The sequence below is a fragment of the Bidens hawaiensis genome, unplaced genomic scaffold, assembly GCF_021521415.1.
Source record: "Bidens hawaiensis isolate Kalapana, Puna unplaced genomic scaffold, B.hawaiensis_p1.1 tig00016041_1, whole genome shotgun sequence".
NCBI lineage: Eukaryota > Viridiplantae > Streptophyta > Magnoliopsida > Asterales > Asteraceae > Bidens > Bidens hawaiensis.
Genome location: NW_027492454.1, coordinates 263643 through 335329, shown reverse-complemented (window position 1 = coordinate 335329; position 71687 = coordinate 263643). Strand labels below are relative to the sequence as shown.

Below are 71687 nucleotides of genomic sequence, written 5' to 3'. Positions count from 1 at the left end.
TAAAATTATACTTGAAAGATTGTACTATCTCACCGATCATAGCATCACAATTAATTTACCAAAAATCATCACAAAAGCATATATGTCTTAGGTTTCCAGAACATATTTTATTATATTTTTATTCCACATAAGTTTCTCACAATCATCAAATCATTACAGCAAACTCATAACAGTCAAATTCATGCGCAACAGAAAGTTATTTGAAATTCCCGTTAAACGAAAAATTCAATAAATGCAAGACCACTTGGGTTAGGTTCCTAACTCAATAAGTCAACTTCCAGAAGGGGAACCAACCCAATTGGTCTCGTAGTTCATGGGATATAATATTTACAAAACAACCCAACAGCAGGTCTAACAGCTCAGCTTTGGACAACGTTTTTGTAAAATCATAAAAGTTAACTTTTACACGTCCAAAAATTGCAAATTTATATTCTTTAGAAACTAGACTCAACCTAGTTTACTGTAGTATCAATAATCTCAACCAATTTTCACATTTACACCTCGTTACAGTCAATTAAACATCAATAACACAATCTGTCCAGAAACTGTTTGCATCCAAACTCAACATATTAACTATCTACGGACCATCATTCATTCATATAACACTCTAGACTCCATAATCACTTTCCATGCACATCAATTACACATTACATACATGATTAGGGTTTTTGTTTGAACTCAAATCAAAGACACAAGCAATTAACATGTAACAATATCCAATCTATTTATCAAATCATCATCAAATCAACAACAATCATATGAATTACATACACACATAAATCGGCCTCTAGGGTTTTCAATTAACCCATTAAACATCGAAATTAAGTATAAAGGATGCATAGGATAGTCGTTTATACCTTCATAGCACCTTAATCTTCAATCAAAAGCTTGAAATCTTGGTTGTATATGTGTGTATGAGTGGCGGCAGCCAAGGGAGCCAAGGGAGAGGAGTCCGATCGGGATTGTGTGAGGAGAGAAAGAGTTAGGGTTTAACATATTATAAATAATAATATGTTACACTTTGGCCCCTCTACTTATAAGTATTACTTATCTAGCTTAAACTAACTTGTTTACATCTTGAGTTAGTGCTTATAACGATGTTATCACACAACACATAAGTCTAACACATAATTATCACATAATTACTGCTTTGACGTTTTTCGTTTATTCACCAATTGTTTGCGTCAACTCGTTTGCGTTTCGGTGCAATTCCCGAAAGACTACACATGTAGTAAGTGTTAAGCGTCATTTAAACCCTAGTTTAAATGTAATGAAGTGTGCGTTATAGATTCAATGATCTTAAGTTTGAATTGACGGAGTTGAGTTAACGGAGTTAACCTGAAATTGACGATTGTCACAGAAAAAGATGATTTTCGCGTTTTTTTGAAATGCATTTCAAATGAATTTCATCTATTTTTGCATAAAAAGACGTGTTGTCAAAAAAGATAGATTTTATTACAAAGTATTTTAATTCGATGGTTTTTTGATGAAACTTATCTATTTTTGCAAAAAGAATATATATTAGAAAAAGTAAATTTATCCACCCACCGCCATCATAACCACCACCACTGTGACATCTGCCCCGATCCGACCCGACCCAGGTACCCGCTTCTCTTATCCGATCTCTTTCTTTTGTGATTTAGTATTTATTTATACTTATATTTTACTTTTAATAATAAAAATATATATTTCCTTCCCGCCTCTTTCTCTCTCTTTCTTTCCGCCGTCCCGTCCCTCTCCTTCTCTCTTTCCGCCTTCTTTTCCCTCTTGTCGCCGTCCCGCCCTTAAGCCTTGTTTCCCTCAACTCTTTGCTTGTCCTTTGGTTCTTCCCGCCTAAGGATGTCTGCAGCTCCACGCGCCAGACTCCTTACATGGAAGCCTGCGTGAAGACATCTTGTTCCTGCGATGCGTGAAGAGAACTCTTCTCGCAGCGCGCTAAGAATGCATGTTCTTCCCGCAATGCGCTAAGAATGTATGTTCTTCCCGCGATGCGCTTAGAATTCCAGGTTCTTCACGCAGCGCGCTAAGGAATTGTGATTCTTCCCGCAGCACGCTAAGGATTGTTGTGCCAGCCTTCGCGCTCGCGCACTCAGCCTTCTCGCGCTTGACCCTTTAGTCTAGTCCTGTTTTATCCAGCCTGTATGCTTTTGTGTTGTCTTTTCTTCTGAGCTGTTGACCTAACCTATCTAATGTCTGAACAGTTACTTTCGGCGCAGCATGCGTACCAACCCCATTGGTTGGCAGATAAAGTGACTGACATTATCTTTTGAGATCTGCTTTTGCCATGCTTGACCAGTACCTTTATCTGATCCGCCCATGCTTTTTACTGTTCCCTGTCAGCTTTATCTTGCCCCCTGCAGCTGCCATATCTTTTGATATCTTTACTTTTCAGAACTTTTTACCGTTGATATCTTTTCTTTTACTTTTTGAGATCTTTTCCCCTTTTTCTAGGGTTTGTGTCTCCTAGGGTTTTCCTATATATAATAATAATATTTTCATAACACTACACACACAAAACACTTAATCTCTCCTGTCCTCCTCCTTGCTCTCTCTGCCGCCTCCCTCTCTGCCTCCGTCTTCCTCCCTGTTCTGCCCTGCTTTTCCGGTAATATATATATATAATAGTTTACTTATTAATTATGCTAACTTATAATCAAGACTTAAAACCAACCATTAAAACAATAATCTTATTTATAGGTTAACTTGTGCTTGTTTAAAGTTGGTTCTTGCTTTATCTTACACCGCATCGTTATCAAGTGAGTTATCTCGTATCTAATCCCTTTTTGCTTTTAATGTTTTGGGATGTTCATGTGTTCATACAACTTAGAGTCTTAAACTTGTTTATGAACTTTAGTCGCGCAGTATCCCAGGTGTTGAGGACGTAGACTTGGCTGTTTATTTGTATGTGTGGATCATTAACCGTATGGACGGTCTATTCCGCAGTTTTCATGGTACCATTAGATGAACACGGGAGAACATTCGTTTATGATTTTCTCTTTTGTTACACTTGCACAGTTAGTCTTGTTTGTGAGCTCAATTGTGAGCACTGGCAGTCTTGTCTCTTAGAGTTGGTCCCGATCAGATTACACCCTTGTTGAAAACCAGACATACACATGTTGCGCGCAGATTTATTGTTATCTATGTATTGTATTAAACTTGATTTCTCACCAACACGCAAGTGTTTGACGTTTATTTTAACACATGTTCAGGTTTGCAGTAGCTGTTTTGGAGCTTGTGGACACGTAGGACGTTTTTACTTTTGGACCTAGAATTAAAATGTATCAAGACAAGTTAATGTTGTTTGAATGTTATAATTTATAATATATTGACTTATGTTTGATTTATGTTCTTTATTTTCCCCGCTGCGCGTGCGCGATAAAATGTGTATTAATAAATATTGACACCAATAGTGTCACGAGTAATGAAACAATATGTGGCGCCCCGATGTATAATCCGCCTTTGGTCGGGGTGTTACAGATTGGTATCAGAGCTCGTTGACTTTAGGATAGGTGGTTAGACGTAACGGCCTAGAATACCTAAGAGTCCCTTCTCGCGCATGAGAGAAATCTCATGTTTGCGCGCTTATTGTTAATTACTCGTTATTTATGAATATGCTCGCGCTTGCGCAATATATGATTTTATGTTTTATTCCGCGATATTTCGATTTTTGTGAATTTCGATTTTTATTGATTTTACTTACATATTCGTTTGTTGGGATTGAAAATCCGAAAAGTCATGGTGATACATGAATAGTTGATTTTCAATTTCCATTTACGATTATGTTCTGAGGTTGGAGACTTGAAAAGTCATGGTGATACATGAATTGTCAACCTCCAATACTCATTTTCTTGTATATTTTATATTGAAGATTGGAAAGTCATGGTGATACATGAATCGTCAATCTCCAATACTCGTTTACTCGTATATTTTAAATTGGGAATTCGGAAAGTCATGGTGATACATGAATTGTCGATTTCTGATTCGAATTTGTTACCTTTATTAAGTCTGCATTTTGGGTCATTTATTTTACTTTAACTTTTGATAGCATCTAACTCCGTGAAACCAAGCTTTATAAAGTTATACTTTGCGATAAAACCAAGATATTAACTAAAATTAAAACTTTTATAGAATGCCTCCGCTATCTCGCCGATTTCAGAGAAGAGAAGCCTCGCGCATGCGTAGACAGCAACGTTCCCAGGAAATGGCCGCCGCAATAGCCCAAGCTTTGAGCCAAAACAATACCAACACCTCGAGTTATAACATTAAGTCCTTTAATGCGGGTAACCCTCCAAAGTTCACAGGTCTTGAAGGAGCCACCGTGATGCTCCAGTGGCTCGAGAAGATAGAAAACACTTTCCTTCACACCCAATGCCCCTCAGAAAGACGAACCCTATATGCTTCCAGTGTCCTGGAATCCAGAGCGCTTACATGGTGGAATGGAGTAGCTCATGCGCGTGGCGCAGAGGCTGCTTCTAGCATGACATGGGAGGAATTCAAGGAAATTCTTACGCGAGAATTCTGCCCTCCCAACGAAGTTAAGCGCCTGGAGGAAGAATTCTGGAACTTGAAGCAATACAGCGGTGAAGCGCGCGAGTACGCGACGCGCTTCCATGAACTAAGCCTGCTTGTCCCTCACCTTGTTACCCCTTCACGCCGAGCAATCGAGAAATTCCTTGGGGGTCTCCCCATGGAAATTCAAGATTCTGTATGGGCCAGAAACCCAGTTACCCTCTCTGACGCCATTGAGTTGGCCGCTGTGCTCAGCGACAACCATGTCAGAGCAGGAACTCTGTTCCTGCGGGGAACTGAGAAGACCAAAACCACCAAAACTGTCCCTGAACCCGCAGAAACCAAACCAGAACCCTCAAACCGTAACAACCTCAAGCGCAGGCGCAAGGCCTATGCGCTTACCAACCCGCCCATTGTCCAGCAACCCGTTTACCAACCCCCAGTTTACGCGCCTAACCCACTGTCAACCTACCCAGCACCTCCTGCAGTCCATAACTATGCCTTAACCAATCCAGCACTCCCTGCCCCGCCTCCTAAGAAACCTTACACAGGAAACCATCCCTTTTGCCCAACCTGTAGATTTCACCACCCAACCCAAACCCCGTGTCGACTTTGTACCCGATGTGGCCGTACTGGTCACACTGCTGAAAACTGTAGAGTCCTTCCCGCCAATCCAATTGCGCCAACACCACCAGTCTACCCGCAGAACCCACAACCAACCTACCAAAACCCACGACCCAGATCGTGCTTTAACTGCGGTGATCCCAGTCATTTCCGGAACGCGTGCCCAAGACTACAAGTTCAGATTACGCAAGCGAATCCGGTGAACCAGATTTCGAACCAAGTGACGCGTGGACGAGCTTTTAACATAACCGCGCACCAAGCGCAAGCGAATAATGACGTAGTTAATGGTACATTTTTGCTTAACGGATTTTATGCTTCTATACTTTTTGATACTGGCGCCGATCGAAGTTTTATTTCTCGCGCCTTCGAGCAGAAGCTTGCGCGACCGCGCGATAACTTAAAAGAGGATTTTTCAGTTGAATTGGCTAATGGTGAAACTGTTTTAATTAACTCGGTGATTAAAGATTGTACGCTTAACCTTAACGAAAACGATTTTCTGATCGACCTCATCCCTATGCCTCTTGGAAGCTTTGATGTTATTATTGGTATGGACTGGCTCTCGCATAATCGCGCCGAAGTTATTTGCGCCAAGAAATTGATTCGCATACCTCGAGAAAATGGTGATCTTCACATCTACGGCGAAAAACCCTCCAGTGGTCTTAAACTTATGTCTTGCGCCGAAGCCCAAAGACTCATGCGGAAGAAGTGTATTGCATTTCTAGCCCATGTGGTTAAACCCGATGAAGGAAAGAAGCTTCGCGATATCCCTGTTGTGCGTGATTTCCCTGAAGTTTTTCCTGATGATCTTCCTGGTATCCCTCCCGCTCGTGAAGTCGAGTTCCGTATTGATCTTGTCCCTGATGCTTCCCCCGTGGCTAAATCTCCTTATCGTCTTGCACCCGCTGAGATGCAAGAATTGGCAAGCCAACTTCAAGAGTTGACTGCTAAAGGATTCATCCGCCCTAGCTCTTCGCCCTGGGGTGCTCCGGTGTTGTTCGTTAAAAAGAAAGATGGATCGTTTCGCATGTGTATTGATTACCGCGAGTTGAACAAACTCACCATTAAAAACCGGTATCCCTTACCGCGTATTGACGACCTCTTTGATCAACTCCAAGGTGCCTCTTGTTTCTCGAAGATTGATCTCCGCTCTGGCTATCATCAGTTGCGCATCCGCGATGAAGATGTTCCGAAAACTGCTTTTCGAACTCGTTATGACCATTTTGAATTCTTGGTCATGTCCTTCGGTCTAACCAACGCACCCGCCGTTTTCATGGATCTTATGAATCGGGTGTGTAGACCTTTCTTGGATAAATTCGTGATCGTGTTTATCGATGATGTTCTGGTGTATTCTAAGACCAAGGCCGAGCATGAGCAACATCTTCGGTTAGTGTTGCAGAAGCTTCGAACCGAGCAGCTCTATGCTAAGCTTTCCAAGTGTGAATTCTGGTCTGATGAAGTACAGTTTCTTGGTCATGTTGTAAACAAGATGGGTATTCATGTCGACCCATCCAAGATTGAAGCAATCAAGAACTGGATTACGCCATCCTCTCCTTCTGAGATCCGTTCCTTTCTAGGCTTAGCTGGTTATTACCGGCGCTTTATTTCGAACTTCTCGAAGATCGCTTTGCCTTTAACAGCTCTGACGCACAAAGGTAAACCGTATATTTGGGGCTCGAAGCAAGAAGAAGCCTTTCTAACGCTCAAGCGTTTGTTGTGTGAAGCTCCTGTTCTTGCGCTACCTGAGGGTAATGATGATTTTGTCGTGTATTGCGACGCATCCAACCAAGGTCTCGGTTGTGTTCTTATGCAACGAGGCAAGGTTATCGCTTATGCATCGAGGCAACTTAAGATTCACGAAAAGAATTATACAACTCACGACCTCGAACTTGGTGCAGTTGTTTTTGCCTTGAAGATCTGGAGACACTACCTTTATGGTACTAAGTGTATCCTCTACACTGACCATAAAAGCCTTCAGCACATCTTTGATCAGAAGGAACTTAACATGAGGCAACGCCGATGGAACGAACTCATCAGCGATTACGATTGTGAGATCCGGTATCATCCTGGTAAGGCTAATGTGGTAGCCGATGCGCTCAGCCGAAAACCCTGCCAACTTAACTGTATCTTGCCGCGCACGCATCTTCACTTTGCGCCGATTCAAAGCAACCTTGAATCGCGTATTCGTGACGCGCAGCGCGCATCCATCAGTAACGGTAACCTTCGCGCCGAGTTAGCGTGTGGCGCGGAAGCACACTTTGTCCCTAATCTGAGTGGAATTCTCTGTTATCTTAATCGCATCTGGATTCCCTTTGATGAGAATCTTCGCGCTGATATCCTGAGTGAAGCGCACAAATCTCGGTATTCTATTCATCCTGGCGCTGATAAGATGTACAAGGATTTGCGCATAACTTATTGGTGGCCCGGTATGAAAAAGGATATTGCTGTGTTCGTAGCTAAGTGCCTGACTTGTTCTAAAGTTAAAGCTGAACACCAACGCCCATCTGGTTTGCTCGAACAACCAGAAATTCCTACGTGGAAATGGGAATGTGTAGCGATGGACTTTATTACCAAGTTACCTTTGACTGCAAGCAAACATGATGGCATTTGGGTAGTAGTGGATCGATTGACTAAATCTGCTCACTTTCTGCCCATTCGTGAAAACTACCGTGTTGAGCAACTCGCGCAGCTTTATGTCAAGGAAATTGTCTGCCGCCATGGTACTCCTTTGAGCATCATATCCGATCGCGATGGCCGTTTTATATCTCGCTTTTGGAAATCTCTCCAATCTGCACTAGGAACTCGCTTGGACATGAGTACGGCATATCATCCTCAGACTGACGGTCAGTCTGAGCGAACTATTCAAACTCTTGAGGATATGCTCCGATCTTGTGTTCTTGATTTTGGAGGTAATTGGGATTCGCACCTGCCTTTGATCGAGTTCTCTTATAATAACAGCTATCATTCCAGTATCGGTATGGCCCCATTTGAAGCACTTTACGGTCGTAAATGCCGCTCCCCGATTTGTTGGAGCGAAGTGGGTGAAACTCAAATCACAGGACCCGAACTTGTTCAAGAGACAACCGATAAAATCGCCAAGATCCGTGATCATCTGCTGACTGCCAGAAGCCGACAGAAGAGTTACGCAGATCGTAGGCGAAAGCCTCTCGAATTTCAAGTTGGTGATCTTGTTCTCCTCAAAGTGTCGCCTTGGAAAGGTGTTGTCCGCTTTGGGAAGAAAGGTAAGCTTGCTCCTCGTTATGTTGGTCCATTTAAGATTCTCGCGCGTGTGGGAAAAGTTGCCTACAGACTTGACCTGCCGCCCGCGCTCAGTAATGTGCATCCAACGTTCCATGTTTCCAATCTCAAGAAGTGTTTAGCTGACGAGAACCTTCACATTCCACTTGATGAAGTCCAAGTTGATGAATCTATGCATTTCGTTGAGAAGCCTGTTGAGATTATGGATCGCGAGGTTAAGCAAACCAAGCGCAGTCGTATCCCTATCGTGAAAGTTCGTTGGGAGTCCAAGCGCGGAGCCGAGTTTACATGGGAAAGGGAAGATCAAATGAAGATCAAGTACCCGCACCTGTTCTCTGCGCAACCTACTTCGAGATAAATTTCGGGACGAAATTTCTTAAAGTAGGGGAGACTGTGACATCTGCCCCGATCCGACCCGACCCAGGTACCCGTTTCTCTTATCCGATCTCTTTCTTTTGTGATTTAGTATTTATTTATACTTATATTTTACTTTTAATAATAAAAATATATATTTCCTTCCCGCCTCTTTCTCTCTCTTTCTTTCCGCCGTCCCGTCCCTCTCCTTCTTTCTTTCCGCCTTCTTTTCCCTCTTGTCGCCGTCCCGCCCTTAAGCCTTGTTTCCCTCAACTCTTTGCTTGTCCTTTGGTTCTTCCCGCCTAAGGATGTCTGCAGCTCCACGCGCCAGACTCCTTACATGGAAGCCTGCGTGAAGACATCTTGTTCCTGCGATGCGTGAAGAGAACTCTTCTCGCAGCGCGCTAAGAATGCATGTTCTTCCCGCAATGCGCTAAGAATGTATGTTCTTCCCGCGATGCGCTTAGAATTCCAGGTTCTTCACGCAGCGCGCTAAGGAATTGTGATTCTTCCCGCAGCACGCTAAGGATTGTTGTGCCAGCCTTCGCGCTCGCGCACTCAGCCTTCTCGCGCTTGACCCTTTAGTCTAGTCCTGTTTTATCCAGCCTGTATGCTTTTGTGTTGTCTTTTCTTCTGAGCTGTTGACCTAACCTATCTAATGTCTGAACAGTTACTTTCGGCGCAGCATGCGTACCAACCCCATTGGTTGGCAGATAAAGTGACTGACATTATCTTTTGAGATCTGCTTTTGCCATGCTTGACCAGTACCTTTATCTGATCCGCCCATGCTTTTTACTGTTCCCTGTCAGCTTTATCTTGCCCCCTGCAGCTGCCATATCTTTTGATATCTTTACTTTTCAGAACTTTTTACCGTTGATATCTTTTCTTTTACTTTTTGAGATCTTTTCCCCTTTTTCTAGGGTTTGTGTCTCCTAGGGTTTTCCTATATATAATAATAATATTTTCATAACACTACACACACAAAACACTTAATCTCTCCTGTCCTCCTCCTTGCTCTCTCTGCCGCCTCCCTCTCTGCCTCCGTCTTCCTCCCTGTTCTGCCCTGCTTTTCCGGTAATATATATATATAATAGTTTACTTATTAATTATGCTAACTTATAATCAAGACTTAAAACCAACCATTAAAACAATAATCTTATTTATAGGTTAACTTGTGCTTGTTTAAAGTTGGTTCTTGCTTTATCTTACACCGCATCGTTATCAAGTGAGTTATCTCGTATCTAATCCCTTTTTGCTTTTAATGTTTTGGGATGTTCATGTGTTCATACAACTTAGAGTCTTAAACTTGTTTATGAACTTTAGTCGCGCAGTATCCCAGGTGTTGAGGACGTAGACTTGGCTGTTTATTTGTATGTGTGGATCATTAACCGTATGGACGGTCTATTCCGCAGTTTTCATGGTACCATTAGATGAACACGGGAGAACATTCGTTTATGATTTTCTCTTTTGTTACACTTGCACAGTTAGTCTTGTTTGTGAGCTCAATTGTGAGCACTGGCAGTCTTGTCTCTTAGAGTTGGTCCCGATCAGATTACACCCTTGTTGAAAACCAGACATACACATGTTGCGCGCAGATTTATTGTTATCTATGTATTGTATTAAACTTGATTTCTCACCAACACGCAAGTGTTTGACGTTTATTTTAACACATGTTCAGGTTTGCAGTAGCTGTTTTGGAGCTTGTGGACACGTAGGACGTTTTTACTTTTGGACCTAGAATTAAAATGTATCAAGACAAGTTAATGTTGTTTGAATGTTATAATTTATAATATATTGACTTATGTTTGATTTATGTTCTTTATTTTCCCCGCTGCGCGTGCGCGATAAAATGTGTATTAATAAATATTGACACCAATAGTGTCACGAGTAATGAAACAATATGTGGCGCCCCGATGTATAATCCGCCTTTGGTCGGGGTGTTACAACCACCCACTGTCATCATAACCACCACCACCACCACCACCCACCGCCATCATCAACCACCACTGCCATCATCCACCACCACCACCCACCGCCATCATCAACCACCACCGCCCACCGCCATCATCCACCACCACCGCCGCCACCGCCATCATCCACCACCGCTCACCGCCCACCGCCACCACTGCCCACCGCCATCATCCACCACCATCACCACCACCCACCGTCATCATCAACCACCATCACCACCACCCACCGCCATCATCAACCACCACCCACCGCCCACCGCCATCATCAAACCACCACCACCCACCGCCATCATCCACCACCACCACGCACCGCCATCATCCACCACCACCGCCATCACCCACCACCACCCACCACATTCTTAACACTTGCCATATTTTTAAAATTTTTATAAAAATCATATAAGGAGATTAAATTCGTTGGGAAATTATCGTTTTTTTAATTTTTTTTTTGAAAATCATCTAACAAAACTAAGTTCACTGAAAAAGTATCGTTTTTTTTCATCTTTTTTGATATTTCAAGTAGCAGACGAAATTCATTTGGAATGCGTCCGAGGAGATGAATTTCAAAAAAACGCGGATAACGATGACTTTGAAACCTCACGTGACGGACAAATTTCATTCCAAAACAATTGGGTTTTCAGAAAACTATTTTGACTTGAAAACTATCGACCAAGTCAAATTTCTATGAAATTTTATCTGTGAAATGACACGTGTCAGCGTGTGATAGGACAACCAAAACTCACATCACGAATCCCAATCTCACGTAGGAGATAGATTTGGAAGGACTATTTTGAGAATCCAAAACTTTTTTGACTATTTTCAAATTCTCTCTCTTAAAAAGGACTATATATTGAATTTTCTCAAAAAATTAATAGTAGCATACTTTTTTATGTATTAGGCGAACCGTGTATTAACTGAAATTAGTTGTAAAAAGATTATGTCGTACATAACGTGTTTACCTTTTCTTTATTTGATTTTAATTAGACGTTCTGTACCCGACATCTGACATTTTAATAAGTCAAAACAAAAAACACACTACCCTTTTGATAAGAAAAGTCTCTCAATATTAACATTTAAGGTCTTCATGTTTTTTCATTTCTTACATTTTAGTCCCATGACTTTTTAGATTTTACAAATAAGCCTCGGCTGTCTATAAAATTTGCAATCTCAACTTGTATAAATCTTATACAATGTTGACGTGTTTTTATTAAACAAAATCAGTACAAAATTTAACAACCATGATCAATATTTCACAAATATGACTTTGCTCCCACAAAACCATATGTAATTATCGTACAACCGTAGTACACAACTGAATTACATGCGATGTTTCAACACACATGTAAATGAATATTTAGTGGTTTACTATACAATAACTGTATAATTAATATCTTTTGAACTGCAAATTTTATTAAAAAAAATCAAAACCCTTCCAACCGAGAGGGTAGCAATGGCCGGTACCAAACACAAAACTGGAAACAATTACACAACCAGGTATTTCCACTTATCCCAATCTAGATTGATACAATTCGTCCTATTTTTGATCCACAAGAAACTCAAACCTTCATGTCTCAAAACATTTTAGCGATCTTTACCGACTTTTTTTCAACAATGAACTCATCTCGAACCTTCCAAAATGACAATTGTTTGGCGTCGGGGGGACTCAGTGGACCATATTTTTACATCTTGCTATATCGCGAACGTGGTGTGTGACAAAGAATTGAAAGGCAGTGAAATATTTAACCTTTCAATGTTAAAAAAGTTCAAGAGTTATTTGAAGCGATTAAACATATTTCAAAGATGAGGCATACAAGAAAAACTGAATAATCAGTTGATAAAAACAACACAAAACATTCTCTTAATTATATATTAGTTAAAACAAACAAAAATTCCATAGGGTTAATTGATATTTTACATGTATGAATGATTGAATGAATATGGATGATAATTGATATAATGTTGTAAATATATTTCACAATACTTGACAAACACAAAATATATTGTGCCCGCTTAAGATTAAGATTAAAAATATTGTACCAAAATACAATTCCAACAAATAAATAAAGCAAAAAGATAAGACCTTGGATACATTACCAATCACCTTATTTCTCTCTCTCTCTCTACAAAATTCTTGTGAAAGCCAGCTGCTGCCCTTTTCTCTCTCTCTCCTGACCGTATCCCTCTCTCTCTCTCCTGCCCGTACTTTTCCTCTCTCTCTAAAAAAACATTTATAAATTGAACCTCTTTAACATTCCAACCTCCAATATCCAATCTCTCTCTTTATTATTCTCTCTCATTTTATCCTCTCTCTCTAAAAAAAATCAGCGCCTTGGCTTCTCTTTCTCTCTCTAAAAAGTCAAACAATGGAAGTTGATGGGGACTTGCATGCGGTGGTCAGAGCCTACTGCTCCACCGCCTCCACCACCGCCGCCACCACCGCCGGAAAATCTTTTTCTTGGCCTATAGAATCTTACTCCCACACCCAACAAAAAATAAATTTTCAAAATGAAAATTTATTTCAAGCTACAAATGATAATAGTATTGAGAAGTTTTTAAATAGTCTTAAAATACCCCTAGAGTTTCCAAAAGTACAAAAACCACCTCAATCTCCACAAAGTTTGCCTATCTCACCACTTTCTGTTATTGGTGGGTTACAAGATCCACCACCACTTAACCACCACCACCACCAAGAGCAGAAGCTACAACCACAACCTCAACCTCAACCTTTTGGGATATCTAGATGTACAACTTCTAATGCACAAAGTACAAGGTCCAAGAAAAGGTAAAAAAAAACATTTTATTTATGTTGTCATGTTCTTTTTGGTTTTTGTTAAATTTGGATTAAAACCCACTTTGACAAAAAAAGTTAATTTTCATTTATTACAACATTTTTATTTTATTTTTTGAATATGATATTTTGATAGATATATACAAGATTTTAGGGGATCCCCTCATACCCACATGCAGTAAAATTGTTTTTTTTTTCCATTTATTTGATAAATATAAATAAAAATAAATCTTTTGTTGCACTAGTTTTGGGTTTCTTTGTATTGATTTTTTTATAAAATATTTATTTTTTATTTTTATTAATTAAAATTAATTATTTTACAGGAAAAATCAGATGAAAAGGGTATGTCAAGTGCCTGCTGAGGGATTATCTTCTGATGTGTGGTCTTGGAGGAAATATGGTCAAAAACCAATTAAAGGTTCTCCATATCCAAGGTTTGTAATTTCTCATTTTTTGTTTTTTTTTTATTAAAATTTAATCAAGTATTAATTAATTAATAATTAATTATGTTTATTTTTATTTATTAAATGGAAATGCATAAAAAGTGATATTTCAATCTACGTTTTTGTTCAATTATTTTTGCATTTTGAAATTTAAAATAAAAAATAATGAAAAAAAATGGTTATTTATTTATTTATTTATTTATAGAATTTATTTAGAATTTCTCCAACTATGTTTAAAAAATAATATTTTTAAAACAGAAAGTAGAACCAAAGGCCAAAATCTTTTGGAATTATTTTTTTTTCGTACGAATATTTTGGATTTTTTTTGTTATTTTATTATTAAAAATTGACTTTATTTTTATAATTTTGATGAACAGAGGATATTATAGATGTAGTACATCTAAGGGTTGTTTAGCCCGAAAACAAGTGGAGCGTAACAGATCCGACCCGGATATGTTCATAATCACCTACACCGGGGACCACAGCCACCCGGTACCGACTCACCGGAATTCATTAGCAGGAAGTACCCGAACCAAACCCACCAACTCCGGTGAAGAAGACACAATTAAAAACAAACCCATTTCACCGCCGCCGGAATATTCTCCGGCCGGCCAGTCTCCGGCGACCGGAAAGACCGACGACATTGACAACGATAACGACACCGACGACAATTTTGATGTGTCGATGGATGATGACTTTTTCGAGGGATTGGATGAGCTTGTTATTCTGACGGGAATAACTGCAGTGCAGTCATCCCCAATGTTGTAAAAATCGCTAGGCGCTAGTTGGATGATGGGATATGAAAAATTTTCAAAATACATATATATATATATATATATATAAAATTTTCAATTTCGACCGAATTTAGACAAATAGAGATCAAGCGGACACGAGTCGGTAAAGCAGAGAATAGCGATTAATTGTGGATTAATCGATGAGTAGGCATGACTGCATGAGGATGACTAGGCATGAGGGAGTTGACTTTTGTGGTTGGTGACGCGTGCATGACATAATGATGATTGGGGTCTCTTTTTGTTTTTTTAGAGAGGGTGAGTAGAAATTAGGCTTTTTGGAAAGGTGATTTTGGAAGCATAGATGGGTTGTAACATGTGCATTGAGGGGTGTACATTGGGTTGGCAAGTGTGTTTTGTTGTTTTTAGGTGAATGGGCATCAAACCCTTTTGTGGGTTGAAGAATATTGTCTAGTTACAAAGAACTTTAGTATATGGTAGGAGAGTATAATTCTTTCATAATGAAGAAAAAAGATTTTGATTGATTCTTTTGTTTGAGACATATATGTTGTAATAATAGTATAAAATAAATTTGTGATTATTTATGTATCATAGTATTTTTAGTGCTTTATTATGTATATTGCATTAACTATATTAAAAAACCTTTACAAAAAAGCAACTAGAGAGGCAACATGATCCACAACAAATTTTTTTTTTATTATTTGTCAGATGTAACTTAATTCGAATCTATTACACTATTTTTACCCTTATGATGTAGAAAAACAAAAGTTTATCTAACACATTGGCACCGGTAGGCCTGACCCATTGGTATATATGCACCATATGATACCCAAACCTTTAAATGTTTATATATGCTTAAATAAGCAAATAAATGTATATTAACAGTTTTGGAGTTACTTGTATACTTTAAAACACTAAAAATCTAAACAAACGACTATAAAGTCTATACACCTCCAAATGCATATACGAATATCTCACACTGTTTTGATTAAAAAAACACATCTTTAAAGAATAGCTACGTTAATTTTGGTTCAAGTTCAAAATGTATGTCACAAATTTTTGTAATACGTAGGTAATTTAAATTACACTTTAAATTGTTCAATTATATTATTTGGTTTGCACAATAAAAATTAAATACCCTTATTTTTGTTACTATAAGATTGTATATATATGTATTTAAAGTATAGTAGTCTTTTTTATATTTTTGTTTTGTTGTATTTTTTTTATTTGTTATGTTTTAGAAACGACATGATAAAAATATAAACTCGAAAAATAACAACGAAAACATGAGGATTAAGTCATTACAATGCAAGAAGAGGTTAAAGTTAAAAATTTAAAATAGTATGGTAACTTTAAATTTATTATCATCACACACCAACTTTGGTATAATAACTCTAAATCGAACAAACAAACAAGCATAAATTGTGATACTTCTTAAAATCTGACTACTTTGAAAATAAAAAATCATCAAATTCGCATTAGTGTATGTTTTAACTATATATAACTATAAAAGAACTCACATTAGTAACAATTAACACGTTAGACATGTTTCCAAACAAGAGATCAATTGCTAATTCATTCTATGCATGAAGATTAAACTTTATAAAGAAGTATGAAACCTATAAAAGTAGAATTATGTTCCATGTAGCACAATTCAAAATAATAATAATAATAATAAATAAAAAACACAATGGTGACATATTGAAGGACCGCCATATGGTTGCTTTTGTGAAGATTTCGAATTAATGTGCGTGAAAGGTCGACATCTCTAGATACTGTCACATCTAGATACCTTCCGCGTGCTTTAGTGATTTGTAACGAATATAAAAGATTTAGAACACGGTTCAAATCCATTTTTGATAACGATTGACACTCAATCTGTAGTGCAACTTATACAATCGATTCGGTAATGCCAAAATGCTAAATATATTTCTTCTTAGTTGTACCATTGCCCCTTCAAGTACCATCTTTGGTACACTATGAATGTCACTTTTGAAAAGAAAGTGTTACTTGTGAGTGAACTTTACTTTATTTAATTAGAGGCAACTTTTAATGTTCATGAAAATTACATGCAATTTTTCTATAGTTAATACTCACAATAAAGTGGTATAAATGGATAGATGAATTTGGACAAAATGTTACATGCAACTTAATCTATTGAATCAAGTTTTTTTGACGTTTCAATCGGATAGATCGATTTGGACAAAGGATTCGATTCAATGGGTGTTTTCTAGGTTGCTTCTATGAAAGTCGTTTTGTTTGAAATATCTAAGGTGCAAGTCCCGTTTGTCAAGAAGTGAAATAATTGGATTAAAAAAAAGATTAATGTTTTCACGTGAAAGGCGACAATGATAGACTCTCAACATTACCGGCTCTTTTAAGTAAGAAAGGTGGATGTGGGATATATGGTTTGTAGGTTGTGTGAGAGCATGAAGAGACAAGCAATGGTTTGCTTACATCGTGTCATTTTGCTATGATAAAAATACACAATTTATAAGCAATTGGTGTCGTATTCTATCTATATACATGTTTTTTGTACGGGATCTACTTAAGTCCAATGTTACTAGCAACCTTGGTCATAAAAAGAATAAGGCGATTTACGGAATTATCCTCATGACTTGTTGATATATTTGAAAGTCTAGAAGCAAGGTTATCTTCTCACATAAATCAGCAAGTATCTCCAAGACAGTAGGAGACATAAAAACTTTGAGACACACATAGAATAAAATAGATATTTTTGGAAAAGTGTTTTATGAAAGGACTATAACTTTTGTTATTCACTGTTTGTACCTCCAGTTTCTTGCTATTGGTTTAACAAAAGCTGCCGTCAAAAAATAAAATAAAAATAGTATAAAGTTTCAAATAGGAAATTGAAGTGATGATAACTATAAAATGGAAGATGAATATTTATGATTGCCTCTCAAGTGTTTGCATGTGTATTGGTTGATATAGGTGTTTGTGGTTGATAAAAGTTTCATTATTACCTTTCGAATAATAAAAATAACGATTCAATATGTTAAAAATCGATATAAAATCATTGATTATTTACATTTTTAACCAATATTGTTACATTACATTAAAAAGATACAAATTAGTGAATTCCATACACATTGGGTTAATATAAAAAATTTGACATCATACTAAACAAACGAAAACAAGATGAACATAAAATAATAAAAGATGAATCAGAATAAAAGATAAAATAGATATTTTCTCTCTCTTTCTTTGACCCAACTTGCAATCCCGGAGCAGCATATTGATTCCCCGAACCCATTGTCACTAACAATCTAACACAATACACGGACCAAATAGCACACTAAACAAGCACATCACATGAAAACCCATGGATGCTGCATCATATTATACAAGTTTGTAAAATGTAAATGAGTAATTGAGGTAAAGATTCGACTGGCCCATCTAACATTCTAGCATGGTCGTTTGGTTTGTTGTTTTTTAAACCGTAGTTAACAACCTGACCTAGACTTTTCGTCAAAGCAGGTTTAATAGAACCGTAAGCACTCCACACTCACTCAGGTGTATCACCCTCTTAGTACTTTGAATGTATATATTTGTTGTATAGTATTATTATGAACCCACATAGCAAATTATTTCCTATGTGACTATTTGTTTTGAAATCTTTTTGATTAAACTTGAATTAAAATAAAGTCGAATATGAATGACGTTTAAACTACCCTCATGGTAGGGCAAACAAAAAAAAGCCATCATCTAATAAACTTTTCTTTTAATCATGGATGAAGCATGTGATTTTAACAAACAAGAATGGTAAAAATATAACTCAAATCTTCATATAGATTTCAGATTTATAATAAAATCCAGACAATTTTATTAAATAATTAAATAACCATCTTTATCGTCTTAAGTGTGTGTGCCTTTCTTTTTTAACAGCTAAATACACATCCTTTTTATTAACTCGCCTCGTCTAAGTTTGAACACGGGTCTTTGCATAATTGTGTGTGCCTTAATCGGATGAAACTTTTATTCGAAATCGGATATGTTGTTATTAATTTGTGATATTTTTAATTCCAAAGTCATTAGAAGCTTGCTTCTTTGTTAAACAATCACTTTTTAGCCTCCTTATATAGTTATATCAATACCTAATTACCTACTATATGAAGTACTAGAAAATCATGAAAAAGAAAATAATCATTGTAAATATATTTAAACCGTATCAGAGAATAGTTTACCTCTATAATCAAGAAACACACCCAAACAGTTTTACTTAGCCTCTTTATGTTCTTGTATCTTTAAAAAATGTCTTGGAGTGAAGCAAGCTCACCTTATGAAAATAAGGTAGATAGAAAAGTTTGTACATTTCAAAACATTTGTTTGAATGTAAATATGTTCACTTACCACGTTGGGTGTCAAATGTGTCGGGTTAGAGGTTGAATGATTTCAGGTCAGCAGTATGAGGCGCTAAATAGGTGAATGACGAATCCAAACTTGACGCATATACTTGTGTCAAAGATATCAATCCTCACACTTTAACTAGGGTGTCAAATGTGTTGGGGTAAGGGGTTGAGTGATTTCGGGTAATCGGATTGGCAGGATGAGGAATTCAATAGGTGAACGGTGAACCCACACTTGACAGGTATACTTGTGAAAAAGATATCAACCTTCACACTTAAACTTGTGTTGTTTTTTTTGGAGTAAACCCGCTTAATATTCATTTACATATGCTAGTAATACATGAACAACCAATAGCCTCAACTAACATAAACCTTTTATTGTACTTGATGTCTTTTAGATTTGTTTTTGCACAATAACTTAACAAACTTGGCTTTATATATCCAACTCAAGATTAGAGGAACTGATAGAGATTATTAGAAAATAGAGAAGTTAAAAGAATCAAGTTGTTGAAAATCAAGATTTGGTAAGAGGTCAAGAGAGAAAAAAAAAACTAATTTCAGTTCAAAAATAAGTAGCTAGACAAAAATTTAAAATTAAATTCAGACTTTAAATGTTAACATTTTTAAATAAACTCTTTGAAAATCTAATTATCTAAATGTGAACTATTATTCAAAACCCTTAAACGGCCTTGCAGGTCAACCCATTTATTAAACAGACCAGTTTCGAATTGTCATGCTTAATGAACAAGTTATACAATGTAATCCAAAAGCAAATCACTTTAACGTCGTGTCAAAAATTACCGTCTGTGAGTTTCTTTTATATTACTATGGTAAACATTTATTTGACACTTAACGAAATGATTCTTTTTTTTCCCAAACAACTAAACCTTTTTCAACTTTGACCGATGTCTCAATCCATAACCATTTAGTTATAAGGCACACACATTTATCGCTAGACCAGCTGATGGTTGTACTTAACGAAATTATTCTAGCGAACTTATTTTTTTTCTCCCAAGTAAACGACTCTATATGGCTATGGTGGGATAAATAATTGCACCCCATCCCCTATAATGGGGAACATGGAGGTACATGTGAACCTTGCTACTTTGCTAGTGCTATAAGTCCAGGGTATCCATATGTTTAATAAGTATTAACAAAAAAACAAAAATTAGATATAAAAATATATTCTCAATGGTTGGAGAAATGGGTATCTAGGCTCTTGTCTTTATTTATTCTTAAAGCCAATGATGATGGATGTCAAAAGCAAGAGAATGGCAACATTAAGAAGCTGGTAGCAAAAAACAATGGGAATAATGCTACATGGAATATTTTATAAAAAAAGAATAAACAAAATCATTTAAACTTTATTTGAAAAGCCACATATCCCAAACCTAACAAATTGAGCCAATTAGCATAAACTGCACACCCTTTTTGCTAGACTTCCTTGATTTACGGTTGTGAACGATCTGAGCCACTCGTGAAATGGTCAAAATCGGCTAGTTAAAAGCTTGAATCAAAATGATGCAAAATGAGCTCGAGCCAAAGCTTACGTCTATTGAAGCTCATTTAATAAACTAGCATCTTATTTATACGAACATAACTTTTTTTGTATAACAAATACGTAACTACATAAGAAATATTATTATATATAATTACGATAAAATTGGCAATTAAATGATACATAAATGACAAACAGGCCGTGCTTGAGATTAAAATATTATTGACAAGCCAAGACAAAGCATTAGATACAAAGCTCGAAACAAGTTGAACTCGAGCTAAACTCGGCTCGTTTACACCCGTACGTGGACAAGAGTTATGAAAAAGCAGCCTCTTTATGACAACTTATCTTTTCTGCCATCTAAACCGTAAAAATCTTAATGCTCATGGCACTTTTATAAAACTTTAAACTATTCATTAAAAGTGAAAAGAATACCTGAAGATTCTATAAGAAAAACACATCTATTTGTAGCACTAACTACAGAGAGAGAATTTTGTGCCACAAATAAACAATGATGCAAGTTTTAAAAGGCCCATCATAATAATAATATAAAGGGATCAATGTAAACCTCAAAAATACTCAAGGGCATTTTAGGAAGCTTTATTTCAGTTGAGGTTTTCTGGCTAAAATATCATAACTAAGTCCTTGCATAAATCCAGAATAAAACTTCTTGTCACAAACTAATGACATGACCCGGCCAAAACCGAAAACACCCGGACCCGACACAGACAAAAACCGATAAAAAAAACCTGACCATACCCAGAACCAGGGCGAACCTACAACAAAGGTGTAGGGGTCGACCGACCCTGTGAAATTATTTTTTAGAGGCATATGTATGTTAAAATCCCAACCGCGACCTCTATGAAATTTTGACACCGACCCTCTTCTGATCCCCTACGAAATTATTTCCCGTGTCCGCCACTGCCTAAAACCGGTTCCTACTCAACCCGGTTCTTGACTTTGTTGACCAAACCCAAAACCAGTTTTTTTAAAAAACCCGATTTGTGCACCTCTACAGCGTACATGCTTGTGTAAAAACATAATCATACTCTTCAAAGAACAGAAATATAACACAAAATCGCAATACGTTTATATAGTTTAGTTATATCTTTCAAAATGACCGTCACATTTACAAAAAAATCCCAAAAAAAGTGTTACCAGAAAATATGACATTTTTTCCTGACTTTATTTAACATACCGTTTAAAAGTATATGATTACAATTTACAAGTTAAATTTGCATGAACTTGATGTTGGCAGCGCTATGATGTTCATTTTTAAAATTTTTTTTTTATTTTTATGAATAATCAAGTTTAACGATTACAGATAGTTAGGTAATTTTGCATTTATTCAAATAACAACAATTCTTACAGCAACTCTTTTATCTGATTATCCAAATCTAACAAATTTGACCCTAAATAATCAGATAATTAAAGTACAGCACTTTTTTGCTAAACACTCTAAACTGACTATTACAACTTTAAGTTGTAGAAAAATAGACATGCCCCTGACTTTAAGCTAACAAATATTTAGTAATCGCGCTATTTTTCTGCATATCATCCTAAAAGTTACAATAATCACTCCTAAAACGCACATCCAAACGCCTTCAAACAAACATGAATAGAACTAAAAAGCGTAGCCCAGCTATATGTTGCAAAAGTGTCAAAAACTTGTAATAAATTGATAACCGAAAAACATATAATTTCAACAACATCATAACATACCTCTAATCCTATGTAGTTGAAGCAACAGAAGACACTTGATATCCTTGCACAAACATCTTCAACTTCTCAATCTCACCAACCTCATCAAGCCAGCCGTTTAATATCTCCAACGTGACATAATCAGGATTACAAGCTTGAGTAGTCATCTGATCCATAAGTCTAAGTGCTTCTTGCAACCTGTTTTTACTCGATAACCCCTTAAGCATTGCATTATATGTAGTCGTATTCGGTTTAACACCCTTTTGTAACATCTCATCCATTAAAGAAAGAGCATGATCTATTCTCCCACGCTTACAAAGACACTCGATTAACGTATTATATATAACACTATTTGGTGCAACCTTTGATGGTTTTAACATTTGTTCATAAATATCCAACGCCTCATCAAGATTTTCAGCTAAGCAATACGCGTGAATCAGAGTACCATAAGTGAATACTGTAGGGGCATTTCCGTCATCCGTCATTTGTTTTAAAAACTTATGAGCAGTTTCAAAATCCCCGTTTTGACTAAAATATGAAATTAAGGTATTGTAAGTGACACCATCCGCTTTCACTCCATCTTCCTCCATATCTCGAAGGATTTCGACCGCTTTATCAAGTTTCTTTTTTCTACAAAACCCTCCAATTAACGTGTTGTAGGTTACAAGATCCATTTGAAATCCGGCTTTTTTCATTTTAGAAGCGATAACATAAGCATCATCGGGCCTTTTAGCTAAAGTCAAACCAGATATTAAGCTGTAGTAAGCCAGTGCATCAGGCGAGCCAACAGATTCCATTTCATCAAACAATCTCATTGCTTTTTCAATATTATTGACACCGCAAAAGGCGGAGATTAACGTGGAATAAGTTACTACATTTCCTTTAATACCCTTTTCTTCTTGCATTTTCCTAAAAAACTCCATTGCATTACTTATTCTTCCATGCCTACACATCCCATCCACCAAAGTGTTTACCGTAACCACATTTGCATCCACGCCCCCGCTTCTCATCTGATCAAACAGTTCATGAGCCCGTTCGATTTCACCAGATTTACAAAAACCGTCAATCAAACAGTTGTAGGTTATAACAGTAGGTATACAATTATCTTCCAACTGCATTTGTTTCATCAATGTTAAACCTTCTTCTTGCCTTCCCACTTTGCATAAACCATCAATCAGAGTATTGTAAAGAATCACATCCGGTTTGATGCTACTCGAGATCCCATTATTTTATTCTTTCATCCTTTTAACCATATCCAACGCCTCATCTACTCTACGCGCCTTGCACAAGTGATTAACCAACATCCCATACGTCACAATATCCGGCTTAATATCATTCTCCTTCATCTCCTTTAACAACAACTTTAACTTCTTGTAGTCCCGCTCTCTCGCCAACCCCGATATAAGCGCATTACACGACGCAGCTTCAACTTTCCCAAACTTCATCAACTCACGCAACAATCTCCACGCATTATCACTTCTATAACTCCTACACATCTTCGTAACCAACTGCGTCAACAAAACTTTATCCGGAAACACACCGTGCACCCCAAACCTCGGTACCAAATCAACGAAACCATCCGTCCGATTATCCCAACCCCGTCTAAGTAACACCGGGAAAACAATACGCAACGTTGATTCATTAACCGGGAACTTCGCACCCGGTTCGAGCATTTCATCGAGCACTTGGCGGGCATCGTCAAACCTTTCCGATTTCAACAACAAATCAACCACAATGTTTCTCACATTAGTGTCCTTACAATCTGTATCCAATCCATCATACACCAAGACCGAATCTTGAACCTTTTTTCCGCGGGAAAAGTAGTTAATTAACCTAATTGCTGAATTGGGGGTAATGGGTATCTTTAATTCCTTAGAAAGATTAAATATTTTAACAATTGAAGGGTAATCTTGCTCACGTACTGCCAATTCGATTACAGTTTGGAATATGGAAGCTAATGGAGGTGGGGTTTGATCAGGAGATGGGTTTTGACGGATGAAATTGAAAAAGTTTAGGGCTTTACTTGATGTTTCGAATTGGTGGGTGATTTTGACAAGAGTTTGTGGTGGGAGTGAGAGGAGTTGTTCATCGAATTGGGTTGATTCCGGTGCGGTGGATGGTTGTGGGTGGTTTAATAATATTAATAATAATAATATTATTGTTGTTATTGTTATTATGATTGTAGGGTTTAAGGAGATAATGAAGGGATTGTTTGGATGCAGAGATTGGTGTTGTCTTCTTCATTGCTTGAGTGAAGTGATTGATCGGAGAATGGTGACCGGAAATATTAAGGGGCTGTTGGGCCTAGTGGGCTTTTGGAAAGTCTATTTAGTAGGGGTTTTAAAAATAGGGAAATAAAAAATAAGTGAAAACCAAATTGTATCTGTAAGTTAGTAACTAAATGTCTAAATTAACTGATCGGAATGGTAAATTTGGTTTTCGGTTTGGTTAATAACTGAATACGAATTGGGAATTCGGTTTTTGGATCGGATAACGATATTTAAAATTTTGAATTCGGTTTGTTCGGATAAACGAATTTAAGTATGTATATGATTAAGTTTGGAGTCACTTACAAATACAGTATGCAAACACGTTTTTGATGTTAAATATAAGAATATGGTTTAGTCTATCATTATGGTGGCTTGTTGATGCAGTTGGAAGGTTATGAATAATTATATTTTCGCTAATACGCTGGTTAAGGTTGAGAATATTCTTAAAGACATCAAAGTGTTGAGTTTATTGTGAATTAAAAAAAGGGATAGAGACTTAACATTTGATCAAGTAAAATGGAAAATTTTGGCTTTGTAATTTCGTTTATGTTGCTGTTTTGCGAGGCCTTGCTAGCTTTTCGGTAGAAGAGGTATTTAGAGGTGTTTGTGCACTTCTAAAATACCGTTTTGCAAGGCCTTGCTGAGACCTTGTTATTTTGAAGTCATTAAGTTTTAAACTGGATTGTGCACCTCTAAACCCAACTGCCAACCTTGCTTTAGAATTTTGGTTTAGTTATGTAGAGTGATCCCCAAGATTCCTCTTATTATAGGGTTTTACTTCGTAGGTCCCACTTTGTTCCCTTGAACCAAACATGTCAAAAACACCAGACACCATCCTAGGTTTTCCTCAAGAAATCATCTTCAACATCCTCTCTCGTCTTCCCGCCAAATCACTCATTCGATTCCGATGCGTTTGCACTTCATCCGCACCTTTGATCTCACACCCTTGTTTCACCAAACTCCACCTCACCACCACCGTTGCTGACAACCACCGTACCATCATCTCATATGCTTCCAGAGATGAAAGAAACCACTTCTACATCCTCTTATCACCACTCACCTTCAAAGAAACCCTTGAACTCCAATTCCCTTCATACCCACGTCAAGGTGGAAGCTACCGACGATATCCGGGATCCAACAAGGGTTTAATCTGCTTGTTCGATTCAAGTTTTCACTCCAGCACCGGTATCTTGATTCTCTGGAACCCTTGTATCAACAAACACAAGATTCTCGATGGCCCTCATAAAGTTTCTGATCAGTTTCCGTTTTGTGTGTTCAGGTTTGGTTTTTTTTTTTTTTTTTTTTTTGAAATTATATTATTTCTTTTATATAATTTACTATAAAACGATTACAATAAAGTGGCAGGCAAACGGGCAACAAGCTGCGCCGCAACCCCCTTTTGAACAGCAAAGCCAATCCTGCTAAAAACGAAGCTTTGAGACCTAGAAGCTGAAGAGGTTCCGTGTACGACGCGCTGAACCCTACTCAAAAATTTCACAGCCTCTGGAGCCAGAAAACCAAATGTATCAAAGGCAAATGGTAGAAAGACATGTTGATTATCTAAACAAGCTTTCTCGTGTTTAACAACTTTGCCCGATTCAGCCTTCAACGCAGCCTGACCCACAACAAACCCACGGTCCCTGAGCCCAACAAGAGGAGACACTCCTGTAAGATCCACACAGGCGTGTTTCCCCCCTGCCCACCCGAACACAAGAATATCAGCTGGTCGTAAAGTAGACCTCCCTTCAATAGGATCCGTGAGAAAGTTAACAGGGGCCTCTTTTTTAGCAGAAATCCCTGCCCGTTTAAGAACATCACACAGAATATCCCTAACCAGATCATGTCTGTATTTAAAGCCAGGCAATTCTTTGCAATGCACCGCATGGTCACCAAAAGAATCCAAACAGACCTTGTGACAAATTGGTCAAGGTTCATCCGTCGGGAACATAGGGATCATTAACCGGTACTTAAGGATAGCCCGATACTCCAAACCCGACATACGTTGGCCTAATCCTTCAATGGGGATAGCCGTTAGAAAATCCTGAGCCCGAGGAGCCCGAAGGCATTCAAACACCGCCTTTTGGCGAGGGGATAGATCAAACTTCACTTCTAAACTCTTGACGAGGACTTGTGAGTTTAAGGTTGTTGGAATTGTTTATGATTACGGAGTTAAGATGAAAAACATTAAGCATACGGGAGGTTGTTTGTGTTGTTCAATGGGTCCGGTTATTGACAAGAATAATATTGTGTTGGTGTATTCACTTAGTACCAACTCATGGGAGAAAAAGGAAGGTGTGAGTGCACCTTGTTATATGAATAATGATTGGTTTAGCGCTACATTTGTGAATGGCTTTGTGAACTGGTTGGCTTTTAAGGAGGACAGATCTCGTGTTATCATGGCGTTCGACTTAGACAATGAGCGGTTTCAAGTTTTTGATTTACCGAAAGATATTATTCCAAATGATTATGGTAACTATCTAAATCTAACTATGCATTCCTTTGGGGAGGACGACTCTTTACCGTTGTCATTGTGTGCTGGTTATCGTCAGAATAATGTTAATAAATTGGATGTTTGGGTGATGGGAGAGTACGGGGTGGTGGATTCTTGGAAGAAAGTTTTTGTGATTTCGCAGCGTTTGTTGTTGAGTCCATTGGTGATGAAAAGTGACCGTGAAGTTTTTGTTGGAATACCGTATGCCCGAGACACATAATTAGGTTAATGTGGCTAGTTGTGTTTGATCCAAGTCGGGTCATACCCAATAACGAGTTAGACACACACCAATTATGTATTTGTTAAGATAAGATCTATAAGACAAATACAGAACACGACGCATTCAGAAAATCGGGTTTCTGAATACTTACTTGAAAGTGTTAAATAAATTAATTTGTTAATTTATTTATTCAAATAATTATTATTGGAATGATTATTTAACTATGTGTTCTTTTATAAAATGGTTTATAAAAGATGGGGTGTTTATATATTTTATAAAGTATAAAATAAATAAAAAAAAATAATAAAATAAAATATATTTTGGGGCCGGTTTAGGGTGGGCCCCACACCCTAATGTTATGGTCAAGTTTTGTCATGGATTTGGTGGATGTTGAGTATTTCTTACTTGACTTAAAAACCTAACACCATGATATGATTTGATTTGAAGATATTTATATATCAAGACACTTTCAAGATAAAAAATAAGAACAACTCTTTCTTTCTTTCTTGGTTTTGATCTTCGGCCAAGATCATAAGGAAGAGGCTCGGGTCTCGATTATTCGTGTTCAAGCTCCCTAACAAAGTTCGGTGTGTGTTGGAGGCTTGGGGTATCTTCCGTTTGAGGATTTTCCCTTTGAAAGTCTAGCATCAACATCATCATCTTCTTCAACATCAACTACACTCTTAAAAGGTTAAGAATGTAAGTGTTTATAGCTTTTGATAGTTTAGTTTTCCCGTATCATTTGATCCTTGCTTCGGGTTTCTAATAAATAGATTATTGGTAATCTTATAACATGAATAAATTAGGTTGTTCATGTACACATTTCCTATAAACTTGTAATATATACATATATAAACACATGGATACATATGTTTAGTTTGTTTATATCACGCTTCCGCCTTAATTGTAACTAGTTAAATGGTTAACTAAATATAAAATATCCATAGAAACCCAACAAATGGCATCAAGAGCCGGGATACGGGAAACTAAGCTTCGGGTTTTCGGTTTTATATTTCCCCCTTGAAAGATTTTATACAAAAAATTAACATGCATAATTTTTTTTGTATTTAATCTTGTTATATTTTTTGGCTTTGTTCAAAAAAAATATATATATATATATAAAACCGAGTAAATGGGCCGAAGCCCAATTCGGATGATATTGGGCCGAAGCCCACTTGTTTTGGTTATTGGGCTAACCGGAAAAAAAAAAGAGGGGGAGAAAGTGAAATGGGCCGAAGCCCATTTTTGGTTAAATGGGCCGAAGCCCATGAGACTTCCTATTGGGCCGAAACCCATGTGTTTTGCACATGTGGGCCGAAGCCCATAATCAAATTATTGGGTTGGACTAGGCCCGATAAGGTCAAGGGGTTTTGGAACGGGTTCCTAAGACATAACAGGTTATGTTTGTTAAAACTAGACCGAGCCGTAGACCAAATGGATGTTTGTTGTGATTGTAATTAATTATTCAAAGTTTCGGTTTGTAATAATTAATTAGGGGCAATTTTGTAATTATTTATTCATATGGGTATGTAATAAATAGATTATTTGCAATATCTTTATTTTATAGAAAAATGTATTAGGACATTTGTTTTGTAAAATTAAAGAAGGTTGCAAAATTGGAAGCTAAGGTCCAAATTACAAGCTCATTGGATCACAAAAGGGGTTGAAGAAGATGCTCGACGTTTTTGGATGCGGGATCGAGTGGGAGCTACAACATCCATGTGTCATGTGTCCCTTAGGATCGGACCTAAGACACACACTTGTTTCGGCTAACAAGTGTGGTCTAACTTAGTGGCTCGTGTCTAGTATAATTGTGTATGCTTGTTAATTGATTGTTTGATTATGTGGTTGCTAGATATTAGGATATCAACTTCGTCACATAGAATTAATTAACAAAGCATAAAACGGGTTCTAATAATTATCGGTAATCACGTGACACGTAGTTTAATAAAATGGATTTATTAACTAGCCGTCTCACGCCCATAATAAAATGGTTTTATTATAAATTAGAATTTTTGAAAATGGTTTCAAAATTATCATGTTACTAAATGCATGTTAGAACATGATTTAAAGTTTTACAACTATAATTATTAAAACTAAAAATCCCTTTTAAAATTAAGGATAACAAGTTAAACACCATCCTTTTGTATAACGCTTAACATATTAGTAAGCTCTTAGTGGGAAAAAGGTCACCTAACCGCGTAGAGTAAATTAATATGTTGAGGTAATATTGGCATATAAATGGGAAAAAGGTCACCTAACCGTTTGTATATTGATATTACAAGTTGATACAAGTAGGACGACTTAAATTAGAACCATGTGAAGAGGGTCACCCAAGCATGGGGTCTAATAGGTGTTGATGGGATAAACATGCCGACACGAAATATGATTTCGAACCGGTCCCATAAACTCTAGAAGTTGCAAAAGGGTTTGCAATTGTTATGAATAACTACCTTGATAAACCGACAATGGGAAAAAGGTCACCTAACCGGAGTCGTGTTTATCGTTGGATTCTAGATTTTAATTATTAATTATATTTGGTATATATAAAAGGGTATTAATAATTAAAATATGTAAAACACTAAAATGAACTTAATTAAAATTCTGCAGATGGCCGCACACGTCGACGACAACATAATCCCTAACGTCCAAAACGTATTTCTCCGATCTATTCTCGCTAAAGACCGTCTTAACCACAATAACTTTTCGGATTGGTTCCGAAATTTAAGGATTGTTCTAAAACAAGAAAAATTATATCATGTTTTGGAAACACCTATCCCCAACGAACCGGAAGAGGGAAGTGAGGTCGAATACATGAATTGGGTCAAACACACGGAAGATTCCATTCAAGTGTCATGCCTCATGTTGGCGACTATGGTTGCCGAAATCCAAAAGGATTTCGAAAACCATAATGCGTACGACATGATTACTCAACTTAAGGAAATGTTCCTTAAGCAATCGAGGGTTGAAAGGTTCGAAACGGTTCGAGCCTTGCATGCATGTAGAATGGATGATAATCAACCAGTTTCAACTTATGTACTTAAGATGAAAAGTTACATTGATCGCCTCGCCAAGCTCAATTGTCCCATCTCAAAAGAGTTAGCAACGGATTTGATCCTTAACTCCCTGTCGAAAAGGTTCGACACTTTCGTGTTAAATTATAACATGAATGGGTGGGACAAAAACATTGGAGAACTTCACTCAATGCTTAAAACAGCCGAGGCGAGCATGGGTAAAAAGGTTTTACCCGTGTTTGCGATCAATGAAGGTAAATCCAAGAATCGATCTCAACCCAATTCTAAGGCTAAGGTAGCAAAAAGAAAGGGTCCTCCTGTGCATCTTAAGGGTAAGGGCAAATCACCGGTTATGGCAAAGAAACAAAAGGTTGTGGAACCGAGGGGTCATAAGGATGATCCTTGTTTTGGTTGTGGGGAGACCGGACATTGGAAACGCAATTGCCCGGTCTACCTAAAAGAGCTAAGAGACAAGAGGAATGCGGGGCATGCCTCGGGTAATGTCTTTATGATTAATATTGAGCTAAATCTTATTTCTTCTAACACATGGGTATTGGATACCGGATGTGGAACTCATATTTGCAATTGGTTGCAGGGGTTCAAAAGGAATGAAGACTTAAAGAAGGGCGAAGTGAGTCTTTTCATGGGCAACAGTGCAAGGGTGCACGTGGTCGCTAGAGGAGACTTCACTTTATCGCTTCCAAGTGGTTTGGAAGTTGTTTTGAGAAATGTTTTGTATGCTCCTAGTTTGACTAGGAACATTATTTCCGTGCACCTTCTTAGACAATGTAACTTTGACTTTAAATTTGTAAAATCAGAAATGCATGTATCATCTAATGGTATCTTTTATTTTAAAGCTGTACCAAACAACGGTATTTATGAATTGGTTCATGACAATACCTCAAATAGCTCATTATATCAAACTTCCACTAAAAGACTCAAAAAGGATTTGAGTGATTCCTACATATGGCATTGTCGTCTTGGACACATAAACAAGAATCGTGTAAATACTCTCCAAAAGAATGGTCTTTTGAAAACAAATGAGTTAGGTTCGTTTGAAGAGTGTGAATCTTGTATTCAAGGCAAGATGACCAAAGAACCTTTTAAAGGTACAAATGAGAGGGCTAAGGACTTGTTAGGTATCATACATACGGATGTATGCGGACCTCTCAAGCCCACTAGTAGGAATAGTGAAAGGTACTTCATTACCTTTACCGACGATTTTAGTCGATATGGGTATGTGTATCTAATGAAACACAAATATGAAGCCTTTGAAATGTTCAAGGAATTTCAAAATGAAGTACAAAATCAGCTCGACCGAACAATCAAGGTACTCCGCTCCGATAGAGGAGGCGAATACCTAAGTGATGCTTTTCAATGTCATCTTAGAGATTGTGGAATTATTTCACAGTTCACTCCTCCTGGAACTCCTCAACATAACGGAGTATCCGAGAGGAGGAATAGAACACTGTTGGACATGGTTCGATCAATGATGGCACGAAGCTCACTACCGCCATCATTTTGGGGATATGCGCTACTTACAGCGGCTCGTATTTTGAATATGGCCCCGACCAAAAAGGTGGATCGAATACCCTATGAAGTGTGGCATGGAAAGGTTCCATCCTTTTCATATTTAAGGGTATGGGGATGCATAGTTTATGTTAAACGTGACACCCCAAATAAGCTTGAGGCTCGATCCATCAGGTGTATCTTCATAGGATACCCAAAGGATGATATAGGATATATATTCTATGATCCTAGTGAACAAAAAGTGTTTATTTCACGCAAAGGATACTTCTTAGAAACAAGGTTCCTTATGGAAGGACCTAGTGAAAAAAGAGTGGAACTTGAAGAGGTTCAAGAATCACTGGATGATACACAGTTGGTCGATACTAGTTTTCAACACGAGGATGTTGAAGGTGATCAAATGGTTGATCATACACACGTTGCTCGCAGATCTAGTAGGATTAGTCGACCTCCCAAGAAATATGGATTTCTCGTGGATGATTGCTACTTGGTCGATTCGAATGAACCGATCTCCTACAAAGATGCTATGTCACAACCTGATTGTGACAAGTGGCTTGAAGCCATGAGCGCCGAAATGCAATCCATGCACGATAACCAAGTTTGGGAATTGGTTAATCGTCCACTTAACTCCAAAATGGTTGGATGTAAGTGGGTCTTCAAGAAGAAGACCGATATGCATGGAAATTTAGATACTTACAAAGCACGACTTGTAGCAAAAGGTTTCACGCAAACTCAAGGGATTGATTATGATGAAACCTTCTCGCCGGTCGCGATGCTTAAGTCGATCAGGATATTATTTGCCATTGCAGCTCATTTTGATTATGAGATATGGCAGATGGATGTCAAGACCGCTTTTCTTAATGGATATCTTGAGGAAGATATCCATATGGTTCAGCCTGAAGGTTTTGTCGATCCATCTAATCCTGACAAAGTATGTAAGTTAAGGAAATCAATCTACGGGTTGAAACAAGCATCACGGATGTGGAATCATCGTTTTAATGAAGAAATCAAAGCGTTTGGTTTCGTCCAAAACGGTGATGAGGCGTGTGTGTATAAATGGGCTAGTGGGAGTATAATCATGTTCCTTATTTTGTATGTCGATGATATACTTTTATTTGGAAATGATATACCAAGTATGGAAAACGTTAAAGCGTGGTTAAGTAGTCGTTTCTCAATTAAGGATCTTGGAGAAGCGACATATATCTTGGGAATAAAGGTCTATAGGGATAGACAAAGGAAATTGATCGGACTCAATCAAAGTGCGTACATTGATAAAATCCTGAAAAGGTTCAGGATGGAAAACTCTAAGAAAGGTTTGGTACCTATTCCTAGAGGAACCGTGTTAAGCTCATCCCAAAGTCCTAGCTCTAAGGAAGAGCAGGATAGGATGAAGCATGTTCCTTATGCTTCGGCAATAGGATCTATTATGTATGCAATGATGTGCACCAGACCGGACGTCTCGTATGCTTTAAGCATAACGAGTAGATACCAGCACAACCCAGGTGACAGTCATTGGATGGCTGTCAAGAATATATTAAAATACCTTAGAAGGACTAAGGATATGTTTTTAATATATGGGTCTAGTGAGGAGGAACTCGTCGTAAAGGGTTACGTGGATGCGAGTTTCCAAACTGACCGAGATGATTCTCGGTCACAGTCGGGATATGTCTTCATTTTGAATGGAGGCGCTGTCTCTTGGAAGAGTTCGAAGCAGGATGTTGTCGCGTTATCCACTACAGAATCTGAGTACATCGCCGCTTCAATGGCAGCCCAAGAGGCTGCATGGATGAAAAAGTTCATCATGGATCTAGGGATTATCTCTACCATTCAGGAGCCCCTAGAGATATTCTGTGACAATGAGGGTGCTATTGCACAGATCAAGGAGCCTCGTGCTCATCAGAAAACGAGGCACATTGAGCGCATATTCAACTACATAAGGGATGAAGTTGAAAAGGGAAAGATATGTATTCATAAAGTTCATACCGATCAAAATATTGCGGACCCACTCACGAAGCTCCTCGATAGGCCAAAACATGAGGGTCATGTTTGTGCATTAGGACTTCGGTATTCTAGTGAGTGGATTTAATCTGTGTTTAGTGTTTGTATAAGAACGAATGTAATGGGTATCTCATGATAATTAATTATGTTTTAATTATTGAATGAGTTATGTTCTATATTTGCATGTTTAATCCATGAATGACTTATGTTGTTCTAAACGTCCGTAGTCGATCATACTCGTGAGAACAAGTGTGAAGGTAAGACTATTATGAACCCGGATTGGTTGATATTCATGTGATGAATATAGGGCATAGGTTTGCCACCAAGGTTCATAGATATTTGTGGGAAACAAATATTGGACATGATCCGCTCTCAAGGATCACTGCATGGAGTTAGTGCAACTGATCATAAGTAATCCTTGAGTAAAGGCGAGTATCATTATGTCCTTTGACCTGAGATGCATATTGGATCTGGTTTTTCATCAAGTCTGATAACTTGACTCTTTTCTTTGTTATTTCGGTAACACGATGACATGTAAGAAAGAGCTCAGATATCATACGAGATGTCAACGAGGATGTATGCAATCAAGATGGGATTTGTTCCTCTTATGTGTTGAGAGTTTAGATGTCTAAGGCCTGTTAAGTTAAATCATTGTGAGAATGATCACTCTGTGTCTCTTCGATTTGACAGGACATCTAGTAACAAAGGGATGTAGTGATAAGACTTACCTATATCATATCAAGTATGGACTTGAAGGGGATGATGTTATTGAATGGCACTTAGTCAAACACACTAAGGGTGGTGACCTGTTGTTAGGCGGTATTCACCATTAGCATTAACTTCTTATGAGTCACGTGCAAGTGGGAGATTGTTGGAATACCGTATGCCCGAGACACATAATTAGGTTAATGTGGCTAGTTGTGTTTGATCCAAGTCGGGTCATACCCAATAACGAGTTAGACACACACCAATTATGTATTTGTTAAGATAAGATCTATAAGACAAATACAGAACACGACGCATTCAGAAAATCGGGTTTCTGAATACTTACTTGAAAGTGTTAAATAAATTAATTTGTTAATTTATTTATTCAAATAATTATTATTGGAATGATTATTTAACTATGTGTTCTTTTATAAAATGGTTTATAAAAGATGGGGTGTTTATATATTTTATAAAGTATAAAATAAATAAATAAAAATAATAAAATAAAATATATTTTGGGGCCGGTTTAGGGTGGGCCCCACACCCTAATGTTATGGTCAAGTTTTGTCATGGATTTGGTGGATGTTGAGTATTTCTTACTTGACTTAAAAACCTAACACCATGATATGATTTGATTTGAAGATATTTATATATCAAGACACTTTCAAGATAAAAAATAAGAACAACTCTTTCTTTCTTTCTTGGTTTTGATCTTCGGCCAAGATCATAAGGAAGAGGCTCGGGTCTCGATTATTCGTGTTCAAGCTCCCTAACAAAGTTCGGTGTGTGTTGGAGGCTCGGGGTATCTTCCGTTTGAGGATTTTCCCTTTGAAAGTCTAGCATCAACATCATCATCTTCTTCAACATCAACTACACTCTTAAAAGGTTAAGAATGTAAGTGTTTATAGCTTTTGATAGTTTAGTTTTCCCGTATCATTTGATCCTTGCTTCGGGTTTCTAATAAATAGATTATTGGTAATCTTATAACATGAATAAATTAGGTTGTTCATGTACACATTTCCTATAAACTTGTAATATATACATATATAAACACATGGATACATATGTTTAGTTTGTTTATATCACGCTTCCGCCTTAATTGTAACTAGTTAAATGGTTAACTAAATATAAAATATCCATATAAACCCAACAGTTTTGATGTTAACGAGTCAAGGAAACCTTGTGTTGTTTGATGCAATCAAGAATGAGACGCAAGATCTTGGGACTCGAGGTGCCCCTGCTGATTTTCATGCTATTCGTTATACTGCGAGTCTTGCTCAGCTTGATGGTTGAGGCGTTGAAGGCAACTATTTATTTACTTTTTGTTTAGTTATGCTTGTTGGAATCTTTTTATTTGGTATTTTACGTAGTTAAATAACATAATTTTTATGTCAAGTTTCTGGTTATGATGGTTTATATATGTTTTGGTTCTAGTCATATATATTATTGTAGCTGAAAGTTAAACAAATTTTGTACAACATATAAGTTCAAACAAACTTACAATATGCATTTTTAAATCAACTGTAAATATCAACAACTAGAGGTGCAAACGAGCTAATCGTGAGTATTACACTACACAAGCTCGGGCTCGACGCATATACAAAAACTGATTGAGGATCGAGAAGCTTTAAATAGAGACAGATGTTAAGGTAAGTGTAATGGGTGTAAAACGAGCAAGCGCGTGGCATCACTTTTGGAGCGTTTTTGGGTGCAAGGGGGCAATGACGCGGTTCAGACGTTGGGGATGCGGCAAATTAAGGTAGAATATATGCAGGGGCGTGAATTTGTTTGTCTATGCGGACTTGTGAAGGGTGGACCACGTCTTGGGTGTGAGTTCATTACACTTGGTCTTCATACGGACCAAAGATATTGTTGTTACCGTTGATTTCTTATAAACACCCAAACATTATCAGCCTGGCGCAACGCGCCGGGTAAGCCACCTAGTTTGATAATAAGAAATTTATTATATAATGGGGACATATATAGATTGTTTGCATAAACGTACATGTTTGGTTCCTGAAATGAATGAATGTTAACATTGGTTATAACTTTTTAACAAATGATATAAATGCCCTTAGTTATATTGAATAAATATATAAGAATATTTTATGGCTCGTTACTTTAGATAACAAAAAAATTATACAAACATATAACAAATAATTAAATCATTTTCTTAAAACTATTAAATATTTCATGAAATGTGAATCAACCTCCTACATTATCATCTCCTTAAAACGTTTTGAAATGCAACTACCATCGTACAAATCTAGAAGTGATAAACGGAGGTGGTCTACGATTGGGCTACGTGTAAGCCTAACATTTCTTGGTTATGTCCAAGGTCGATTTTCAACCGTGGTCTCTCCTGATGTGCGGGAACTAGATGGATCCGCAAGTCATCGCCCCTTGTTGTATTCGAACTTGGGATAAAAACCCAGATTCGTCCCTTTACCCGGTTCTTGAGTGAGAATCAAACATGCTTCATCACTGGAGAGAGCGAACCATCTTACCAACTGAACCAAATTCTATTAGTTTTGTTTACACTTAATTCTGACCTCAAATATATGTGAACAATTCAAACATGTTATAAGTGGGACTCAGTTATACTCAAATGTTTTTAGTAAAAGAACTCGTACAATTTATCTCCTCCTTTGTATACACCTTGCATGATTTAAACCCTTAACCTATAAAATAGAAAGGAAACACATGACGAGAAGACACCTAACCGTCACACCATGTCCGATCACCTCATTTGCTAAATGACAAACATTAATTAGTTGACTTATTGTAGTTAAAGTTTATGTATTTAAGTATTTTAATAAAGGTTTGGATCTGATAGAATATTATTGTAAAACTAGTTCATGACTCACGTGTGACCCATTCTTTGAGGCCCAGCCCACGGATCATTGTTCCCACACCCCACCCCTATATATAAAACAATATAGCATCTTCATAATATTGTAGCAAAAGCATATTCTCATTCTCCTTGCATAACAATCAACTTCTTACTTTCTAAAATTCCTTTTGGTGATCATTACCGAAAACATGGCCGGATTGTTGGAACAGGCTAAGCAGTTCGTGTCCGATACGGTGGCTAGCATGGCCAAGCCCGAGGCGACTGTGACCGACGTTGATCTAAAAAGCATTGCCCTTGGCTCGGTCACATACAACGCTAAGGTCAACGTGTCAAATCCTTATAGCACACCTATTCCAATAGGAGAGATTCGTTACGTTCTCAAAAGTTCGGGCAGGTATTATTCGTCTGTTATCATTTCTGTTGATTTATTTCGTATAGTTTATCGATCATGCTCGCACAAACTAATATTTTACTTGAATTGTTTACCAAAAACAGTAGTTTTATAGAAAACTTAGATATGCTTTTGGTAAAGTTTGGATGAACTTATGGTATGCTTTTGTCTAGTTTTGACAAGGTCAATGCTTAATAATATATATATTTTGCAACTAAAATGTGACAATTTGCATTCATAATAAATGAATGGATTATTGTTGACATGGTAAGTTTATGTGGATTATGAAATTATCAAGTCATTTTTGGTGTCTAATGGATTAACATAGACTTTTCAACCTTTTATCACAATTTAAAGTTTTTGATTCATTAGTTAGTTTCATTTGTCTATAAATTTCTATACTATATAATAAACAAAATTTTCTTATTGGCACATGTCATTACCATATTAATTCTTATAAAATTTTCCCTTATCTCTCTCATATTAAATACATTTATCTTTATTATTAATAATTTTGTATTTTAAATTTTCCTTCATCTCTCTCATATTAAATACATTTTTTTTCTTTTAATTATTCAAACTCTTAAAAGACAAATTAACTATTGTCGGTGTTTATGTCAATTCAAACGATTGGTTTTTTAACCGGTTAAAGTATCAAACATGGTTCAAGTCAAAACAATTTATTATTAGAATGGGTTTCGATCCACTGGTTGGTTTAAGAAAGTAGCCATTTACAACATTTTTTTAATTTGCTATTTAATCAACTCATCATTTATGTTAAATTCATCATCTTAAAAATCCACAAAAATATTAACACTATACTATATATTTTGGTTTTTCATGCGGTAAAGGCAACTTCTTACCTTTGGAATACAAATGTTAAACGTTAGCACACTGTTAATCAGACGATGAATTGACTTTGTATATCCTTATATTCTTCATATGGTATCTATCAGACATAAAATGATACGTTACAAGAAAGTATTAGTTTCTTGACTTTTTAAATGACCTCAAAAATTAAGGTTGTTAAGTTATAGGTTAGTTCTAAAAGCTGATGTTGAATTGATGCTGATTAAAAAAAATAACTAGAAAATGGTCTATGCAATGAAATTAAGCTACATGTGAAAATACAATATGATAACCGTGCTATTGAAGCCGAAATTATATCCGAAAATAATATTGGAACTCACAATTTTATTTATTTATTTTTTAAATTCTACACCTTTAGATAAAAGTACTAATTTTAAAGAATGGAATTTCCACTTAATTTTTGTTTGGAATGAAGATTAACAAAAGCGAAGGTCAATCATTGTAGATTGTTGATTTGTTTTTTAGACAATTTGTTTTAACTCATGACCAATTATTTGTTGCATTATCTAGAGTTAAAATCAGAAACAATGTGGGACTACTAATTTTTGAAAAAACAAGTAAATTTACAAATAAAACTACACATATTGTGTATCAAGAAATATTTAGAAATTTATAAATTTTCTATTTCCATATTGTATAGTGTGTAATTTATTATACCATATAATATATCTTTATATCTGTTGAACATAATTTTTTGTATGTCACGTTATGTTATTGTTTAAATAAATTTATTTATTATAACTCGTGTGCTACACGGATAACTAACCTAGTATTATACTATTATTACGTTATAGAATATTTTTGTAACACCACAAGTCATTGTATTTATTGCTTTATTTGTATTTATTAAATTAAATTATTTTGACCAAATCTTTAATGGTTTCATATAAAACAAGTAATTTTTATGAGACAAGTAAATGCTACTTTATACATTATATTGATATTTATTAACTTGCCATTTTAACCAAATATTTTTAATGGTTTCATATAAAACGAGTAACTTTTATGCAACAAGTGCGTGCTAATTTTAGTGATTATATTTATAATTTTTATTTTTTTATTTGACCGTTGACATTTTTGCTGTATATAGAACGGTGTGTGAAAAGAAATTAAATCGTAAAACCTTTAATAGTAGTTTTTAAATTTCATTTTTGTAATATTTATGATTTTTTAGACGTATGGTCAAATGTGTCACACTTCGATTTTAATGCTTCACATTTAAAAGATAAATAAATACTTTGATACAAAATTAACATGCATAGCATATTTATATATCTTTTGAGAGAAATTATTTTATAGTGAACGTGAAATTTCATATATTCGTACGTACGTATATACATACATAAATCTAGTGTCGTACATGATACTGAGTTTGGGTTAACTTTGAACTAGCGAGATAGGGACAGGAAAGATCCCAGATCCAGGCTCGCTTAAGGCGAGCGGTGACACATTGCTAGATGTTGAGATTAAGGTGCCACACAGCATATTAGTGAGCTTGGTGAAGGACATTGCTGTTGATTGGGACATTGATTACGAGCTTCAAGTCAACCTAGTTGTTGACCTTCCACTTATCGGTGACATTAGCATACCGGTCAGTAGCAAGGGCGAGATCAAGCTTCCTTCACTCACCGACTTCTTCTAAATCGAGTTAAAAGAACTAAAAATAAGATCATGATGATCACATATAATTTATTTTAAGTGTGTTTTAACCCGTAGTCTCGTATTGAATTCGTATTGAATTTGAAGAATGTGTATTTGTACATTCACATCGATTCATTATCACATGTTAATTTGTCACGTATTTTCTATTTTACCACGTCATAGACTGATATGCATGTACTTGTTGACATCACTTGTTTTATTGTACGTGGGGTGATAATTGTAACTTTTACCCACTTTCGGCTACAAAACAAACTTAATGTGTTTCATTTACTTAATCAGACTTGTTGAATGGGTGTTTGTATTAATTTGAAAATACAGGGGTAATAGTGTAATACTTTAAGCAAACAAGTAACGTTGAAATACTCTCATAGCTTGTAATTATTGATAAGGGTTCGTACCGGTTTTTAGTAACCCTTATGAACTTGTTATTGATTGTTTATTTTCTCTTACTATCAATTTTTTGTCTTAAGTTCTTGATCACCTATTAATTTCTTATAATTTTTTTCTTTAGTCTTAAGTACCTGTTTTGGGGGTCTTTGGAATTGCTTATTGAAATTAGTTATTAACTTTTATAAGTTTAAAAGGCTTCGGGGAGGGTGGCTTTTGCTACTCTTTTTAAACGGAAGAAAAAGAGTTTTTGATAAGTAAGGGGAAATTTACATCACAAAACTCCTATTGACTTTTTGCAAAAGTCAAAAGAAGCTTAAAATAAAGGAATCCTAAAAATGCCCTTATATACTTTCCACTTGATTTCCTGCGACAACGTGCAAAATTGCAAATACATAAATAAACCATTAAAATGACACCAAATAACTTGAAAATAGTTTAATTGGAACCGTGATAATCAGTTGCTTAACTTGTTATTTTCATTGGTCCGACCTGCCATCCCTCTCTTCTACCCACCTTAGTCCAATTTTCATTTTCCTATTTCCGTGATTTGCCTTGTTCGATTTTCGGTTTCTGAATTCCTTATCCAGCCCCGACTGTCTATCCAATTCCGTTTCCCGATTCTCCGTCTATTTCTATTTTTAATTGTTATTTCCGATAGCAAATCACCAGCCGCAATTTCCAATCTCTGTTTTCCGCCATTTATTTCCGTTTATTTCTCCACATCCGATTCGTTCAGATTTCCTCCCGATCATATTCGGATTATATTCAGATTGCACCGGTTAATCCGATTTACATCCTGATCTCGGACTGCACATCGATTATACCTCTTAACCGCTACCATACGACCTCTGTTTTTCAGTCACTTACATCTCGGTTTCGATTCAATCATGGTGAAGCTTACAGTGAAATTAGATCTACATGAGCAACAGATTTTACAATTACAATCGGATGTTACCGAAATTAAGGCAACGTTGAAGGTTTTGGAAGCAAATCGTCTGGAATCGATCGAATTCCCTAAGGCGGTTTTGAGTTGGATGAATTCACAGGAGCATCGCCACGACACACGTTCGTTGGGCTCGGGGCTTTCTGATGAAGGTTTTTCTGGTTCGGGGACGGGATCTTGTCCGGTTGCTCTTCCTGTGGGTTTGCCTTAGGTTGTGAACAAGGTGCAATTGCCTGAGTTCACTGGTTTCGATCCGCAAGAAAGGATTCAGCAGGCCAATCTGAATTTTGATATCCACACTTTAGAGAAAAAGAAAAGAGAATTGGCGGCAAAACTATCATGCTCGCGATCTGCCGTAAACTCAAACAGCCTTGCAAATTTGATGTCGGTTAGGGTTGATGGGGCTATGTTGGAGGATACACACAAGAAGTTGGACTCAAGAACGGTGGTGGGCCACGGTGTGACACTGACACTAGCTCTGGAACTGGATTGTCCGGATTTGGACTCGCTGAAATGCTCACCTGACAACTTTCATGTTGGAACGGTTCTGAATTTGGTGTTCACTCCATTTGATAGAGGAAAAGCTACACTGTATCATCGTCCTCTCAACAGACCGTGTTTTAGGCTTTCAGTTACGTGGCATATTTGGGTCATGCATGGCCATCCGCGGCCACCAGAAGACGAATCTGGATTCTGGGTTCCGTTTCTGATCAAAGTCTTGGGGACAAGACTTTTTCGAAGGGGGGGGGGAGGGGTATTGATAGAATCATATCCTAAGTCTACTCTAATTGTCATTGTCTATTAATAGAGGGGGGTTAGTGTAATTAGTAGTCTTATAAATAAGGCATTAGTCTCTAGTGGAGGGGAAGGAATATAATTGGTTAGTTTGTTGGCTCATGCTTATGCATTGAAAAGGGCATAGCCCTGGAACCACTTAGGTGGTTAGTTATCTTGTAGATCTTTGTGATCATCATCTTCTCCATAATAATATTTCAATTCCACCATTGTTGTTCATTTTGAGCTTCGATTTAGTTTCAATATCTATCAATTTTGTTTCTTTTTAATTTAAACTATTAGTAAACCATGACAATCAAAAGTGAAAAAAAGTGAGTGAGAGCCCCGTGCTTATGTAACAATGACGTGTATTTCTTTTTAGTTAAACCACTACACTCAGTCTAAGAGCACTCACAACGCTAAGTTTGTGGGTGCAATCCGTCATAGATTCCATCTCACAAACCCAAGCAACAAACTTATGTGTTGGGTGCAAGTCGTTGACTTGAAGACAGACCGGAGAGGTGGGTCACCCTCTCTCTCCCTCACATGCATATATACATCTATTATATATATGCATATATAAAAACTTTTAGTGGGGTTTGTGAATGTTTAGTACTGAGAAAAAAAAAGTGATGGTCTTTAAGAAAAATTTAGAATTTGTCATGTCATTTTGTGAAGCTTCAGTGTTTTTATTGCTCTAATGGGTTGGCACCTACGTACCTGGCTTCCCCATTACAAATGAAATTAATCTGATTGTCCGCCAAATTAGTTCCTCAAACATAAACACAGACCATATCAACGCCTCTTACCACACTCATACCAGAGTCCTCCACTCCACTTTAACACATCTCCAGAACCGTGGTTAGCACATTTTCCAAGTGCGTTAGAGTCGAACGCTAAGTCACTACACATGGTCTTATATATTTATCATAAAATACTAAAATACCATCAAACAATAATCAATTTCCAAATGACGTGTCCTAGTCCACCTAACCAAACAAATAAATAAAGAGAATACGATGGGGGGAGCGTTGAGGTTTTTCATTTTCAAACCTTCTTCAAATTCATTACCTCTCCTTCGCCATTAATATCCTTCTTTCCTTCCTCTCTTTATTTAATTAATTTATTACACCATCCCACCAACCTTCTCTTTCTCTAACTCCACCAAATGGACACCAACACCATCACCAACCACCAATCTCATCACCACCACCACCAACCACCACTAATACCACCCACACCTACCTAACCAACATCGGCCTCGGTTACGCCATCGCCATCGCCATCGCCTTCCTCGTCTTATTATCCTCTCTACTTCTCGTCTCATACATCTGCTTACGTCACCAACGTCAACGCCTTCACAACCATAACCCTAACAATAACCATAACGGTAGCAGCGTTATCCTCCCGAGCATAATATTCGTGGACGAAATGAACGAAGGCGATGACGATGCACAAAACGGCGTCGTTGGACTAGACGAAGCTGTGATTAACTCATACCCTAAGTTTTTATATAATAATAATAATAATAATAATAATAATAATAATAATAATAATAATAATAATAATAATAATAACGGATATGATGAAATTAGAACGATGTGTGCTATATGTTTGTGTGAGTATAAAGAGGCGGAGATGATGAGGATGTTACCGGATTGTAAACATTGCTTTCATCTTAAGTGTGTTGATGCGTGGTTAAGGCTTAATGCTACGTGTCCGGTTTGTCGTAGCTCGCCGCTTCCCACGCCGTTGTCTACGCCCTTGGCGGAGGTTGTTCCGCTCTCGCAGTACTCTGATGGCCGTCGAAGGAGGTGATTGTTTGTAGGACGACTGAGTCGAATTATGTAATTTGATCTGGAAGTTATGTTTTGGATTGGTTAATATAAGATTGTTTTTTTAGCTCATGAGATTTCAAATTGTTGTTTTGATTGAATCTCCAGTTTTATTTGATGGAACCCTAGGATGAGATTAGTAGTGTGCCGGGAGAGTAACCAGGCGAATACGTTACTGGATGTATTGCTTTGGTACCGTTCTCATTGATCGTATCAAATTCATTCGTGATTAAGAACTATAATTCGTATCAAATTTATTTGTAATTGTGAAACCAAAATTCATATCAAAGTCATTGGTAATCAATAAGCAATAATATCAAAATTAAAACATACAAAGTTAATGTCCCAAAAAGTTTATCAATTTCTTTAGAAAAACAAAAACAAAAGGTAAGAGATACAGTACTTAATACCGGAAACCGGCACTTAACTACATGCGGTGTTGTAAAAGTCGCCAGTCGACGGCGGAGGGAGGATTAGCGTTTAATTAGAATTAATTGAGATTAATCGCGATTAATTGGATAAAACTTTAATGTATAAGTTTAAGTTTTATGTATACACACATATTTTTATATGTAATTTTCAGTTTCATACATGCACAAACACAATTTGACCGGAATAGCTAGAGTCTTGCTGGAAACCGCTGATTTTGGATGGAATCTTGCCAGAAACCACTGATTTTGACAAGAATCTTGCTAGAAACCGCAGATTTTGGCCAAATTTGACCATTGACCGATTAATTGGCCGATTAGCCCAAAATTAGTTAGTGAAGTGGGGACTAGCGATTAATCGGGGATTAATCGGCGCCTAGTCGGGATTTTTGCAACACCAACTACATATACCCAAAAAAAACTTTATGTTTTTCAGTCATTACTTAATACCGAAATATAAAAAATTTACAGTTACCGATAACAAAAATACCAAATGTCGATTATGGAAAAGTGGGCATTGAATAGTGTACCGTATGTATCGGTATACTGTATCGATACGGTACCTAGCGTTTGAAAAAAAAATCTCTCTATTGAACCCTAATTTATATGATTGAACTCATATAGAAATAAAAACAAATCAAATACACTTTGATGACTGGTCAACGTGCCCCTTGCTTGTCACGTTTTTCTTACAGTAGGTAAGATATTCCTTTATTTAAGCATTACTCTATTGATATTTTCATCTTAAATTTTGCATAACTTGTGCTGCATTTTATGCTTCGAGCTTCACAATATAGGTACACGTGATTTTAAAAACATTTTTAATTGTTCTTGATCCATCTGTCAACTTTATATTATATCGTGTAGATTTGAATACTCCAATAGAATATAAGAACCTTGAATCGGATGCCAATTTGTTGTTAAACTAATACATAAAATAATCAAAATCAAATCTTGAAAATAAGCACAAATTCAAGAATCAAAAGATTCTTATCTGAAAATATACGACAAGTTACATGTTACATATTTATAAAATTTGTAACACTTTATCTAACATTGAAGCTACTCGTTTTCTAGCTAACCATTTAGCTTCCAATTGTATAGTGGGACTTAAGTTTTGATGGTTACTAGCATTTTGGTGCGAATGGTAGTCGTATGATTATTGCATTCGCGTGTGTGATCGAGGGATGAGAAAGATGAAGTTAAGTCTATTAAGAGGAATTCCAAGGTGTGTTTCCATATTGGGTGTTCTTTCACTTGTATGTATTGTTTATTTCAAATTTTACTCTTTGAAGCCTTTTATCTTTTCGGATACAAAATGCATGTATAATGCTAATCTCTATGTTAACACTCGTCGTCAGATAAGTATATTAGACATTGTTATCAAGAAGATAGATCACGAAATAACTGATATAAGAGATTCCCAGAACGAGTCACCCGAGGCATTGAGATATGCTTCGTTTCTTGCTGACATTTTGGGTCTAATCGAGTCTGCAAGTTCTATTAGTCTAGATGCCGAGGTTGTGACAGGGTTGAACATGTCACAACCGGTTCTTATCTCTCCGGATTTCTTTTTAACAGAAGAAATCCGGAAATATATTCGGATAAAACCGAATAGGTTAGGAAAGCAAAACTTCATGGGAGCAAACGAGACGTTTACAAGCATAGGACATGCTTGTTTTTCAATGAAACAAGAACTCGAAGAGTATATGAATTATGATGTGGGTGATATATGTGATGATGATTGGAAACTCGCTCAACGGTTAATGGTTCACGGGTGTGACCCATTGCCGAGAAGAAGATGCTTCTCACGGGCCCCACGGTTTTATACAAAGCCACTCCCATTCCCGGAGTCAATATGGAGCCTTCCAGATGATAAAAACGTGCGGTGGAGTCAGTACAAATGCAAAAACTTTACCTGTCTCGCTGCCAACAAGACAGGTAAAGGATTTTTCAAATGTTCAGATTGTTTCAATCTGACTCATCATGAAAACCCTAGATGGGTTGTACCTATTTACCCAGACCCGTCTTCAAACTCGACTCCTGATTTTCGTATCACCGACATTCTTGATTTGAAGCCCGGTGAGATACGTATCGGGTTGGATTTTAGTGTGGGGACGGGTACTTTTGCTGCTAGGATGAGGGAACATAACGTGACAATTTTATCCGCTACAATTAATCTTGGGGCCCCGTTTAGTGAAATGATTGCGCTTCGGGGACTTGTACCTATCTACTTGACAATAAATCAACGACTTCCATTTTTCGACAACACTTTGGATTTGATCCACACGACACGGTTTCTAGACGGTTGGATCGACTATGTGTTGTTGGATTTTGTACTTTATGATCAGATAGGGTACTTAGGCCAGGAGGGTTGTTATGGATTGACAGTTTTTCCTGTTTAAAGGAGGATTTGGATGGTTACTTAGAGGGGTTTAATATGTTAAGGTACAAAAAGCACAAATGGGTTGTTGTACCAAAAGTTGATAAAGAGGTCTTCTTTTCTGCTGTTTTGGAAAAGCCCCCTAGGCCTTTTTAGTGACATGGTACAAGTCTTGATGCATAATGTATAAGTGGCGATGCACATTGGGCAAGTTGCAATACAAGTATTGTTATTACAACATGATTAACTAATTTTCGAATGCTAATATGTCATATAGTTTAACTTATTTGTAATGTTTTGAAACCGGACCAATCGATTCTTTTACCTGTTTACATTTTTTTAAACGAACAACGAATAAAACCCGGCTATCTTGGATAACCCACTGGCAAAATTCGACCCATGCGCCCGCGATTGCAGACAACGCTGGATAGCCCGAGCCCACCATCCAAGACATTGGTTTCGAGAAAAACCAATCGTCTGAATGCCCAATACGGTAAAACCGTTAGGGGAAGAAGATTCAAACTTGAGACCTCCATCCTAAGTCTTCGCTTCTCATCCAATGTCAATTGAACTAATTAAAGCTCTTGTTCACAAATGGGGCGATTTTTAAATTCAAATGAAATCTTTAATTTAAAATATAAAAATACCCGCAAGGTTAAATAACAAAATAAAAACATCAGCATGCAATAAAAGAGCCAAACCTAAACACTAATTAGTGTTCGAGTTAGACTCGTTTACACTTCTATTTACAATATTTAACTCCGCTCCTCATGTTTAGATCCGTTGGTCCCTTCTCTTGGTTTAACCCAAATTTAACTATAATCGATTTGTTTAACCTAAAACACTCCTATATATGCAGGGGCGTACCCACATACAAAGAGTGAGAGGCAGTTGTCCTCTATAAGAATCTTTTTTAATATTATTTATGTTTGAAAATCCTGATCATCACCGATAGGAAAGTTTAGTTAAGCTCCCGACCGTCAAAAGAAATCCTAGATCCAATTTTTAAAACCATTCTATTACAAATCTAAGGAAATGAAAGGGGCTTTCAGGAAGTTGATAATCGCTGGTGGCCCAAGCTCTTCTAGACAGTCAACAACTACATTAAATTGGTTTTTATGGGTGAAGTAGAAACTTTTAAATGCTATCAATGCTCTAGGTACGTTCAAACTTCAAACCCGGTAATTCACAAGTTTATTTCATTTTTATTTTAAAAGACAATATTCCCAAATATAATGAGTATATTGCTAAAAGAACTAGTTCTCTTTAGAATTTACAAAAGTCAGCTCTGACCAAGAATGCAATCAAAAAGAATTGTATCCTTAAATTATATAGGGTAAAGTTAAAATATAAAGAGAGACAAAAATTAGAAGTGTGAGAAAACTTTGTGACAAAAAAACCCTTAAAAGTAAATTTAAAAAAAAAATCATAACTCAAAATATAAATAAAAAACAAAATAATTAAAAAACCAAAATGTTTCCGTCATCATTCTCATTCAAAAAAATAAAATTAAATTGACAAAATGATACACTGCCGAGATAAAAAACACAATGAGAAAAATGAACAAAAGACACAATTGTAACTAATAAAAGACGCAATAGATCACAAAATATAACACAATGTCGAACAAAACATAGCACAATGTTGTAATATATTTCACAATATACGGAAAAAAAGACACAATCAATGACTAAAATAAAAACAAAACACAATAATAAGCAAACAGACACAATGATTTTTTCACTCACCGTTGCACGATTAAAACATTTTTCGTGTTTTTACTTTTTTACGTTTATTTATTAAATTTTGAGTTATCATTTTTTAAGGATTTTTTTTTGTTGCTACAAATCATTCTCATCTTTGTTCCCAGTAATAACTTGATCCAAATCATATATTGATACATGAAATGAAACAACTAATACTAACATGCTTAATTATTACAAATAGGGAAACTTAAGTAGTAAGGAAACTTAATTACTACAAACGAGGTTATTAGTGACTCGCAGGACGACCAAAAAGCTGACTCTCTCAGCTGACCCTCAATATTTTGATCAACGGTTAAATCTTCACATTTTCAAAAATTTCAACTTTATTTGAAAATGTATATAAGAACCCACGATTGTGCGGGAAAAAAAATAATAATCAATATAGATTTTTGGATTTTTTTTATTATTGGGCCTAACATGGACTCGTGGGATGATTAAGATGGTGAGTCTCTTATTTTTTCTTTGACACGTATGGTATTCATTCCTTCATTTTGCGTTGCCATTTCTTCATTTTAGGAGTGACGATTTTATCTATTCTATGCGGGGAAGCAGCGACCTGTACGCTTTTGTTTTCACTTAACGGTGCTATCACTGACTCTTGGGACGACTAAGAAGCCTATTCTCTCAACCGACCCTAAATATTATGATCATTAGTTAAACCTTCGCATTTTTGATAATTTATACTTTATTTGATACAATGTGTATAACAACTCACAATTGCGAGAAAAAAATAATAAATAAAGACTTTTTTTGGATTTTTTTTAATATTGGGCCTAATAGGGACACGTGGGATAATTAAGATTGTGAGTCTCTCATTCTGTTTTTCTTTAACTCATAGGGTTTTTATTTCTTCATTTTGCGCTTCCATTTCTAAACTTTAAGAGGGTAGACTATGTGTTACCTATGCATAGATAGATAGCAGTGACCGGTAGGTTTAGTTTTAACTTACTCGTGAGATGACTAAGAAATTGATTCTCTCAACCGACCATCAATATTTTGATCAATAGTTAAACCTTCGCATTTTTGGAAATTTATACTTTATTTGATACAATTTGTATAAAATTTCTAATTAAATAAAGATTTTGGGATTTTCTTATATTGGGCCTAGGAGGGACTCGTGGAATGGTTAAGATAGTGAGTCTCTCATTTAATTTTTTATGGCTCGGCGTGTAGTTTTCATTTCTTTATTTTGGATTTCCATTTATTCATTTTTAGAGGGTCGATTTTCTTTTCACTATGTGGGCTAACAACGACTAGTAGGCTTTTATTTTCACTTAAGGGGGCTATTAGTAACTTGCGATACGACAAAAAAGTTGATTCTCTCAACCGACCCTTAATATTTTGATCAATGGTTAAACCTTTGCATTTTCAAAATTTATACTTTATTTTTAAAATGTATATAAGAACCCATGATTGTGAGAAAAAAATAATAAATAAATATTGATTTTTTTGGATTTTTTTTATTATTGGGCATAGTAGGGACTTGTGGGATGATTATGATGGTGAGTCTCTCATTGTATATTTCTTTGACACGTAGGGTTTTTATATCTTCATTTTGGGCTTCCATTTCTTCATTTTTAGATGGTAGATTTTGTTTTTCTTTGCGTGGCTAGCAGTGACCGGTATGCTTTTGTTTTCACTTAACAGGGCTATAAACGACTCAGGGGACAACTAAGAAGCTGATTCTCTCAACCGGCCCTCAATATTTCGATCAATAGTTAAACATTCACATTTTCAAAATTTTCTAGTTTATTTGATACAATGTGTATAAGAACCCCTGATTGTTTGAAAAAAATAATAAATAAACAAAGGTTTTCTTGGATTTATTTTTAAAAAATTGGGACTAGCACGGACTCGTGAGATGATTAAGAATGGTGAGTCTCTCATTCTATTTTTCTTTAACACGTCGAGATTTCATTTCTTCAATGTTGGGCTTACATTTTTTCATTTTAAGAGTGTCGATTTTGTTTTCCCTATTCGGGGCTAGCAACGACCGGTAGACATTTGTTTTCAGTTATTGAGGCATTCATTAATTCGTGGGGCGACTAAGAAGCTGATTCTCTCAACAGACTCTCAATATTTAGATTGATAGTTAAATCATTGTATTTTTAAAAATTTCTACTTTATTTATAAAATGTGTATAAGAAACCAACGATTGTTAGAAAAAAAAAATATATATAATTAATTGAATTTTTATTAACATTGGGCCTAGCTGGGACTCGAGGGATGATTAAGATGGTGAGTCTCTCATTCTATTTTTCTTTGACACGTAAGTGTTTCATTTCTTCATTACAGGCTTCCATTTCTTTATTATAAGAGTGTCGATTATGTTTTCCCTATGCGGGGCTAGTAGAGACCGTTAGGCTTTTGTTTTCACTAATCGCGACTCGCGTGACGACTAAGAAGCTATTTCTTTCAACCGACCCTCAATATTTTGATCAATAATTAAACCTTTGCATTTTTTAAGATTTTCTACTTTATTTTATACAATGTGTATAAGAACCAAGGATTATGAGAGAAAAAAAAATACTAAATAAATTATGATGTTTTGGATTTTCTTATGTTGAGCCTAGTAGAGACTCGTGGAATGATTAAGATGATGAGCCTCTCGTTTAATTTTCTACGGCTCGGTGTGGTTTTCATTGATTTATTTGGGACCTCCATTTCTTCAATTTTAGAGGCTTGATTTTGTTTTCCGTGTGTGGGGTTAGCAACGATTGGTAGGCTTTTGTTTTCACTTAAGGGGCTATCAGCAACCTGCGAGACGACTAAGAAGTTGATTCTCTTAACCAACCCTCAACATTTCAATCAATAGTTAAAACTTCCCATTTTCGAAAATTTCTACTTTATTTGATACAATGTGTATAAGACACCACAATTGTTTGAAAAAAAAATAATTAAACAAAGATTTTCTTGGGTTCTATTAAAATTGGGACTAGCACAGACTTGTAGGATGATTAAGATGGTGAGTCTTTCATTCTATTTTTGTTTTACACGTCAGGTTTTCATTTCTTTATATTGAGCTTCCATTTCTTCATTTTAAAGGTGTCGATTTTGTTTTCCCTATTCATGGCTAGTAGCGACCAGTAGACTTTTGTTTTGCGTTAATGGGGATATCATCTACTCGTGGGGTGACTAAGAAGCAAATTTTCTTAACCGAACATTAATATTTTGATCAATGGTTAAACCTTCGCAATTTAAAAAACTTCTACTTTATTTGTAAAATGTGTATAAGAACCCACGATTGTTAGAAAAAAATACTAAATAAATATATAGTTTTTGGATTTTTTTTAATATTGGGCCTAGCAGTGACTCTTGAGTTGATTAAGATGGTGAGTCTCTCATTCAATTATTCTATGACACGTACGATATTCATTTCTTCATTCTGAACCTCCATTTCTTCATTTTAAGAGTGTCGATTAAGTTTTCCCTATGCAGGGCTAGCAGCGAGCGGTAGGCTTTTGTTATTACTTAAAGGGGCTATCAGCGACTCGCAAGACGACTAAGAAGCCGATTCTCTCAACCGACACTCATATTTTGATCAATAATTAAACATTCGCATTTTTTAAAATTTCTACTTTATTTGATACAATGTGTATAAGAACCAAGGATTGTGAAAGAAAAATAATATTAAATAAATTATGATTATTTTTTATTTTCTTATATTGGGTCAGGCGGGGATTTGTGGAATGATTAATACTGGAGTCTCTCATTTAATTTTCTATGGCTAAGTGTAGTTTTCATTTCTTTATTTTAGGCTTCTATTTCTTCATTTTTGAAGGGTCGAGTTTGTTTTCCCTATGCGGGTAACAGCGACTGTTAGGCATTTGTTTCAATTAACGAGGCTATTAGTAACTCACGGGATGATCAAAAAGCTGGTTCTCTAAATCTACCCTTAATATTTAGAGAGGGGCATTTTGTCCTTTTTTTCACCAAATACACCTCAGCTCCTCACGTGAAGGGGCTTGTGAATTAAGGTTCGGGTTTATTGAGAAAAATGACAAAACTGCCCTCAAGTAAGGGGCACGCTGATGTGTTTAACGACAAGACTTAACGGGGTTAATATGACTGAGTTTAATTATAAGTGAAATAAAACCACATAGACAAAAATCACATATTTAAAACTATTAAACTAAAAACCACATATTTAAACAAATCACATTACTCTTTTTAAAATTTTGTAACTCTATTTTCATCCAAATTAAACGCACCCGTTTTATAAAATATTTGAAACTTTGAGAAATTATATTAAAAGGCGTTGAATACGTTAATATTCTAGACGTTTTGAATATATACGAGGCGCTGTGTGTGTGTGTGTCCCCACAGGGTATCGTGTTAGAATCTTTAATTCACATCACAATATTCAGACACGTATATATCTCCATCACACACTACTTATACTTACTCTGCAAGTAATAATATTAATATTAATATTAATAATAATAATATCATCATTTGCAGTTCGAATTTTGTAAAAAAAAAAAACAATGGCTGAGCACGGCGATGAGATCGAGACTACACACGAACCGGTTGTTGAAAACATAACCGAGAATAATAATAATAATAAGATTGATCGTGCTGATGATAATTCGGATTCTGAATCGGAGAAGAAGATGAAGTTTGATGATGATGATGCTCCGGTGAAGTTGAAGAGTAGGTACGGGTTGTTTGGTAGGGAGAAACCGGTTCATCAGGTTTTAGGCGGTGGAAAACGTAAGGAGTAATTGTTTTGTTTATTATTATTATTATTATTATTATTATTATTATTATTATTATTATTATTATTATTATTATTATTATTATTTATGTTTCTAGTTTAATCTTCAAATTTGCTTTGTTGATTGCTTGGTTGTGTGTTTTTTTAGCTGATTGTTTAGTTTTACGATATATTTATAGAAATTAGGGCTTAGGGCTTTAGAAGGTTGAAATTTTGGTTCTGTAATTTGTATTGAATAATGATTCTGATATTAGTAGAAGGATTCCTAGATTGGTGACTTTTAAGTAGTGGTTAGATCTTTGATTCTTCTACAAGACATTTAGCTATGAATATTAGGGGTGTAAAACGAGTCGAAACCAGGCTCAACTAGGCTCGTTTTGACTTACGAGAGCTCATTTCAAGTTTTTTTTTCTAAAGATTGAGTTTGGCTCGTGAGTCGTTTTTTAAGCTCAAGCTCGGCTCGTTTGTTATTTATTGATTATTATACATGAGGAAAACTTTAGGCTAGAGCTCGTGAGTTGTTTGCTCAAGCTCAAGCTCGGCTCGTTTGTTATTTATTGGTTAATTAATATATATACATGAGAAAAACTTTAGGCTAGAGCTCGCGTAGTATCTTAAACGAGCCAATATCGGCTCGAGCTTGGGTGAAACAGTATAAAATTAATACACAGGAAAAAAACTTAAATAATGCGTAAGGCTCGGCGAGCCTGAACAAGCTTCCGATACAAAGCTCAAGCTCGGGTGAAACAGTGTGAAATTAATACACCGAAGTTCAAAAGAGGTAAAACTTAAATAATACATAAGGCTCGGCGAGCCTAAACGAGCTTCTCATACAAGGCTCGAGCTCAAGCTCGATAACTAAACGAGCTTTGTTTGAGGCTCAGGCTTGGCTTGTTTTGAGCTTTTTTATCGAACCGACTCGAGTGGCTCGTGAGTGGTTGGCTCGTTTGCACTCTTTGGCATATAGCTATTAATATTTAATACATTTTGTATTATGAATTTGGATGTTGTAAATCAAAGCAAATATTAACAATCACTTTAATCTGAAGTTCTTCTCTAATGGCACACAGTTCTTAAATGTTCAGTTATTTACTGTAATACAAGAACAACTCATAAGTATTTAATTTGATTTGATGTGTGAATGGCTGTTATACTGTGTTGCTCTATTAATATATTCTTGTCATGTTTGGATAATCACGCAGCTGCTGATATATTCTTGTGGAGGAACAAGAAAATATCTGCAAGTGTACTCGGTGGAGTAACTGCATTATGGGTGTTATTTAAATTGCTCGAGTACCGTCTCGTTACTTTGGTTTGCCACATCTTGATCCTTGTGTTCGCAGTTCTGTTTGTGTGGTCTAGCGCCTCTAAAATCATAAACAAGTAAGCTTTCCAGTTTCCAAAGTCAATCTTGGTTTTCCATATCATGTTCTATTCTTAAACTGATCTATCCGCAGGTCGCCTCCACGTGTACCAGAAGTTAAAATTTCAGAAGACACCGTTCATCAGTTTGCTTCTGCATTAAGGATTGAAGTTAATAACATTCTTCAAATGTTACGGGGTATTGCGGCCGGGAGAGATCCAAAGAAGTTCCTAGCTGTATGTTATATTATCTCACTAAATGGTTCTTTTTTTTACTAAAATAATAATCATTAATCGATAAAAACATCCAAACGATTTACAATGAAGTGGCAGGTCAGCGGGCAACAAGTTGCGCCGCAGCCCCCTTTTGGATAGCAAACTCAATCCTACTAAAAACAAAATTTCGGTTCTTATGGGTCGATAGATTACTATGCACGACTTCCTGAACTCCGTTCAAATGGTTCTTTAGACTAAAAGAGGAACTATTATAATTTGACACAAGTTGCATATTATTTGCAGGTTGTCGTTGGATTATGGGTGCTATCTATTGTTGGCAGCTGGTGCAACTTCTTGACTTTGTTTTACATGAGTAAGATCTTTCGGTTTCTCGACTGTTATCTTTGTGTGTTAATTAAACAGTACTTTGTTAAAGTTGTGATTTTTGTTTGATGGCGAGACAGGTTTCGTGGCTCTGCACACGGTTCCTGTTCTGTACGAGAAGTATGAAGATCAGATCGATGCGTTTGCTGAGAAAGCGATGACCGAGTTGAGGAAACAGTATGCAGTGTTTGATGAGAAGGTTGTGAGTAAGATTCCATTAGGGGCCTTGAAAAATAAGAAGAAAGATTGAGAAAAGTAAGTTTTTGTTTCATTTAAGAATAGACTGGTGGTTGTTTTGTCTGGTTTGAGGTTAATTGTGTATTTGGTTCAAGTTGATTCTCTTAGAAGATATTAAATATTTTAGTGGTTGTTTTGTTTCAAGAGTTTAGATGCTTTGGTGGGCTGTATATATATAAAAGATGTGAAATGATGGATTATGAGCTTAGTGTTTGTTTTTTTCAAAAGTAGTATAGCTACTATTGATATTTAGCCATATAAAGTGCATAACTAATCTGATATAATGTTCATCTCTTATCAGTTATCACAATCATGAAGATTATTCATATCTTCATGTAATCATGTTCATACACAGTATTGTAAAAATCGCTAGTTGGGTTATGGGGTGAGACTAGCGATTATTAATCGAAATTAATCGGATTGGACTTTAATGCATAATTTTTAGTTATATATATATATATATATATATATATATAGGGGAAAGTGAATATGGAGCTGTTAGGCATCTAAGCTTAGATGCAAAACCCATCAAAACAACGTCGTTTTGATTAAATGTATCTTAAAATTAATTTTATTATTATTTATTGTTAATACTCCATTTTGAATGCCATAATTATCTATTTGTCTGCTCCAAATCATCTTCAATCATCATAAAAACCTTCAAAAAAGTAAACGAATGAAAGCAATAATCTAAAACCCAAAATGTTCCCTCGTGGTCTCGTCTACACTCTATAGAACTAACAATTTTCCTTAATTTAACAAAAACAATTCTTTGATTATCTGGGTGAGAATCATTTTTCACCTCTTTTATGTGAATACAAATAATAAACATTAGACGACATTCTGCATATTGAAATTGTGAATTCAAAGTTTCTATTTATTTCTAAATGAAGATCTACAATATGTTATATTAAATTTTCTGCTTAGTAACATGTAAATTTCAAAATTGTAAATACACGTAGTGTGATTTTGATTCTTATTGTCCATATTAAACAAAGGAAGACTTTTGATCAATTTACAATGGAGAGAATTTTGTAAGCAGTGTGTTGAGACTACACCAAGGTAAATGGAGACATTTAAGGAAATTGGATAAACATTTAAAACTAATGGAGAGAAAATAGGAAAAAATAATGGTAAAATCAATATTTTTAATACATTTAATCAAAACGACGTAGTTTTGATGGGTTTTGCATCTAAGCTTAGATGCCTAACAACCCCATATTTACTTTCAAATTGAGAGTGAATTGAGAACTTTGAGAATCCTAAGAGAACCCTTTGCAAATTGAGAACTTTGAGAACCATTTTGGACCACAAAAAACACCTTTAAAAAATATTTAAAAAAATCATAAAACAAAAAATAACAAAAATTTTAAAAAAGTAAAAAAAACCAAAATTCTTATATTTCATTCCGGTTTCATTAAAAAAATAAAAAAAAAACAAAAAAAACGTTGCATTATACACATATGTATAATTTTATATAATCTTTAGTTATGTAATATACACATATATACAGTATCATTTATCTTAAATTATACACATGTGTACAAAAAAAACATGTAAATGTATATATATTATACATATGTGTATATAATTTAGCTAAACTGAGTTTTTTTTAATTTTTTTAATTTTTCTTATTTTATGAAACCGGGATGATAAAATAAGAATTTTGGTATTTTTACTTTTTTCATTTTTGTGTTTTTTTATTTTATGATTTTTTTATTTTTGGGTTTTTTGTGGTCTAAAATGGTTCTTATAGTTCTCAATTTCAAAAAAGTTCCCTCATGGTCCTGATCCTATATATATATATATATACACACACAAACATTTTTAATGTATTTTTATGTTTTATATATACACATATACATTTTTGCCGGAATTTCAATGGAAATCGCTGAATGAGGCCGGAATCTCGGCCGGAATTTCATTGGAAACCGCTGAATGAAGCCGGAATCTCGTCGGAAGCTGCTGATTTTGGCCGGAGTTAACCATTGACTGACTAATTGGCTGACTAGCCCAAAACTAATCAGTGGGGTGGGGACTAGCGTTTAGTTGGGGATTAAACTACGTATAATCGGGATTTTTGCAACATTGTTCATATATGTACCGGAGTTAACCATTGACTGACTAATTGGCCGACTAGCCCAAAATTAATCAGTGGGGTGGGTACTAGCGTTTAGTCGGGGATTAAACTGCGTATAATCGGGATTTTTGCAACATTGTTCATATATGTAGTTTCTTGTTTTCTTTTTTTTTTTCTTTCAATAAAATAATTTATAAAATTATCATGTAAAAACTACACACATACGTAACCTGTTCTTGTTAGATGTTTATGTTCGAAAATTATAGTTATATATATATATATATATATATATATATATATATATATATATATATATATATATATATATATATTCTTACAAACATGACACAATTGAACCCCTAGCTGAGCAATGGCTGAGTTTAAGACTTGAGACGAATCTCAATGAAAGGGTTGCATAATGAGCAAGCCGAGTATAGCCAAATTTAGTTGGAGCCGGTGGCTCAACGAGTTGACTCGTTTAGTTGGAGCAGTGGCTCAACGAACAGAAGTCTAAGCTTGACCTTGACTTGTAAAGAGCAAACTTGTTTTAATTGAAATTAATATTGATATTGATAATTAAGTTAAGATTAATATTAACATTTATTGGGGCGGTCCTGGTGAGCTCTTGGCCAATGACCAATAATATCACACAGGCTTATTTATATATGGACTTAAGTTAACTTGTAACCATTACATATTAGGCATCGCTTACGCAGTTACGCACGCCTAACAAACGAGCCACTGAGTTAACTTGCCATGACTCGAGCAGTGGGCTTGGCTTATTTACAAACTATGCCAGCTCATCTTAGCTCGGCTCATTTAGAGCGTGCTCTGAGCTAAACATCTCTACCAGAAAGTAGCCCAATATTTCATGTTACCAATATTGTAAGTTAACAATTTAGTTACTGAAATTCCATCAAATGTATTAATTATTTATAGAAATTCAACTCAAAAAATAACAGTAAGTGTTCAAAACCTACTTTGACATATTTTCTACAAATAGTTACTGCAAATCCAAACTCCAAACAGACCCGTACCGATTTCAGTGTATTCAAATAGGGAGAAAAAAAAGCGAACAAAGATCAAGAATCATGAACTTCAAAAATTAATGAATTTCTACAACAGAAAACATAGACGGCTTAATTTCCTGAGATTTCATGCTCTATAACAACTATGCAGAAATCAACTCGATACTTTAATGTTTCTGCCTGTGGAAATCTTGATCAATACGTAACTCCATATATCGATCATGAACTCCATGGCTATCCGACAAAGATTTGTTCAGTCTACTGAAAGGAGATATCATGGGAATATAAATATTAATATTCTATTATGCTTGATCGTTTAGTAGGTTAGGTTATTAAACATGTGAGTATGCTACAAAATGAGAACTTTAACAGAGGCTTAATGAAAAAATGATTAAAGAACATTCGGTACCTATAGACAAGAGATTCTTCGTTTCTTGGGGTTCATTCTAATTTACCAAGTGGCGATTCTGAAGCATGATCATCAACCAACCAAAGGTTGTAGTCTTTAAACCGCTTTATCTTCTTTTCAAAACCGGTAATGTAATTGTTGTGAATTATAACATGTTTCCCCTTGGTTTCATCTACCCATGTCTGGTTCTTGAAGTATAATCCACCGGTTGGAAATGCTGCCTGAGGTAACAGGTACAGATCAATCTGCAAGTAATTGTTTTTCTTAATCTTTTTTAACATATAATTAACAGTCTAATGAAAACGTGGCACGAATGAATGAATGATTCACATACCTGCCCTGCTGTTTTGTTCAATGCCCAGTTGAAAGCAGGCTGATCATTAGCTTTCTTTGCTTTTGACCATGGTTGAATTTGAAGCTCTTCAATCCACTTTTTCATCACTAATTTTGCACCAGGTGTTGGGTGCATAAATATCATACAGCTGCAAATATAAGTCCGCCCTTTTTTACCTGGTGGTGGCAGGACATTAGGGTGATCCAGCGGTTTCACCTGATCATAATTAGCACATGATTTACAACCCGTTTTGACCCGTTTATTCCGAAGTAATATAACACGTGAAACTAAGAAGCAAAGATGATTCTTACAGCAGACATGTCGTCCATGAAGTACACATCATGGTTTCCTTTAAGGTAAGGAAATGGATCTGTTAACCAGACCATATCAACATCATTGTACATCACATTATATCCAAGTTCTAGTATTTGAAGTAAATGACGCGGTCTTCTGGAAGTGAAGTTGAAGAATCCCTGCAAAATGGTACCAAAATAATTCATTTATGTCAATGATGTTCAATTTATTATAATAACATGGAACTCATGTACATGTATAAGAGAAATTTCTATCAATGGTACACATTGGGCAGAATCTGAACCATTATAAATTAGGAACAAACTAATGATCAACCTGCTTAAATTGATTATAACCATTTAATTGTATATTGAGAAGCTAGTGAACGGTTCACTAACACAAATGAACGAACACAAACAATGTCTTATTTGATTTGGCTAACTGAGAATGGTCAGTGTCACCATTTCAGTCCAGCTATCTAGTTTGTGCTGGTGTTTTTTTAACATTCATATGCATATGTTTATTTACATATAAACTAATCACGTGATACTCATATATACTTCTGTTTTACACTTAATAATTTTGCATAAATCTATATGATAAGATTAGAAAAGTCATTGAAAATATAAAAAACTGATATAACCTTTAATGAACAAACATAAACAAACAAACATTAATGAACATATACATTCACAAACAGAATTAAACGAACATGGCCTCTGTTCATGCTCGTTCATTTAGTTAATCGAACAAAACTCCTTGTTCATGTTCGTTCATTTATTAAACAAATGAACGAACATAAACAAACTTCCGATTAACAATTCATGAACAGTTTGCCGAAAGTTCGGTTTGTTACAGCCCTAGCCTTTTCATTTCAACGATAATCATCAATAAAGTAGAATCATACACTCAGTCAAAAATTCCTAAATCAGAAAGATCTAACCTAATAACAGTATCATCATATGTTTTGTGAATTGAACGAAACTAATGGCAAATTCAAACTCTGAGTCTCTGATTCATCAAAGATGTAAACAAAAACGTACAAGCAAACATTAACGGACATAAACAAACACCTTATCAAACGTTCACGAACACAATTGAATGACCTTTGTTCATGTTCGTTCATTTAGTTAATCAAATGGCATTCCTTGTTCATGTTCGTTCATTTAGTTAATCAAACGGCATTCCTTGTTCATGTTCGTTCACTTATTAAGGTTACCACACCGCGCACACTATCACTGAGTCACCAAACAATGTTCGGTTCGACCGTTCACATATACGATTGACCAGACATTGTCTCTGTTCGTGCTCGCTCGTTTAGTTAAATCAAACATAATTCCTTGTTCATGTTTGTTCATTTATTAAACGGCAAATGTTCGGACTCACTCAAAAAGTCCTAAATCAGATAGATCTAACCTAATAATAACAATGGCATCAAACGAATTGCGAATTGACTTAAACTAATGGCAAATCAGCTAATCTCAATTGTGATTCAACAAAGTATAAACAAACCGACCTGCGATCCAAACTTATGCGCAACCTGAGCTTCCGGGGCAGGCGGAACAAGCACGGCATGCCCCGGCCACCTTCCATTAACCGTAAACAACGTGGCGTAATCCTCCGCAATCACAAGCACCTTCTCATGATGCTTCTGCCTCTTAATACTAATCAACCAGTTATTCAAAAATGGCAAGTACGGCAGACTCACCGCACACACAATCACAGTACCACTACTCTCATTGTTAGCCACAAACCTAACCGCTTCCGGTAACGTGTAACGTCTCCATTTAACTTCGTTTGAAACCGTAGAAGAAGTATAAAACGTGTATTGGTTATTAATATATGTGGAGAATACGCCTAAGAGGATAATTAGTGTTAGGAAGATGAAGAATGATGTGCGGTTTAATATTAGTGAAAAGTAGTAGGGTTTTGAGAGGTTATTGGATGAGGAGTTTGGTGAGAGTGGAGTGTAGGGTTTGTGGAGTGGTCTTTGGTGAAGTTGTGATGATGTTGATGACATTGAATTGGATGATATGTGGATTGATTTGGTGTCTGTGTAGGTGATGAAGACTGAAGAGTGAGTGAGTGAGTGTGTGAGAGCTTGAGATTTGGGTTTCAATGGCGGATTTCTGATTGGATCTGAAAACTGGAAGCTTGTGGTGACTTGTCGGTGATAATAATAATAATACTCTTTATCAGTTTCCGAAATTAGGAAATATTTGGTAATGGTACAGGCATAGACACAGGCACAGGTGTGCAAATTAACTACTATAACCGATAAATGAACCATAACTGATATAACCGAATTAATTTCAACTGATAATTGGCGAGTCGATTTAATGAATTATTGAAAACAGTCAAATACGGGTCTGTTTTGGTTAAATATAATTTCAAAGTTCAAACCCGCCATAACTGAACCGCCTCATTTACAAGATTTCTCAACTTCATAAAGTATTATTAGAATGCGCTGTTATAATTTGAAGAAAATTAAAGAAGGTAACAAACTATTTTTACAGTACGATTTAATTTTACTAGAGTTATCGATTTATCGTTTGTTTGAATATATTATAATTAATATTATGTATTATATTTTTTGTTGAACTATGTCATGTCATATTTAGTTTTATTTCATTTTTGGTAATATTTAGTATCAAAGTTTTAGGCTCAATTACATTGTTTTTGTCATGGTTAACCGACTCGCTATAACCTCAAAACCGATTAACCGAAACCGCCATAACGGATCAGTTATCTATTAACCGACATATTGGTTATGGTTATGGGTTTGTCCTAAAACCGCCCCAAACCGATCCATGCATACCCCTAGGTACTGGTATGAAAATGTTCGGTTCGGTACCAGTATTTCATGCAAAATTCAGGAAATACCGGTATCGTACTGATACTGAAAACTCAAACTTTGTATCAATTCGGTACTGACAGTACCAAATCGGTACATAATTCGGTAGCGGTACCAATCGGGTACTAGTACCGAAAACGATCATCCCTAGTAGAAATAGAGAGTCTGCTTCTGGTGGAGACCTCGTGATCATTAGTAGTTTTTGCCAGTGTTTTAAAAACCGGTATTTTACTTGTACCGGATTGGACTAAAAATTGGTACAACCGGTTGAATCGGGTTATACCGAGAGGTTCAACCGGTTGAAGAGTTTCTCTATAATTTCCTATAAATGTAACTTAATTCTAAAAATAACCCAAAACTAAATGATTCTAATAACAAAGTATAATCAAAAAGTTAATCCATATTAAAAAAAAGTAATGCAAAATTACACAATTTAAAAAAAATAGTCCATAAGTTTACACGTTTGAATGTTAATTGTTAGGTTGAAAGTAATTTTGAAAAAATATGGGCCGCAAATATAAAAAATTTCTCAGGCTTAAAACCGGTTTGCCGGTAAAAACCAGTATTTTAAACAAAAACCGCTGGTACAATGTTCTAGCAAACCGGTCAAAAATATCGGACTTAAAATACCGGCCTAGTGTGTGAAATCCGGTTTAACCGGTTCAACCGGCCGGTTTAAACCGGTTTTTAAAACACTGGTTTTTGCATCAAGTCTTGGACATAAAACACATAATACTCAACCATTGGGACATCAACTGATTGGTGCATGTGCCTTTGTCTTTCGGCCATATGGTTTTAAGTGAGTGAGGCTGCTTCCGAGGGCCCACACATATATACATTATATGCGCGCAATGCAAGCATGACGTTGATACGAATAAATAAATGGTTAAACTTAATGTGTTCGGGTTGTATGAGTTTAAGTGACTGAGGGTTAGTGATGTTTTTGACACGAATAAAATATATGAGTTATGCTCAGGTTAAAAAGTTCAACACACTGATATGAAGTATGGCAACCCGACACAATTCACGGTCCTAATTTATGTTATTGTTTTAAATATTGCATGCAGTGTACTTAATGTTCACTCAATAGTTACATGTATTGTCTTCTACAAAATGACTACACGCCCCGGTAATCATCGCCTCGCCTTCAACCTCCCCCAGGTGTATCTGTTGCATCTACAACCGCCTAAGTCATCATTATCATCGTCATCTCTCTCCATCCGTAGTCGTGAAATACGTAGTCACCATCAACCTCAACAAATTAGACAAATACGTAGAATGATGCGCAACTTCTAAGGCCGAGTGGAAGGGTAAGATCTAAGCTATGTTGATGTGATTTTAAACAAAGAACAAAGAGATAAAATGGTACAACCTTAGTCTTAGTCGTCGTGTTTGAGTCGGATCAATATGTGCTTTGGAAGCGTGAGGGCTAAGGGGGGCCACGAAATTTAGCGACAGGAAAGTAGGCTATGATGTATGACGGGGATTTGGCGGGAGATGAGGATTATGAATAACATTGACAAAACCGTTACCCATGGAATAGACTACATCTATTTATGGTCTTGTGCGGTTAAAAATAATATATTGAGACACCCGTTAAACTCACCCAATAAACTGACTTATAATATCAAATACTCAACTACACTTCTAACAAATTTATATCTTTAATAATTTCATGTTTCTAATAATTTCGACATACTATTTAGTATATTTGTATTGATAATGTGGTATATCTATATATTTAATTTCAATATGACTAAACGAGCTCGGGTAACCATGACGAGTATCACCTAATATCATAACATTTCCAAATCCAAACTCCCTTTCCTTGGCAGGTTCCGACGGTTTTGCGATCCATGGGAAGGGGCTTGATTTGGGTTCAATTTACTCTGTAACTGTCAGTGTGAAAAACCAAACATGTTATGATAGACGATGGATGTAATATGAACTTACCACATGAACCATCAGCGTAATTAACTCACGTAATAATAAGATAATTATTTTTTAGTAAAAACATCATAAATGAGAAAACCTTTAAACAGTAAACATTGATCTGATATCATATTAGATATCTTTTATGTATGTGGTTTCTCAAAATTAAAACAAGAAAAATGTTACAAGTAACCAAGTTGCAATATAAATCACAAAGCAAACAAACTTAAAAACCTAAACAATTAGAATGATTTAATCATTAGCATTTTATTAGATTGTGAGACCACCTCATATTACATACACAAATTTCACAAACAACATAAAAGGGGACAAGGAAATATACACCTTCTGGTTATAAGGAGTATCCACGCCGAAATCGTTTACGCAAGTTTAAGGTTTAAGGTTCCTTGGTTCATGAAACCAGACCGGGCCTTAGTTTTGGTGTCTTTTGTTTGACAAAGAAGGACGATAAAACACTCTTGCTACGTATAGGAGGCTGGGCAATCTCATGTTTAGGAGTATCAAACGACCGAAATGACATTACTGTCCTTGGACCCTCCACAGAATCCTGTCAAAAAAAATTAAAAATGAGATAAATACATTTTGTCAATATGCGTGATTTATTGCATCATTTTTATGGCATCGACAAAACAAAAATCAAATGTGGCAAATTTTTAAATGGGTCGATCTAGGTTATATTCTATCTCTAACGGGTTAAACGATAGAAAATAAAAAATGGCTAACAAGGACACATGTAGTAGCAAAAAGCGAATTTAAATGCGTACGCTTCTAAATTACTATGGTAAAAAATGATTAGATTATTTTTGAGAATTTATAATTATATCTAAAATAATAGATTATAAAATTAAAAAAATGGGTTATAAAGGGTTCTGTTCCTTTGTCTATTGTATTGAACACACTGATTTGGCTCATCTGTTATATGTTCATCATGTTTTCTTATGTATAGTGCTTCTTATATATATTATATTTATTTATTGCAAATTGCACAAGTGGTAATTTCGGTTCATATTTTATGAATGGGTCGATTCAGGTTATCTTTCTCTCTAATGGGTCCGGCGAAAACAGCTAAAAAGGGAGCATATAAAATATAACCCAAAGTGTACTTTTAACGCATAAAAGTAGAAAGATCTTTTTATTAAAAAAATATTATTAATGTAATAAAGTTATTTGATGTGGTTTAAAACGTTAAATCAAATTCAACATTTGAGATTACCTGTTGTGAGATGCCAAGTGTCTGAATAGCAGTGCTTGAAGCGGGGCCCATTTTATGCACCCGAAGATGAGATTCAGATGATTTTGTTTGCGCTCGGTTATTTCCACCTGAATGTACAAGTATTAATGATACGACTTTGATGAAACTGAATAATGAGTATATTTATAAGAAAACATACTGGATACATGAGAAGACGCGGTAGAACGGCTTGAAGTTTTGGGATCATCAATGCTGCAAATAATAAGAACTTTTTCAACACTTAAAGCCCGTTTACAAGAACTTTAGACATTATTTCAACTGAGAAAACAAGTGACTAAGACGCACAAATGAGAAACAAGAAACGAATATGTTTAATATGTTTATACAAACCTCATAGAGCTTGAATTCCTTTTCAAAGTAGATTTGGTTTCTGATGCTAGATGCCAGCAAAGAGTATTTGCAGCTGGGGTACCTAAATTATAAATCAACATTTAATAATGAATAATGAAAAATGATGATTTTGTAATTAAATGTGCTTAATACCTGAAACAAGTTGTCGAGGACGCGACTGATATTGACTCTGCCTAGCACCTGCTTGAACCTGAGGGCTAAAATGGACCTTTTTGTTCACGGAATCTAGGTTAATAGCAAAGGTAAAGTCAGTAAAATTCATTATTTATGACTTCAAAGATATAAATTAATAATCTTACTAGGCAAACTGTAATGCTTGTGATGTCGCGGTACATTGGCTAGCAATTGTTGTTGCCTGAGAGCTTCTCTATCCGTGTATGTTTGGCACGTAAGAAGTTGCTTAAAACAGAAAAAAATATATATATTTAAATCATCAATAATGTCATAACAAAAGATTTTATTAAAAAAATTGCAATATATTTATTCACCTGATGTAAACATGAAACATGTAACCCTGTTGTTGAAATTTCTAAAGTTTGTTGGTCTATAAGGTCGGTCAACTTGTAAGCAACCGTGCCAAGATGGTCAACCGCGTTCACAAGGGCTCGTATAGCATAATCTTTTAGGTTATCAAGAACCCTACAAATAAAAATGGGCATAAATTTCCAATATAGTAGTGTGTGTGTGTGTGTGTGTTAAATGATTCTTACACTTGTTTTTGTTCGCTATGAAGATAAGATTTTTCACAATATTCGGCTGCTGAGTAAAGTTGAGGCCTTAGATTTTTGAGTTCCTAAAATAATCATTGTACATTATTAGCAACGCAACAATTAAATATTATTTAACATTTATAAATAGTTAAATACACAAAAAAAAAAAAAAAAAACAAATAAGAGTACTTAAGCAAAAATACTTTCTTAATTTAGCAATAAAAACAAAGGATAAGATGGCATGTCAGTTGTCAAAGCCTTCCATCAAGATTATATATATACTAATAGGATAAACTTAATAAATCCAAAATCACCAAACAGACTTTTTAAATAATTTTCCTCAAGAAAAAAAATGCAATATGTGATGTAACATATTAACCATAATTGATGTAATGACAATGGGGGCAGATAGGTAATTTCATAAAAATGTTTCAATTTTAATGTAACAACTAACAAATAATGTTTAGCAAAAAACAGTTGTGATTCTAATTTTCTAATTATTTAGGATCAAAATAATCAAAAGCCGAAGAACAATAGCAAGGACTAAACGGTAAAATCACACCATTAATCCAATTAACATCCATAGATAACATCCATAGATCTACAATACAACATATCTTTGACTATTCCAAGTCAAACCTTGTACACCTCAAATCCAAAATTAGTACAAATATTTAATCAATTAACACCAAAATTCATCCTAATGATACCTCTTACCATACAGATTCATATAGTTTCCAATTAACTTCAAAAAACTAACATAAACAATACAATTACTAAATTTAAAACCAACAACTTTGACTCAAAAAGTCAAAATAGCTCACTCTTTCACCATACAATAGATTCAAACAACACTAATCAATAATCACTAATCAAACAGTAACAATACTCAGATCTGATATAATAATAATAATAATAATAATAATAATAATAATAATGAATTAGCTTGAATTACGATCTAACCTGAAGGGCTTTAACGAAGCTGATACTGGGCTCCATTGAGGGCTCATTAAACGCCATTGCTTGATTCGATTGATTGACTTCCATAACCCTAAATCAAATTGGGGGTTAATTTTAATAACAATTGAGCATTTGAATTGGAGTTAAGTTTGATGGGTGAATGTGAAATTTGATCAAATTGGTGTTAAATTGATTGAATTGGATTGGAATTGAAGTGATTTATTAGGGTTTGGTGTGTAGAGAATATTATTTATGTTATTGATCAGAGAAGCAAAGGAAGGAGGAGTTAGATGCAAGTGAAAATGACAAGTTTTGAAGTCTAATAATAAACTGTTAACATATTTATTTAAAAGCTAGTTAATATAAAAGGTATATTTATTGAAAGAATGTTAACTATAACGTCATGGGCACCGGATAGGCTATAAAATGGAACGACTTACGTAATATAACACCTAGTCAGCAAATGGTGAGTTTTTGTTTAATGAGTGTTGTAGCCCTACATATATACATATACTATAAGAGTGCCTGCGCGATGCAGCGAGAAACTGGAAACACATACTTTGATAATCATATAACAAATTTTTGGGTGTTTATTTTTTTGTTTGAAACTGTGAGACCGTTCACCAGTTTGGTTTCACGGTTGAAACCGGAGCTGGTCGTACATATTGAAATGCTGATTATTTACTTATTTAGTATGAAATATAATATATATTAGACATAGTTAAAATATAGTTAACCAAAGTTTATTTAATACGAGCAAACTCGTCTGTTACAACTTTAATTTAACCAAAGTCCTGTATGGTTTTTTATAAACTTTGTTCTTGTTATAATTTCGCATTCTATTTATTCTAATAAGGTTTATTATTTATGTGACCAAAATTATCTTTGTTCATAGTAAGATTCTCTTAATAACATATTAGTTGATGTTTAGTTTGAACTGAATATATATGTAGATTAATAATTCTTATTTTAATTTTTAAACTCAAATTTTCTTATCGAAGTACAAACTATATCGAAACCTAATCGTGGGTAATGGTTCGGTTTAGTTGGGTTTTAATTAGAAACAGTTTAGTTTCGGTTTTTGACGACAAATAAAACCGTGCAAAGTTGGCTCATGGTTTAATTTAAAAAACCATCAAAAGCAAACCGCAAACACTTTTGCATAACTTTTTTTACTTCGAAAACTTTAGCAATGTGATACTCAAATTAAAGATAATAAAATGCTCGTTTTTATGATGCCATTTATTTTAAAAATATTAACGTACGAAAAAGTTATGACCGTTTAAAAATCGTGGGGGTAGTTGGGTTAAAAGTTAAAATAATATAATATATAAGTAAAAGACTAAGGACCAATGTTGTAATTTTAGGGAATGAAACTTGTAATTATTTTGAACAATTGCAAATGCATGTGAGATTTAAGGTTACAATAACATTTTTGCCCCTAATTTATGTTGTACCTCATGCATTACATGTTGTAAATTACTTAAAAAGAGCGTCTTAATTTGCCTATCAATGGTATATTATATAATATATATATATATGTGTGTGTGTGTGTTTGTGTGTCACACACACATATATATATATAATAATAAACACAAAACATAAATCCGGCGACAAATATTAATCGCAACTATTATCACCGGGGGGGGGGGGGGGGGGGGGGGGTTGTTCAAAAAAGTCTCATTCGTCGCCCCGTTTCCTCGTCCCAGTACGCTTAGTCCAAATTTTGTCATAAGAAATAGGTTCTCCTCAAAAACTGGTTTTGAGTAGAGGCGTTCACGAGCCGGGATAAAACTCGGTTTAGGGGTTTGGCTTAGCTTTAAACCCAGTTGGCACGGATTTGGAACCGAGCTGAAAATATTTGCTTGGGCTCGAACCGATCTTAAATCGAGTTGGCTAAGCTAGGCTTGGCTTGGTTTGGGTTGTTTAAGGATATATATATATATATATTAAACAAATTTCAAATTACTGCTAAATAAATTGTTAAAAGTTACATATTTATTTAAAAATAAGTTAATTGAAGGTGCATTTATCTGTCATGCTAGACTAATTATATTGCAAATTTTATTGAAATAGATCTCATAAGCTTTTATTGCTACATTATCAACTTCTAGAAGATATTAAACATATTTATTTATATGTTGTTGGGCTCAATTGCTAAATGGTTAGATTTGCCTTTGCCATCTAATTGTCATCTTACATTCTTATGCAATAGGCTACTTTGGTTGAGGCCCTAGTAAGTTTGAAAAGGAATAAAGAAGTTATGTTTGATGTTATTTAGACTGTTTAGTTGGTGATCTAGAGATTTCGCAATGATAACGTCTTTGATTACGATGATATAAGAAAAAGAAGCTTATTTGATCTAAGGTTTGTGAATAGGAATAGAAAGTTGAACATTAGTAGGGTGGGCTGGTTACAAAACTCTCTTTTTATTTCTAAGTAATGTTACTTCTTCTTGAAATTTGCTAGTTGTTTTAATATATTGTTCAAAAAAATTTTGAGAAATGAATAAACATATAATAATGTTTTAACAATGATACATAAAAAGATCATGCAAGAATATGACGATCTCATTTTCTCTCTTCATTTGAATCATTTCCCATCATATTTGCCGTGCACACCAGTGGTGAAACTTGAACTAGGACATCGGGGGGACTCAAAATGTATGCAAAATTTCACATACAAAGGGGGGCGGGCTCAAAATTTCGGCCGAAAACAGCTAAATTCACACTACGTATAAAAAATTTCAGACAAAAACGAGCCTTACACTACTACGTAAAAAAACACGAGGGGGGGGGGCGTGGCCACCCCGGGCCTAATCAACCTTCGCCCTTGGTGCATACTATAGGAGTATAGGGTTATTTGATTTTTACAGTTTTCTATTCAGGCCCGGCCCATAGGGGTGGTTGGGTGGTCGACGGCCACAGGCCTGACACCCCGTTAGGCCCGAAATTTATTTTTTTAAAAAATTATATTTAATTTTATTAAAAACAATATGTATCGTTAATGTTTAAACTCAATTACATGACCACTAGCTTGGTCAAGTGGCAAATGTGTATTACTTTAGATCAAAAGGTTGTGGGTTCTATTATCATTTGAGACATTTATTAATCCTATTTTTATACAAAAAAATTTTACGCAACCCAAATTATAACAAAGTAAACCATATAAAAGTTTAATTGTTTAAACCAACAAAATACGCCTTTTAATTATGGTCCAAAAAAACTTTCGCATTCGGCCTAAACCTTTTTTTGTTTTCTCGAAGCCAGGCCTATTTCTATTAACATCAATCACATGCTTTTCAATTTTCTCAAAGTAAATAATATCTAAAGTTTGATTATAACTCAAATATATATAATCATCCGGAAAGAAAATGTCAAATGAAACATGTTTTTAGCAAATATTCATCTTTAAAATAACTTTTGTTCAGTAGTCGTTTTCATAAAAAATATATATTATGGTTCACAAGATTTATCTTTAAATTAAGTTGTTAAGTTGTCGTTTTCGGTAAACATATTCGTATTTTTAAAGACATGAACTCAACACCCGATAGGAATTGAAGCACATAATAAGAAAACAAGCAGCTAAATGTTAACCGAGCAAAAGGCATCTTTTAATGGAGGCAGAGACGGTGGGTTGGATGGCTAAAAGAGTGCCACATCGGTCGGTGGTGATAATAATAATGGTGACCCAAAAGACAGATGGGATAAACTCATAAAAGTTATATTGGTTTTTATTAATTAAAACTATCGTCTTTTGGTTAA

The 71687-nt window shown here is 35.5% G+C and overlaps 7 protein-coding genes and 2 pseudogenes across 7 annotated transcripts; 6 read left to right on the top strand and 3 right to left on the bottom strand.

The window, feature by feature from the left end:
- Positions 1-13031: 13031 nt before the first annotated feature.
- Positions 13032-14734, top strand: LOC143550427 (WRKY transcription factor 22-like). Its single transcript, XM_077041071.1, has 3 exons — positions 13032-13494; positions 13824-13934; positions 14321-14734. Exons 1-3 carry the CDS (start codon positions 13076-13078, stop codon positions 14709-14711), a joined length of 921 nt encoding a protein of 306 aa, XP_076897186.1. The 5' UTR covers positions 13032-13075; the 3' UTR covers positions 14712-14734.
- Positions 14735-22069: 7335 nt separating this feature from the next.
- Positions 22070-24505, bottom strand: LOC143550448 (uncharacterized; annotated as a pseudogene).
- A 2242-nt stretch (positions 24506-26747) lies between these two features.
- Positions 26748-35779, top strand: LOC143550433 (F-box/kelch-repeat protein At3g06240-like). Its single transcript, XM_077041077.1, has 2 exons — positions 26748-27165; positions 35640-35779. The coding sequence occupies exons 1-2, from the start codon at positions 26748-26750 to the stop codon at positions 35777-35779; spliced, it is 558 nt and encodes a 185-aa protein (XP_076897192.1).
- Positions 35780-37206: 1427 nt separating this feature from the next.
- Positions 37207-40284, top strand: LOC143550426 (desiccation protectant protein Lea14 homolog). The gene is made up of 2 exons (XM_077041070.1): positions 37207-37734; positions 39994-40284. The coding sequence occupies exons 1-2, from the start codon at positions 37529-37531 to the stop codon at positions 40241-40243; spliced, it is 456 nt and encodes a 151-aa protein (XP_076897185.1). The 5' UTR covers positions 37207-37528; the 3' UTR covers positions 40244-40284.
- A 1256-nt stretch (positions 40285-41540) lies between these two features.
- On the top strand, positions 41541-44189 carry LOC143550432 (uncharacterized). The gene is made up of 3 exons (XM_077041076.1): positions 41541-41796; positions 41902-42187; positions 43561-44189. The coding sequence occupies exons 1-3, from the start codon at positions 41541-41543 to the stop codon at positions 44186-44188; spliced, it is 1170 nt and encodes a 389-aa protein (XP_076897191.1). The 3' UTR covers position 44189.
- Positions 44190-45677: 1488 nt separating this feature from the next.
- Positions 45678-47172, top strand: LOC143550425 (putative methyltransferase At1g29790; annotated as a pseudogene).
- Positions 47173-53223: 6051 nt separating this feature from the next.
- LOC143550424 (reticulon-like protein B5) lies at positions 53224-55926 on the top strand. The gene is made up of 5 exons (XM_077041069.1): positions 53224-53495; positions 54702-54882; positions 54957-55098; positions 55381-55450; positions 55542-55926. Exons 1-5 carry the CDS (start codon positions 53270-53272, stop codon positions 55709-55711), a joined length of 789 nt encoding a protein of 262 aa, XP_076897184.1. The 5' UTR covers positions 53224-53269; the 3' UTR covers positions 55712-55926.
- A 3318-nt stretch (positions 55927-59244) lies between these two features.
- LOC143550423 (UDP-D-xylose:L-fucose alpha-1,3-D-xylosyltransferase MGP4-like) lies at positions 59245-62021 on the bottom strand. Its single transcript, XM_077041068.1, has 4 exons — positions 61360-62021; positions 59861-60022; positions 59550-59765; positions 59245-59460 (listed from the first exon to the last, which is right to left on the bottom strand). The coding sequence occupies exons 1-4, from the start codon at positions 61861-61863 to the stop codon at positions 59248-59250; spliced, it is 1095 nt and encodes a 364-aa protein (XP_076897183.1). The 5' UTR covers positions 61864-62021; the 3' UTR covers positions 59245-59247.
- Positions 62022-64820: 2799 nt separating this feature from the next.
- LOC143550422 (protein ABIL1-like) lies at positions 64821-68174 on the bottom strand. The gene is made up of 9 exons (XM_077041067.1): positions 67927-68174; positions 66964-67046; positions 66742-66892; positions 66553-66652; positions 66386-66478; positions 66233-66314; positions 66042-66094; positions 65864-65970; positions 64821-65197 (listed from the first exon to the last, which is right to left on the bottom strand). The coding sequence occupies exons 1-9, from the start codon at positions 68008-68010 to the stop codon at positions 65042-65044; spliced, it is 909 nt and encodes a 302-aa protein (XP_076897182.1). The 5' UTR covers positions 68011-68174; the 3' UTR covers positions 64821-65041.
- Positions 68175-71687: the final 3513 nt, after the last annotated feature.

Excerpts from the sequence above, each read along its gene's own strand:
- LOC143550426 (XM_077041070.1), top strand. The coding sequence starts at position 37,529 with ATGGCCGGATTGTTGGAACAGGCTAAGCAGTTCGTGTCCGATACGGTG. Across the intron at positions 37,735-39,993 it reads GTTCTCAAAAGTTCGGGCAG|CGAGATAGGGACAGGAAAGA; the intron begins GTATTATTCGTC and ends ACTTTGAACTAG.
- LOC143550422 (XM_077041067.1), bottom strand. The coding sequence starts at position 68,010 with ATGGAAGTCAATCAATCGAATCAAGCAATGGCGTTTAATGAGCCCTCA. Across the intron at positions 67,047-67,926 it reads GCTTCGTTAAAGCCCTTCAG|GAACTCAAAAATCTAAGGCC; the intron begins GTTAGATCGTAA and ends TGATTATTTTAG. Across the intron at positions 66,893-66,963 it reads CATAGCGAACAAAAACAAGT|GGTTCTTGATAACCTAAAAG; the intron begins GTAAGAATCATT and ends TTTTATTTGTAG.
- LOC143550433 (XM_077041077.1), top strand. The coding sequence starts at position 26,748 with ATGGGTCCGGTTATTGACAAGAATAATATTGTGTTGGTGTATTCACTT. Across the intron at positions 27,166-35,639 it reads AGTTTTTGTGATTTCGCAGC|TTTTGATGTTAACGAGTCAA; the intron begins GTTTGTTGTTGA and ends TAAACCCAACAG.
- LOC143550424 (XM_077041069.1), top strand. The coding sequence starts at position 53,270 with ATGGCTGAGCACGGCGATGAGATCGAGACTACACACGAACCGGTTGTT. Across the intron at positions 54,883-54,956 it reads GCCTCTAAAATCATAAACAA|GTCGCCTCCACGTGTACCAG; the intron begins GTAAGCTTTCCA and ends ATCTATCCGCAG. Across the intron at positions 55,099-55,380 it reads ATCCAAAGAAGTTCCTAGCT|GTTGTCGTTGGATTATGGGT; the intron begins GTATGTTATATT and ends TATTATTTGCAG.
- LOC143550423 (XM_077041068.1), bottom strand. The coding sequence starts at position 61,863 with ATGTCATCAACATCATCACAACTTCACCAAAGACCACTCCACAAACCC. Across the intron at positions 59,766-59,860 it reads TCATGGACGACATGTCTGCT|GTGAAACCGCTGGATCACCC; the intron begins GTAAGAATCATC and ends AATTATGATCAG. Across the intron at positions 59,461-59,549 it reads TGAACAAAACAGCAGGGCAG|ATTGATCTGTACCTGTTACC; the intron begins GTATGTGAATCA and ends AATTACTTGCAG.
- LOC143550432 (XM_077041076.1), top strand. The coding sequence starts at position 41,541 with ATGGTGAAGCTTACAGTGAAATTAGATCTACATGAGCAACAGATTTTA. Across the intron at positions 41,797-41,901 it reads TCCGGTTGCTCTTCCTGTGG|AGAAAAAGAAAAGAGAATTG; the intron begins GTTTGCCTTAGG and ends TCCACACTTTAG. Across the intron at positions 42,188-43,560 it reads GATAGAGGAAAAGCTACACT|ACCACCAATCTCATCACCAC; the intron begins GTATCATCGTCC and ends ACACCATCACCA.
- LOC143550427 (XM_077041071.1), top strand. The coding sequence starts at position 13,076 with ATGGAAGTTGATGGGGACTTGCATGCGGTGGTCAGAGCCTACTGCTCC. Across the intron at positions 13,495-13,823 it reads AGTACAAGGTCCAAGAAAAG|GAAAAATCAGATGAAAAGGG; the intron begins GTAAAAAAAAAC and ends ATTATTTTACAG. Across the intron at positions 13,935-14,320 it reads AAAGGTTCTCCATATCCAAG|AGGATATTATAGATGTAGTA; the intron begins GTTTGTAATTTC and ends TTTGATGAACAG.